The 71,197-nt window shown below is 50.2% G+C and overlaps 1 long non-coding RNA gene across 1 annotated transcript; it reads left to right on the top strand.

The window, feature by feature from the left end:
* The first annotated feature begins 23,456 nt into the window (after window positions 1–23,456).
* LOC102408092 lies at window positions 23,457–40,888 on the top strand. The gene is made up of 6 exons (XR_006548546.2): window positions 23,457–24,468; window positions 24,978–25,097; window positions 25,511–25,636; window positions 29,914–30,806; window positions 36,970–37,119; window positions 37,880–40,888. It is a non-coding gene; the product is annotated as an uncharacterized LOC102408092 (long non-coding RNA).
* The last annotated feature ends 30,309 nt before the right edge of the window (window positions 40,889–71,197 follow it).

The following is a 71,197-nucleotide window of genomic DNA, read 5'->3' as shown; positions in this document are numbered from 1 at the left end:
TACAACAGGATGGGAACAGTTGGTGATTTATGGCACCAATAAGCACAACGGCGCAGTCTTGCAGTTCCCCTCAAGATGTATCTGAGCGCGGCGCCCTTGGAGCATCACCTGTGTGTGCTGTGACTACGGCCACGGCCTGTCTGGGCTTAGGAGCCCAGCTCCTCTGTGCCCAGCTCATAGATGCCCCTCGTTGCTGGGGGCCCAGGGAGAGGCCCCCCTCCCTGCCCCCTGGTCTGAAGGGCAGTGGGAAAACCTGCCAGAAGGTGCGGCGAGATGAACTGGTGAGCAGGGGGTCCAGCTTCCTCTTTGGGACCGAGTGTAAGAGGCCTTTTGGAAAATCAGCCGGCGAGCAGAATTCACTTTGGCAGCTGTCTTGTTCCTTTGAGCTTTAGCAAGCCTGCCCCAGGCTGTGCTAGGCTAGCATTGTGGGGAGCCAGAAGTACTAACATCTCTTGAGGGCCTACTGTGTACTAGGTACTGGGCTAAATTTCCAACATCTCATTTACACTCTTGAAGCTTCACAACACCACCCTGACATCAGTATTGTTACTAGCTTCATATGGCAGAAAAAGAAAGTGAAGCTCAGAGAGCTCAAATAACTTTCCCAAGACCACAGCCAGTAGGTGAAAGAATTTGGATGCAAGCCTATCTTCAGAACCAAGGAACTGGGGTGTACTCCAATGCTTAAGGGTTGAGCTTGCCGAGGGGCAGGCCCAGGGGTACCCCAAGGACTTGGAAGCCAAATCCCCAAAAGTGAATTTAGACCATTTTAGCATAGCATATTGTTTCTGAAGTCTGGGGTCCACTAAGGCCTCCGGATCTTTTGCTATTAGGCAATCTGCATACGTACCTTAAAGACTGAAAAGTTTTTCTTTGGGAAAGTTTGATGTCTGGACTAACTCCTTCTGGCTGGTTGGCCTCAAGTACTATGGCCAACTACAGAGGGAAAGAGAGTGACGTTGACCTGAAAGGGAGCGGGTGTTGAAGTGCTGGCTTCCCGCTATGGACTTTGGCCTTGGTCGCCCTCAGCTGTTGGGGTCACTCAGAAGCTCAGCTTTGTTTTGGCCATTTGTTGGGCTAAGAGGGAACAGGCAGATGGTTCTGGCCATGGGTGGCCATTCCGCGCTCCACTCCCACCAGTTGCCCTCTCTCTGAAGGCAGGTACTGAACAGAAACATTTCCCTTTCTTGTAGGAGCTCAGGTGCTGGAATGCACGCAGCTTTTGCTTGGGGGAAACACAAAAGCAGTCCAAATCGAAATATCGTCTTGAATTTCAATGCCCTTTACTTCACTTCTGCTCATGGCATGGGCTCGCTGGGACAGGCTGAGAGAGTATCCTGCCAGTGCTGGGACACTGGCTCCTGGCAGGCTGGCGGAGACTTGGCACCACTGCCCAAGAAGGCTATTCCCTGGCCACACAGACCCCTCAGTAGAGTATCAGGGCCCTCTCCCAGGACCCAGCAAAGTCCTCTGAGCGTGTGGAAGCGGGGGGTGCGGCCGGGGGCTATTGGGTGTCTCCTTTTGCCCATTTACGGTCCACATGGAGTGGAACATCAGCAAGACGGCCCCGGGGTGGATGGTGGGGGTGAGATGGGGAGAGGATCGCCCAGCTACAGGAGCTTCTTGGGGAGGCTCGGCTGATGACAAGTTGCCAGACACCCTGCAGTTTTATTCATTCCTCCTTAGGGAGTTATGAGTTTTCTTCCAGGACTTCTGGAATGTTCTCTAGCCGCACTAGAAAGGGAAAGGAAACACAGCCCTTAGTCCCTTTTGCCCGCCCCCACACATTCCCCACGTGCCCAGATTGATTGCCTACCAGGGCTCAGTGGTTTCCAAATGGTCAGCGGTCTGCAGGCTGCAGAGAGGGAGAGGGTGAGAGCCGTGGAGGAGTCTGCCTGCCTTTCAGGTGGTGGCTCGGAGGAGGAACGCTCCCCAGGGCCTGGCTACCGCCAAGTGCACAGGTCCAGAGCAGAGATTTGCTTTTCCGTCTGTGTGACTGAGAGGTTTTCAGACTCCTCTGGCAGGAAGATTTCCCTGGCGCTTGGTGAACCAGCACTCTGGGCTGTGACAGACAGAGACAGCTGGCTGGGGCTACATGGAGCCACCTGGAGGCCCAGTAGTGGGCTGGTGGATGGCAGGAGCTTTGGAGTCAGATAGAGCTGAGTTCAGATCCTGGCTCCATGATGGGAACTCGGGTGAGTGATTTTCCTTCCCTGAGCCCTGGTTTCCTGTCGGTAAAATGGGGACTATCATACATTCCTTCGAAGTAGTTGTCAGAGTTCACTCAAAGAATGCTCGTAAGAGCCCGGTGTGATGCTGGTCACGTAGCAGGTGCTGAGTGATGGAGTTGCTATCATTACTCATCAGAACATCGCCTCCCTTGTCCTCCGCCAGCACCCTCTTTCCTCGTGGGCCCACCCTCTGTCTTCAGGTACTAGGTGTTCTCAGACAGCCCAAGAGGCCCTGACAAGAAGTTATCTGATAAATCCATTCCCACCTGGCGACGGGGCCTGAAAGTGTTAGGAATATTTGCATTTTAACTCATCTCAGCCTCGTGGGATGAATTGATTCATTTAATAAGCATTTCCTGAGATCCTAGTCTATCCTGTACTAAACAGCTATTATAACTGTGCACCCACCACGTGCCAGGCACCTTTGTTATCCGACTTCACCTTTGTACCAGCATTATGAAGACGCTATTAGGGGGAGTTCCCTGGTGGCCTAGTGGTTAGGATTCGGTGCTTTCACTGCTGTGGCCCAGGTTCAGTCCCTGGTTGGGGAACTGAAATCCCACAAGCCACATGGCATGATAAAAAAAAATAGATATTAGTATCATTCTCATTTTACAGATGATGAAACAGGTTCTGATGGTTTAAGGCACTTGTCTCAGCCCTGCCCTGTTTTAACTGGCTCTAGAATCTTTTTCTGGGGCTTCCCCAGTAGCTCAGCTGGTAAAGAATCAGCCTGCAATGCAGGAGACCCAGTTTGATTCCTGGGTCGGGAAGATCTCCTGGCGAAGGGATAGTTTACCCACTCCAGTATTCTTAGGCTTCCCTGGTGGCTCAGAGGGTAAAGAATTCGCCTACTCTGCAGGAGACCTGGGTTTGATCCCTGGGTTGGGAAAATTCCCTGGAGGAGGGCATGGCAACCGACTCGAGTATTCTTGCCTGGAGAATCCCTATGGACAGAGGAGCCTGGAGGTCTACAGCCCATGAGGTCTCAAAGAGTCGGACATGACTCAGTACAGCACAGCATCTTTTTCTAAGGTGCAGACACTGTGCTGGGCCCCGGAGCTGTAAAGAGAAATAAAATTGATCCTCAGCTTTAAGGAGCACCCGGAGGTGGAGACCAAGAAATCAGATCAGCAACATGCAGTGATGGTGGTAGGCACGGAGTAATGTGGGGCACAGACTAGGGGCACCCGGGGGGCGTTAGGGAGTACAGCGCTGGCAGTGTTAATGCATTTTTTTCTGTTGGCTTACCGCGAGGCCTGCAGGATCTTAGTTTCCCAAGCAGGGACTGAACCTGTGTCCCCTGCAATGGAAGCATGGAATCCTAACCACTGGACCGCCAGGGAATTCCCAGTGTTAATGGATGTTAGTGCTTTCCTGTGTGGATCCGAAGCCCACCTGCCTGGGAGAGCAGCCTGTTTAAAATATCAGATTATTTCAAGGACATACATTGGAATAAAGAGATGTGCCCCTGTGTGGCCCCTGACTTCTTAGTATCTTTCTAGAGATAGTTTGGGTATATTGAAATATGTACATGATTGTATTCAAATATATCCTTTTCAAAAGTTGCAAATGATAGCATAGGTTCGATAAGATATCTCTATCTAGAGTGTTTATATCTATATATAAAAGCAAGTCACCCTCCTGACCCTATTCCCCTTCCTTAAGGCTATTCCCGCTACCAGCTTCTAATACAAGGTTATATTCTTTTTAAAAAGACAAACGATGGTACACTGTTGACATACGATACACTTCTGTACCTCTTGTTTTTTCACGTAACAGTGTGTCTCACAGAGCATTCTGCATTAATACCTCGAGCTCTATTGCATTCTTTTTTAAAAATTAATTTATTTTTGGCTGTGCTGGGTCTTCATTGCTGCATGGGCTTTCTCTAGTCGCGGTACAAAGGCTTCTCATTGTGGTGGCTTCTCTTGTGGCAGTTCACAGGCTCCAGGGCATGAGGGCTTCAGTAGCTGTGCCGCCCGGGCTTAGCTGCCCTGTGGCATGTGGGATCTTCCCAGACCAGGAGTTGAACCTGTGTCCCCAGCATTGGCAGGGGGATCCTTAATCAGGGGATCACCAGGGAAGTCTATTGCATTCTTTTTAATGATAGCATAACACTTTCTTATGAGGACGTGGCAGACTTTATTTAACAGTCTCCTATTAATGGATATTCATTCAGGTTGTTTCTAATCCTTTGCAGCTGCAAATTACATGGCTATGACCAACCCTTGACATAGATTTTTGCTCACATGCGGTATATCTGTATACCTTGACTGGAAAAAAGACTATGCGTTTTAGCTTGAAAAGCGTTGACGGCGTATCTATGTAAAATCCACGCCAAAAATCCATGCCTAAATCTCTCTGAAGAAATGAATCACTAAGGGTGGAATTCTGACCATTAGCAAGGGACCCTGCTTTCCTGAGTAGAGTCAGCCTGCTTACCCTGGGAGTGGCCCTCCCCTCTCTCCAGCTCTTAAGCCCGAATGCCAGCGAGCAGAAGCAGCTGGGGTACCCTGGCTCCTGAACTTGAGGGAGCAGCCCAGTGGCATTCTCTGCGGACACAAATTCCCTCTCTAACCAGTTTTCCCACTGCATTTCATTGGTGGCCAAGAGAGACTTTCATAACTCTTGCTATCTTTACAATATGTCGTTCAAATTTAAAACATGCTAAAAGGGAGAAAATATTTATAGAATTTTTCTCTGGAAGAAAAAAAACCTACTTTTAAGCCTAGCCAATGACATTTCTGGAAACCACAGAGAGAAAACAGCAACAACTCGCAGAAGATAAAATGGACTAATTACACAACAGATCTCTAATTTAAGAAACTAGCTGCATTCTTCTGGTTTTTTTTTTCTTTGCAAGATGACAGAGAATAAAAATACTGGTTCACCAGCTTATTAAAAACTTAATCCAGCGACTCCTGACCTTCTCTTTGTGAGGCGACGTGTGTTTGTGCATGTGTATACATGGCGGGCCTGCTGGTTTCAGCGAGGGCTGGAGCGAGGGGTCTCTTCCGTGGGGTTTCTTGGCCTGTGAACTAGTTTCCCATGGGAAGGAACAGGGATCCTGCTGCCTGAGTTATTTAAATCTTGGAGTCTTCCTCCTTTTCCAAAGCTCTGGGAGTGTCTCCATGGCCACAGCTGTTGCGGACACTCAGCCCAGCGGCCTGGCTTTGGGGTGGTTGAGATAGGCCTGCGTGAATCTGCGATTTGCTTCCTGCAGAACCCCCACTGGCCACCTTGAACAAGTACTCCAGATTTCTAGAACAAGCCCTCAGCTGGAGGGTGGCCAGCATGGGGACTGGGGAGCTCCCCCCACCCTTGTTTCTGGGATTCCAAATCAGAGGGCTACCAAGGGAGTCTTTCCCCAGCTAGAATTTCCAGAAGCCAAAAGTGACTGCAGCCAAAACCTCCCTGTGAACCTCGTTTCTGTTTGGATTTTTATGGAAACTGTTTCTCTCAGACACACATCCTGTGGGACTGCACTCCTTCTTCCCCTTCCCTTATTTTTATGTATGAACGGATTATGTCGGCTGTTTAATGGGTTTGCAGCAAGCGCGGGGCCGCCGAGCGCTTTTTAATGAAGTCTCGGACTGGCCAGCCCCGTGGCTTTCGGAGGCCTTGCAAGAGCCGAGGGAGAGTTCCCTGGTGCCTGGCCGGGATTTGCGCTCTGCTTCCTGCTTGGGATTCTGGGCTGCCCCGGCGTCGCTGTGATTTGCTGTTGGGTTTTGGGGAAAAGAACCTTAATCTCCCAGGCCTGCAGTGCACACCCGAGCTAATGCCGGCATCGGGGGGCCTCTGCGGAACCGGGATGAGGAATCCTAGTGGGGAAACAAAGAATAATAGTGACACGAGAGGGAGGGGGCCCTGAGGAGGGGGTGTTGGTGGGAGCGGCAGGGGTGTGATGGGGACTCTTGGCCTTGAGTCCAGCTGGGTGGCTTGGCCTGGGTTTGCTTGATTTGCCTTCTCTTATCCAGCAGGCTGCAAGATGTTGATTTGGGAACGTATTATCCATCTTCTCAGCTCGCAGAACCGGGAGGTGGGGTGGGGTAAGGGGGTGCACATCCAGAGTGCTCTGGTCTGCTGTTCTTCCCTTTTGGGGGATTAAGTCTGGAATTAGGGTGCTCCCTCCTGCTCCAGTGACCCACTCCTGTCGCAAACTAATCCTCCTTCCCCATGGATGACTCTTGGATTGTTTCCTGGGCCAGCCGGAGGCAGAACTGAGAACTGGGCAACTTCCTGCCTCACCTCTCAGCCTGCTGTCCGGCCTGGGCACCGATTGGTGTCAATATTCCCAAGGGGCCTGATGGATGACGTTCCTGGCCAGTAGGTCCCCCAACTTCTCCGCCAGGGTCCGTTCTGCAATGTCTCTCCTGAGGTTCGCAGGTTGACAGTGGCTATGTGGAGAAGGTGAGAGAGCTTCCTGACCCACTGAATTCAATGGGAAGGAGGGGGAAGTGGGAAAGCCACTGATTCCACCAAGGGAGGAACTCATCTCCCCCTGCCTCCCCCAAACCTCTGGGCTGCCTGCTCCATCCTTTTCAAATCTGTTCTCCTCAGAACTGCCTGAATGACCTCTTTAAAATGCACACTGGACTCTCTTATTCCCTCCTGAAAACCCTTTGTGGGGTTTCCAATGCTTGGAGAAGAAGGCCAAGTTTCTTTCAGTGGTTTATCACCCTGTCTCATCTCAGATCCATTTCTCCAGGCTTGATTCTGCTCACCCTCTGTCTCAAGCTACTGTCCTTAGGATTTTGTTTTCCCCTCTTTTTAGAACAATTCTCTTCGGGCCCTCCTGGATCACCCTAATTCTCCTGTCAGGAGGCAGCTCATGTGTCACCTCCTGAGTCTGGCTATAAATTGTTAAGCTGTGTATTCATTCATTGTATACTTTTTAGTCGATCGGAGACCTATGTAACTGGTCATTACTAAGGATCTGCCTGTCTTAGCGCTAATGCCTCACCCGGAGCCAGCCAAATGCAAAAACAGGAAGGGGTCCTTCATGCCAGGGGTCCTGCCCATCCCTCACCCGCCCCCTGCTCTTCACACACCAGCAGACTCCTTGCCCCACCCCAGGGCATAAAGAGTCTTGTTCGCCAAGACCGAGGACTGTGCCTTGTTTCCCGGGAGTGCTGAAGGAAGGGCGCATTCCACTTTCAGCAGAGGTGAACTTGCCTTCTCCTTTAGACCTGGTCTCCTGGACCTTGAGTCTGGTCACTCTTGGGGTTCCTTGGGTGAGGCTGAGAGTTTTCAAATTGGGACTTTCTTGAAGCCTGCTACAGTGCCTTGTAGCCTGGTCTTTCTCAGGCCCTTGGGTCCCCCCTCCCTCTCTCTGCGCCCCCCTCCCCCAGCCTCCCCCTACTCCTTGTTTAGTCTCGAGGCTCTAAATGTCCCTTTGTGTTGAAGATCCCTCAGTGTCTAACTCCAGCCTGGACTTCTCCCCTGAAGCTCTTATTCCCACATCCAGCTCTCTACTGAAATATCTGGTAGAGATCAGAGACTTAACATATCCCAAACCCAACCCCCACCCTGATCTTCCTGCCACCTCCCCTAGCCCCAGCCTTCCTTTTGCTGTGCAGTCCACAGCCTTAGTGTCACCCAAGGGTCCTCTCTTGAATCTGTATGCAATCCTTCAACAAATTCTGTAGATCTGGCCTTCAGAATAGATCTAGAATCTTAGCACTTCTCCTGCCTCGCCACCCGCACTGCTCCCACCCTGTAGCAGCCTTCACCCTCCGCTTTCTCTTATCTGAATTATTGCAGCATCCTCTCCTCCCCCACAATGATCCTCCTGTTTCCCCTTTTGGTGCTTCTTCATTCCACTAGCAACTCAGCAGTCAGGAGATCTTGTTAAAACTGAAGTCAGGTCCTGGCGCTTCTTGCTCAGAACGCTTGGTGGCTTGGCATCATCCTCAAGGTGGCTTCCAGTCCTCCGTGTGGCCTGCGACTATCTACAGAGTGGTCCCTATCACCTCTCTGACCTCGTCACCTATCACTTCCCCTTCACTGCCTCTTAATCAACTGACCTCCTTGCCATCCCTCCCACTCGCTGGACACACCCAGCCTCAGGCCCTTTGCACCTGCTGTTCTCTCCGCCTAGAAGGTTCATGCCTCAGTCATCAGCAGGACTGCCTCTCTCCCTTCTTTCATGTCTCCTGATCAGTGACGCCTTCTCCCACCACCCTCCTGAGAAATGAACTCCCTCTCCCCAGCACCCTGCCCCCTCCCTGCTTTGTATTCCTTTAGCACTTACCACCTATGAGACTATGCATTTTTCTTTCTCATTGATCTTGATTATTGTCTATTCCTCCCCTGTCAGAATGGAAGACGAGATTTCATTTCTTTGGTTCACTGCTGTATCCTTAGTGCGTAGACCAATGCCTGGCACAGAGTGGGCACTTATTTAATATTCACTGGATAAAAGATGAATGGATGGATGGATGACAGGTGGATAAATATTCCACTGACTTCCGTCTTACAGGCAATGTCCGGAGACCAAGGATGTTGGTTGACCTCTGGAGGAAACCTGCTCATCATTCTTGGGTTTGCAAGTGAACAGACTCCAAAAACTCAGTGGTCATCTGTCCTGGAATTCGATTTCTTCCTCCTCAGCCAATTTCTGATGCTCTGCCACTTCCTTTTCTTCAGGCTGCAAGTGAGCCTTTGTGGCTTTCCCTTGTTCTGCTATAGCTAATAACCGGCAGTGGTTCTGCGTGACTTACTGATGGGATGTTGCTCTTGGAACGTTCTAGAAACCTCATGGACCCTGGAGAGAGATGCATGAGTTTTCACTGCATTGTGGATGCCAGCAGCCCTTGGTGCTCCTTAGAGATGAAAACCAGAAAGCTTCGCTTTCCTATCAGCCCTTTCAAGCTGCCTCAGAGGAAACTCATCTCACCGAGCAAGCATCCCAATTTCAAGATGAAGTGTTTAATTTACCTGAAGGGGTGGTCTTAGATGACATTCCCCTGGCCAGGGCGCTCACTTTGCACATCCATAAAATGGGGCCTGCGATACTGACCTCACGTGGTTGTTGTGTGAAGAATAAATGAGGACCATAAATTGGGAAATCTATAAAAGTGTCTGGTTTTATTGTTACTGGTGGGGCAGACCCTCTAGGGAGAACCTGTTACTCTGGAGGATGAGGGGACCTTTGTGGGATCCTGGAAGGATTCGGTGCCTTTTGGCAAGATCCTGCAGCTCTCGAAGTTTCTTCTGCTCGCATGTGGGGCTTGGGCTTGGCTTGCTGTGCAGCCTTCTGTGACTGGGGCGGGGGGTGGCTTTTCTTATTAGCTGGCCTCCTGGGGTCTCTATCTGGCTGCTTTGGAGGTTGGAAATGGCATGTGTCAGGAAGGGGATGACCCCTGACCTTAGATTTTTCTGTGTTGTTCATTTGCATTTTCTGGTGAGCTGAGAGTTTATTAGCCAGCAAGGGGACGAGCCAATCCAAGCTTGCTCTTGCTCAGGGAGAAGGGAGGTTGCACGAGGAGGCAGCCACCTAGCACGGGTAGAGCGCTGGCCAGAGCGTCTGGAAGTGAACGGTCTCTTCATCTCTCTCCTCCACTTTGTCAAGTTTCAGGCCTGGTCCAGCTTGGAGTTGGTATCATTTTATTTATTTATCCATTTACTGGCGAAAACTTTTTTTTTTTACTGGCGAAAACTTGCTCCTTGTGAGATCTTAGTTCCCTGACCAAGGATCAAACCTGGGCCATGGCAGTGAAAGCCTAGAATTCTAACCACCAGGCCACCAGGGAACTCCCATGGTGTCATTGTATACTTGCAACTTTTCTATGAGAATTGTTTCAAACCTGGAAATCAAAATCCTGTCGATATTCTCTTTCCTTTTCAAGGTGGTTTCTCTGAAATTCTGAGGCCTCTCCTCTGTAGGCCATTCCTGGGTACACCCAAGGTCTCCTGTGGCTCCGCCTAAGAGTGTTCTCCATTCGTAGGATAGTGCTCCATCTGGGAATGCCGGGGGGTGGTGGGGGGGGAAAATGCCTCCAGGAGAGAACTCTTTTTTAAAAAAAATAATTGATTTGGCTGTGTCAGGTCTTAGTTGTGGCATGTATGATTGCAATATGCCGGCTCCCGGCATATGATCTTCTGTTGAGGGTTGTGGGTTTCTCTCTAGTTGTGGCTTAGTTGCCCTGAAGCAAGTGGGATCTAGTGCCCAGACCAGGGATTGAACCTGCATCCCCTGCATTGTAAGGCGGATTCTTAACCACTGGACTACCAGGGAAGTCCCCAGGAGAGAACCCTTAACCGACATAGAATCCATTGGTGCATCTGTGCCCCGGCTCCCTTGTCTTTGGTAGGACAATTCTGTCGTGTGCTCCACACTGTCCCCTCTGGGCCTCAGTTGCTCACACAACAAAACTCTGCTCAGCAACACACCCTCCCTTCCCAATTTCACTTCCGGCCCCTCACCATGCTTCCTGGCTCACCTCCCGTTATGGGCCCAATTGTGTCCCCTGCCAATCCGTATGTTGCAGCCCTAACCCTCAGTAGTTCAGAATGTGACTGCATTTGGAGATAGGTGATTATGTTAAATGAGGCCATTAGGAAGGGTCCTAACCAATCTGACCAGTGTCCTTATAAGAGAGAATTTGGACCCAAAATGATACCAGTGGAACATGCAGAGGAATGACCATGTGAAGAGGAAACAAGAGGGTTACCATTTGCAAGCGAAGGAGAGAAGCCTTGGAGGAACTGCCAGCCCTGCCAGCACCGATCTTGGATTTCCCACTTCCAGAACCATGAGACAGAAAGTGAAAGTCGCTCAGTCATGTCCAACTCTGCGACCCCATGGACTGTAGCCTGCCAGGCTCCTCTGTTCATGAGATTCTCCAGGCAAGAATACTGGAGTGGGTTGCCATGCCCTCCTCCAGGGAATCTTCCCGATCCAGGGATCAAACCCAGGTCTCCTGCATTGTGGACAGATTCTTTACTGTCTGAACCACCAGGGAAGCCCCAACGATAAAGAAATCTATTGCTTAAGCTGCCCGGCCTGTGGTATTTTGTTAACGGCAGCCCAAGAAGGTGAATATACTTCCCAAAGAAACTACTGCACTGAAACCCCTGGCTCAGAGCCTACTTTTCCAGTCACTGAGACGGAGTCTGAGAGTAGTTTATAGAAAATATATGGTAGTAGTATACATGGCTCATCCCCATTGGGCAGAAAAGAAGACAAAAGATCGAGAGACCTGGGATAAGTCAAAAATATCTTCATCGTCACCTTCTCCTGTTTGGATCTGGGGCTGGAACACTGCAAAGAGCTGGAGTCGTGCGGAGAAGTAGACACCAGGAGTGGGGCTGGGGTAATGTGCGGTTCGCAGCGCATGAATACAAATGCTTTTATTCACATGAAATTGCTTCCGAATGAAGGGCTGCTCTAAAACTGACCCTCAAATGGAGCATTTTGTGTTACAAAATAAAATTGCATCCCTTCGGCTCTGAGAAAAATGCATATTGCCCTCATCTGAAATGTGGTGATAATTATATGCCACATTATTCATCCTGTGTCATTTCTGGTCACATTCAGCATGTGGCACGGTGGCAATTGAGGGTGTGCTCGAAACAAAGGCAGTCACGCAAAAGGCAGGGGGGACGGATTTCAGGCGGTCAAGGTAACTGGTACACACCTGCAATTTCAAATGTTCTCTGTGTAGGAGGATCAACTTGGTCATGCTTTTTAGGGAAAGGGGAAGAGACAAAAATGGGAAAAGGAAAGCAAGTCAAATAATGCCAAGGTATCAGAGGCTCTGCGTGTGTGTGTGTATGTGTGTATCAGGCCGGGAAAGTCAGGGTCACATGCTCTGACCTGATAAGCCTTGGTGGGGGAGGGTGTATTAGTTATCCATGCGGTGGTATTGTGCTGTTATGAGCTGTATTATTTATCTTTTGCTGTGTAACAAATGATCCCCCCCACTCCACAACTTAGCCGCTTAAAGCAACAAGCATCTATTATCTCCCATGGTTTCTGAGGGTCAGGACTTCAGAGTGGCTTAGCTGGGTGATTCTAGCTCAAGATCTCTGATGAAATGCTGTCAAGGTATCAGCTGGGGCTACGATTGTCTCCAGGCTTGACTGAGCTGGAAGAACGGCTCACACACGTGGCTGTTGGCAGGTGGCCTCAGAAGATCCATCTCTGAGCTCGCTTACATGGTTGCTGTCAGGCCCAAGCTTCTCATCACCTGGGGCTTTCCATAGGCTGCCAGAGTGTCCTCGAGACATATCAGCTGGTGACCTGCGGGAGAGAGAATGAGTGGGCCAGAGAGAGCTGGGAGTCACCGTCTTTTGAAACCTAATCTCAGAGGTGATACCCTATCACTTCTGCTCTGTTCTCTGTGTTAGAAGCTCAACCCTGAGTCCAGCCCACGCTCAGAGGGTGTGAATATCAAGAGAGAGGAGGGCTCCCTGGGGACCCTCTTAGAGGCTGCTTGCCACAGGGGTCAGGCCTTTGGTCAGCCTTGCTGCCCTCAAAGCTTGTGGGGCCTGAGAAAGTTTCTGTCAGTACCAATGGATGTGGGGACAAGAGCTTCAGATGCACAACTTGAAGGGTCTCCGTTCTTGCCCCGACTCTGCTATTTCCTGTCTGTGTCACTCAGAACAAAGACACAAGTCTCTCAAAGAGTCAGTTTTCCCATCTTTAGCCACAGGGACAGTAATACTGACCCCTCAAAGGCAGGGTGATGGAACGACATCAGCTGCAGAACACTAGGAGATGTAAGGAATGACACTGGAGAACATTCCCCAGGATTGGGACACCTGGGGCTTCTGTGGTGACTGTTTCTACAGTGGTGGGCTATCCTGGCCACTCCAGGCTCTAGGGATTTAAGGGCCAGAGACAAAATGCACAGTTATGAAGTAACTGACTGCTATGTGGTGATGCTCTAAGGAACTCAGGCTCAGGAGACAGCTGATGGTCACCGGCAAACCCCAGCCCCTCAAAGCGAATGCCTTGCCTGTCCCATCACCCTGGTCTCTGAGGGTCTCCGTGACTCTTCCTCAGATCTCTTTCTGCGAACCTCTTCCCTGGCCAGAATGAATAGGAAAATCTTTGAAAGGTTGGGTGCTTTCTGAATGATATTCTGGTTTCTGGGCCTGCAGATTTTCTATTTCTTCTGCTTTGAAATAAAGACTTGAAATGTCCCTCTTGTGTGAGGGGCTGGGGGCCACAAGTCTTCAGGAGGGGAGAGACAGGCCTGGCCCCGCTATGCCTGATGATACCTCCAGCTCCTTGCACAAGCCCTGCTTACTATTCTTTCTAATTTAATTTTTTAATTAAAGCCTGATTCACATATGTTGAAAGGCGAAGAAGGTGTACCATTTGATGGGTTTTGGCAACTATACACATCTGTGGATCCACCACCCCAGTCAAGATATAGAACATTTCCTTGGTTCCCCCAAAGTCCCCATCCTCTTCCCATCAAATCCTATTGGTCACCAGAGGCAGGCCCCTGTCCTGATTTCTGCCACTGTAGGTTAGTCTTGTCTTTACTTGGATTTTATAGAAATAGATCATACAGGGACTTCCCTGGTGGTCCAGTGGTTAAGAATCTGCCTTGTAATGCAGGGAATGTGGGTTAGATCCCGGGTTGGGGAACTAAGATCCCACATGCCATGGGGCAAGCAAGACTTTCTGCCACAACTACTGAGCCCACAAGCGCCACAACCAAAGAATCTGCGCTGCAACGAAAGATCCAGCGTGATGCAACAAAGATCCTGTGTGCTACAACTAAGATCTGATGCAGCCAATTAAATAAATAAATATTAAAAACGAAAACATTATATTGCCTGTGTTCTCTTGTGTTCGGCTTCTTTTGCTTGACTTATTCATCTGTCAGATCATTCAAGTGATGGTGAGAACTGCTAGCACCTTCCTGTCTGTTGCTGAGTCGTATTCCATTACACGGTTATATCGGCTATATCACAATTTGTTTTTTCAGTCACCACTTGATGGATATTTGAATTGCCTCCAGTTTCGAGCTATTACGAATAACGTTTCAAGTGTTTTTTTGGACGTATGCTCTTATTTCTCTTGGGTAAGTACCCAGGAGTGGAATTATGGGATTGGAGGATAGTTGTATGTTTAATCTTATGAGAAGCTGCCAGACTACTGTCCAAAGCAGTCCTGCCATTTTATACCCTTGTCTGACATTTGAATCTTGAGTAGTAGGAGGTTGTTTTGTCTCTGGGTCTGCTTTGGCCCCTGCCAAGACCAAGGTTTCTTCTCCAGATTTCCAACCTACTATGCCAATCTCCAATCATCTTCTAGTAAATTTCCTCTCGCCCCAGTTAGTCATAATCTGTTTCTGTTGCTTGTAGTCTCAGTACTCTAGCTCACTGATACAGCGCCTGGTGCACAGAAGAAGCTCAATGAAATGTACCAGCTCCGGTATCAGAAGTAAGATGTCTAGAAAGTCACAAGGGGTGGGGAGAGGGTACAAGGTTAGGCTTCTAGGTTGCACGTGTGTAGGAGGGAGATGGATGCAGCTATGAGAGGGGAAGGAAGAAGAGGAGGAAATTCCAAGATACCTGGACATGCGAGTGTCATTTGTCATTCAAGTCTGGGGGAAAGGAACTTTTTATTTGGGATTTTGGTCCTTTCTAGTGTGAGCTGAAGAGATTCAAGAGGTGCCTGCCCCTTGGGGAGGGAAGAGGGTTTCTGAGGCTCCCTGATCACCCTTGTCTTGGCTATCTCCTTATCTTCCAGCTGCGGGAGAGGAGGCAGGCTTTCTCTGACAGGCCCACTCTCTGAATCTTGGCCAGTTTGAAACCTACCTTAACCGCATTGGACAGGGATGTGTGGAAACACCAACTGCCTTTGATTTGTGGCTTGAGTTAAGGTCCCTGCAACTTTTGGGCTTCTTTATTTAAAATTTTTTCCTTCCCTTTAAAAATGTTTTATTCTGGCCCAAACAGACTGTAATCCATTTGCAGGGAAACCCACTCCCACCACAAAATAGATTTTGGGTGGGGGGCTGGAGGGCATAAACTATGAAGACAAAAAGAAGGAAAACGGGCTTTCTTGTTCATTTCACCTCAGGGGTGAGATAGTTGAATCTTACGGCGAGGGCATACATAATTTTATAAGAACTCGCCACATTGTCTTCCCAGGTGGCTGTCCCGTTTTACACACCCATCAGCAGTGCCCCACAACTCCAGCTGTGTCCCATCCTTGTCAGCACTTGGAAGAGTCATTGTAGTTTTAGCCATCCTAGTGGATGTGAAGAGCTATCTCATTGTGGTTTCACCTTGGACTAGTTTTAGGTTCCAGGGAAAGTATGAGTCATCCGAGTAGTGTTGAGAATGGCTCCATGACTGTGCTTGTAATCTGACATTGGAAATATCAGCAGAGAACAGCTGATTTGGAATTCCAAGGAACACTGTTTGTTGATTCTTCATTCAACGCCAACTCTCAGCATAGCCCATGACATTAACCTGCTTCAGTTCCCACCTTATCAGCCCTTGTTTTGCTTTAAGTCATGGACAGTGCGGTCCATACTCTACTGCACGCTGGCACAGCGATTCCTGGGGTGGGGCATCCTATCAGGTAGGAGGACGCTGCCCACACAGCATTGAGGAACTGTGGGGCTGTCTTGGAGCATGGCTTGTTCTCTCATAGATTCCTGCCCCAAGGGTCTGCATCAACACTGTTCACACGCAGGAACAGAGTGAGGTCCTGGCCACAACTGCAAAAGTTCTTCATGTGACATCCATAAACTGACTTCATAGGTGTTCACAAGACGTTGAAGCTATATATGCACAATTTTGCATGTATATAATTCTTTTTTTTCTGTGAAAGGGAAAGTTCATAGCCTTCGCTGAGTTATCCAAGATTGGCAGTTGACCCCCAATACCTGTCTTTTTCTTTTTTCCCAGAACCCTGAATTATTTCAGGGTACATAGGCCATGTGAAATACAGACTACATTTCCCAACCGCCTTGCAGGCTAGATGTGATTAATTGCTGGCCAAGAGGTGATATAGGTAGACATGTAAGGGGGGCAAGTTCCAGGAAGTGTTCCTAAGAGGAAGAGGTGTACGTGCTCACTCTTTATGACCCTTTGGATTGCAGCCCTCTGTCCATGGGATTTTTTGGGCAAGAATACTGGAGTGGGTTACCGTTTCCTCCTCCAGGGGATCTTCCTGACCCAGGGATCAAACCCATGTCTCCATTAAAGGTGGATTCTTTACCACTGAGCCATCAGGGAAACTCAAAGGGAAGGTGACATTTTTTTTTTTTACTTCCTGCTGGCTGGAGTGCATATATGATAGTTAGAGCTTGAGCAGCCATCTTGGACTATGAAGTAACAAAAAAACAAGAGGGAAAATGTCTGGAGATCCCATGAATATGGAACATTATACCAACTTTGAACTGCTTCCATGGACTTTACTTGTAAGAAAGGGAAATACATTTTTCTCTTAAGTCACGACTCTCTTGTGTTTTGTGGTAGGCAGCCTTTAAGATAGCCCTCAATGATCCTGCCTCCTGAGACTCCCGCTTTGGTACAGTCCCCTCCCACATTGTTGCAGAGTTGGTTTGTGTGACCAGTAGCATATGGCAGAAGTGATGGCGTATGACTTCTGAGATTTGGTTATACAAAGACTGCTGCTTATGTCTTGGGTTCTCTGTCTCTCTCATGGATCACTGGCTCTGGGGGAGCTATGTCATGAGTAGCTCTACAAAGAGGCCCGTGTAGCAAGGAAGTGAGGCCTCCTGCCAACAGCCATGGGAGAGAGCTTGGAATCAGACACTCCCACCCCAGTGAAGTCTTTTTTTTTTTTTTTCCCAGTGAAGTCTTGAGAATCTGCAGCTCCAGATGGTAACCTGGCTGCAGCTTGAGCCAGAACCACTCAGCCAGGCGGCTCCCAGATTCCTGACCCTCAGAAACCGCGCAAGATGATACATGTTTGCTCTTTCAAGCTACAAAGTTTGGCTAGCCCCAAATTTCTAGAAACAATGTGTTCCCTGACATTGGACAAGCCATGTTGCTGGAATGGGCCTCAGTGTCCTCCTTTGTAAAGTGCTGCTGCTGCTGCTAAGTCGCTTCAGTCGTGTCTGACTCCGTGTGACCCCATAGACAGCAGCCCACCAGGCTCCCTTGTCCCTGGGATTCTCCAGGCAAGAACACCAGAGTGGGTTGCCATTTCCTTCTCCAATGCATGAAAGTGAAACGTGAAAGTGAAGTCGCTCAGTCGTGTCTAACTCCTAGTGACCCCATGGACTGTAGCCTACCAGGCTCCTCTGTCCATGGGATTTGCCAGGCAAGAGTACTGGAGTGGGGTGCCATTGCCTTCTCCGAGTGAAATGGTTGCTATAGCAGATGCTGGCCTTTTCCAGCTGAAAGTGTCTCAAAATGTGGAGAGTAAAGAAGGCAGGAGAGGGTGGGATGGGCAGGGTGTTTTTCTTTGGCTGTCATCAAACCGTCGCAACATTTTGATGAGCCTTCTTGAGACTGGGTGGGTGGCGGAGGCAAAGTGAAGACAGAATCGCTCTGCCTAAGAAATTAGAAAAGACCCCGATGATGGGAAAGATTGAAGGCAGGAAGAGAAGGGGACGACAGAGGATGAGATGGTTGGATGGCATCATCGACTCAATGGACATGAGTTTGAGCAGGTTCTGGGAGCTGGTGATAGACAGGGAATCCTGGCGTGCTGCAGTCCATGGGGTCGCAAAGAGTCAGACACGACTGAGAGACTGAACTGAATTGAACTGAAGAAATTAGGAAGAATTTTCCAGGGAGTGGTCTGCAAGTGGAGAAACAAAGGGGCAGGAAGAAAAGAGATCACCAAAGGGGAGAAGCCCTTGAACGTGGCCATGAATTGGCGGTCTGGGGAAAAATTACTGAATGCCAGGAACTGCTGATGAATTTTTAAAATAGTGAAGTGCTATTTAAGTTGTTTCTCGTATCATGCTGAAATCTATTTCCACGACTCCAAACTCACAGACACATACACACGTGTGCGTGTGTGTGTGTACACATGCACAGAGATACAGAGCCACCAACTGTGCCTCACTACCCTGCCTGGCACACAGCATAGAGCGGGATTTAAGGGCATGGAAACTGCACCAGTCTGGTTTATTTTTTCATCTTAGTTCCTCAACCAGGGATTGAACCTGGGCCCTGGTAGTGTAAACGCCGAGACCTAGCCACCAGACCACCAGGGAATTCCTGGACCGGTCTGGTTTTGAACATGGCCTCTGCCTCTTACCAGCTGTGTGACCTCAAACCTATCCCCTGCCCTCTCTGATGAGCCTCGGTTTGACCTTATACAACAAAGCATCCTCCATTGAAGTTACTGTGAGGAGGAAGCCGGGTTCCGCCTGTGAGGCCCTGGGCCAGGGCTGAGCTCCCTGCTCAGGGACGGTGGGTCTCTGCCGTGGTTGTCCTCTCATTGTTGTCCATCTGCTTCTACCTGCAGCAGGCCAGTCACGCTTCTGGAAAGGGTGACCTGAAAGCTCCTCTTCTGCTAGGTGTCCACCTACTCAACTTCCAGTCACAGGAGGCGATTGCCCTGTGTGACCCCATCCCTCAGTGGCCCCTCCTCCCCCAGCCCGGGAGCCCAGGCCACCCTGGGTAAGTGAGTGGATGGCTTCTGGGAGAAGCCCAAGGCCTAGGCTGGTGGCTCGGGGACGGGGGTCCTGTCACTCGTAGGCGGGGCTCCCAGTAGGGCTGTTGTCTTCTTCTTGCTCTGCCTGTTTTTCTGGCTGCAGAAAAACCTGAAGCAGGTGATCTAAGCCCAGTGGTTGACAGTGAGACAGGCTGACTGGGAGTCAGCTGACCGAGGGTGGGGAGGATGAGCTGGGCCTCAGGTGAGCATCTCTCTGAGAGGGGCTGGAAGTGACAATGTTGACAGTCATCGCCACCCCGGTGGTCACCTCCCACACCCTGGAAACTCCAGTTCTCTGTGGACACTGCCTTCACTTTCCCTTGGGGTTGAGCGGTACACATGGGTGGGTGGGGGAATATGTGACCCAGAGCTGGGTGAAAGGCTGTGGAAGGTGGCAGAAGCCATAGAGGAGCCCACTGTGGCCCACATGACAAACATCTGTTATCCCTGCCAATGCCTAGACGCTCAGGATGTTCAGCCTCAGACCCACGTTCTTTATCTGTCCCTTCAGGGTCTCTCCAACAGGCTCATGGGATCTTGGCCAAGGCCCCACTAAGGCTGACTGCTCTCCCAGATGCAGGAATGTGGATGAGGTGCAGACAGGTGGGCACTGACTGGCTGCCACATACCTTGCCCTCTCCTGGTTGGGCTCCCCAAGGGGCCTGGCCCAAGCCTATCACTGCACAATCGGAAGTGAGTTCCCCACCACTCTGCCCATTCTGGGAACTTGATAATCACAGTCTCAAAGCAGCGAAGCAGTAGACTCTTCACCAAATTCACTAGAGAGTGATAGATACCAAAATGCCAATGTGTTAATTACCTCAAGGAGCTTTATATTAGGCCGACAAACAAAATATCACCGACTGGGTGACTTGAACAACAAATATTTATTTTCTCACTGTTCCGGAGAGGCTGGAAGTCCAAGGTCAAGATGTCAGAGGGCTGGTTTCTCTAGAGGTCTCTCTCCTCGGCTTGTGGACGGCCGCCTTCTCACTGTGTCGTCACATGGCTTTCCCTCTGTGCTCACACCCCTGTTGCCCCTCTGTGTGTCCACATTTCCTCCTCTTGTAAGGACACAACCCCATTTTGACTTAATTACCTCTTTAAAGGCCATGTTTCTAAATGCAGTCTCATTCTGAGCTCCTGGGGGTGAGGGCTTCAATAGATGAATTTGAGGAGGTGGAGGACACAATTGGGCCCATAACAAGTTTGTCGGATGTGAATCATTGGACTGATCCCAGGCACAGAGCTGCCTGGTGGGCAGACCGACCTATGTAGGAGCTCAGGCCTTGGTTCTGAAGGTCATTTGGTTCCGGCAGATCTAAGAGGACCGTGGGTACTTTGCTGCTTCTCCACTGAGAGGCGGGGCCTGTCATCTCTTCCTTGAGTCTGACCAGGGCCCTGGCAGCTTTGATTAATGAGGATGACAGAAGTGATGCTGTGCCAGTGTTAGGCTTAGCATTTAAGAGGACCAACAGCTTCTCTGGGGGCACTGAGCCTCCATGTCAGAAGTTGAACCACACTGCTGGAGAGACCCCTTTGGAGAGGTGATGATACCCCCTGTCCAGGGAGGGAGGTCCAGCAGACCTAGCCTCTTGAGTCCCCCTGCTAAGGCACCAGGTGCAGGAGCGAAGCCCTCTTGGATGCTCCAGACAGCACAGCCAGTAGTAGAATGCCACCCAGTGACCCCAGTCAATGCCAGGTGCTGCTGAAGAATTGCCCAGCTGTGCTCTGCCTAAATTCTTGACCCCAGCATCGTGAGAAATAATAAAACAGTTGTTTTAAGCCACTAAGTTTTGGGGTCATTTGTTACCCAGCAAGAGATGACTGGACTATTTGGTGACTGTAGAAATGGTGAGGTGGGAGTTGGATGATATTGAGGGATGTTCTCGCCAGGAGCAGAGAGCACAGGGGACAGTGGCTGAGCAGGCCGCACTCTGCTGCCTTCCCTGGCCAGGGCTGAGAGGAGAGACTTCCTCTTCCTGCCCAAGCTCTATTTACGGAATTAAGGAAAGCCGTGGGCTGGGTGCTGCTGCTGTCCTGATGATGAGGAAAAAGCAGGGAAGAACTATCATTTCTGGGCACCTCCAATGAGCTGGTGAGTCCTTCAGGGATGAGAGTCCATTTAATCCCCTCTGTTCAACTGCTGGGAGGCTTCGTGGCCTGGGTCACACCAACCTGAGCCTGTGTTTAGACTGATGTCTGTCAGACTCCTCAGCCAATGCTCTCAGCCTGACCCCACACTGTCTGGGGCAGGGTTGGGAGGAGGGGAGTGGGGGTTTCTGACCATCAGGCAGCCTGGGACGGGCTGACACATGGAGCTCCAGGAAGGCTGACAGCTGATTGGAGGACGGGGGAGACTCCAGCCCCGAGGCAGGCCCAGGGCAGGTGGAATTGGGCCCTGGGCACTGGTCCCAGTCCAGCCCACACATGGGGAGGCAGGCAGGGACAGGGGCGTGGGTGTGGTAAAGATCAGTGTCCAGTGGCTCTCCCCTTCTCCACCATCAAGAGAAGAGGGGCTCAGAGATTGGATCTTACTAAACTGGCTTGGTGCCCTTGGGCAGGGTGTGTTCACCTCTGAATCTCAGTTATCTCATCTGTAAAATGGGAGCAGGAGACTAGGTCATCTCCTCAGTAGCTTCCAGTTTTAAAGTCTTCTGTTATAAAATCCCTCCCTCCATTTTCTCTCTCTCCCTTCCTCAGTCCTTCCCTTCTTTCTGCAAGCATTGTTTTTTTAGTACCATTGAATGCTGCTGGTCCTCCTGAATCATAGTCTAGTAGGGGAATATGGCAGGTTGTCCTTCCTAAAGATAGCTGCATCAATACATGACATTCCATTAGCAGATGCAAACTATTATATATAGAATGGATCAACAACAAGGTCCTACTGTTCAGCACAGGGAACTATATTCAATCTCCTGCGACAAACCACAATGGAAAAGAATATGAAAAAGAATACATATATATTTAATGGAATCACTTTGCTGTACAGCAGTAATTAACACAACATTGTAATTCAATGATACTTGAATAAACAATAAATTAAAATAAAAAAAAAACACATGCCATCCCACATGTTCATCTTCCAACTAGCCATTGACATTCTCCTACTAAAATGTGGGGTCTGCCTTCTGTCCCTGGGAAACAAAAGGCCTGTGATTATGGCAGAAATGATGCTGTGTGGCATCCGAGGTGAGGCCAGGAAGGGGACTAGAGCCTCTGCCTGGTCTTGGGGCGCTCCCTCTCAGAACCTGCTGCCATGCCAAGAGGGAGCCCAGAGACCATGTGTACAGCCATGTGTAGGGGCTACAGCTCCTCTCCCAGCTGAGATCCCAGCCAATGGCTAGTGCGAGCCCCCAGACATGAGAGGGACCTTCAGATGAGGCAGCCCTAGCCTTCTATCTGCCCTAGCTGGTGCTGAGTGGAGCAGAGATGAGCTGTTTCCACTGCACCTGCTGAAATCGCAGATTGGTGAGCAAAATAAATGGCACTGTTTTAAACCATTAAGTTGTGGATAATTTGTTAGGAAGGAATAGATAACTGGAATCGAGGGATAGACAGGTCAGAGCAAACAATGTAACACTGTGAGGTACTCTCTTCAACCAAGGTTGTATATGTGCCACGATCCGGGCGTTAGGAAAGGGAGACTTTAGCTTGGGTGTGTGCCTGTGTTTATGAGATGCAGAGGTTTCATCAGACGCACTGGCATGGAGAAGATGGGGCTGGAAACTGACATTTCTGGGCAGACAAAATGGGGTGATTTTCAGCAAAGGAAGAGCCAGTGGAAAGTCACAGAGCTTCGAGGTCGCAGAACTGCCAGGTCACAGAGCTTCAAGGTCACAGAGGTGGGTGGCCGCCCAAAGTTGGAGCTAGAGGTTGTGGGGAGCCGCTGGCGCCTGCCCACAGCAACAAGGTTCCAGCTCTTGTTTACACATTATTTTCCCCTAATTGCATCTGAGGCTGGTGGATGCCAGCCAGAGGGGGCCCTAGATCGCATCAGGGAGCCATCTGCAAATCCCCATTCAGGGGGTGGTGGCCTGAGGGCAGCTTTCCTGTTGGGCGGGGTGGGGGTGCGGTGGCGAGCTAACCCCAGGCCGGCTCTGCAGCTCCTCAGTGAGAGGGGGCTGGAGGCAGGTGGGTCTCCCCTCCCGTTCCCCCTTCCCTCCCCGGCTGGAGCTTGTCGTCCCTCTACCCTCTACCTTATCCTCAGATTCAGGTCTGTCCTCTGAATGGCAGCTGACTGGAGGCCTCTTGTTCTTAAGTGCTGGGAGCTGCTGAGTCTTGGCGTCCCCGCCATGAAAGATGTGAGCAATGCTGTCATGTGATGGCTCAGGAGTTCGTGGGGGTGAGGTGAAACCAGAGTAGGTGGCTTCGGGGAGACGCTCTGGGGACCTGGCTATTTCTCAGGGGAGAAGCAAGCACTGGCCCCCTCCACAAGCCATTCCTGAAGCCCTCATCCCTCCAGGGGCCCTGATGCCAGGCCGCCACAGTCCCCACCTGGCTCCTCCTTTATCAAGGTCAAGTACAAACACCTTGAGGCTCTTAGTGTGCTAAGTTGCTTCAGTTGTGTCTGACTCTGTGAGATCCCATGGACTGTAGCCTGCCAGGCTCCTCTGTCCAGGGGATTCTCCAGGCAAGTGTACTGGAGTGGGTTGCCATGCCCTTCTCCAGGGCATCTTCCCCACCCAGGGATTTTGCCCTGCAAATCCAACTGTGCTGAGAGCCTACACCCCTCTGCTCTTCTATACTCTTCTGGGCAGCCCCTCGAGAAGGTTGCTATCCCCATCTTGCTGATGAGGAAAACTGAGGCTTCAAAGCAGCAGGGGTTTTGCCTAAGATCACTGCGGGTGACACAAGGGTCTACCGGACTCAAGGCCCCAAGCTCTTTGTCTCGCACCAATGCTGTCATTATTCCTTTGGGCTGATGGTTGAGGGCACAAACTCAGGGAACCAAGCCATTTGGAACACATCCCACTCTCCCTGTGTGACCTTGGGCAAGTTGCTCAGCGTCTCTGGGCCTCAGCTGCCTCACCTGTAAAATGAGAAGGAAATGTGTTCATGCACGTCAGCCTCTCAGAGCAGCCCTCCTCCTGTGTTACTAAGTATAGATATCATTTATTCTCTGTATCTGATTGCACCGTGGGTGGTCGTGACTGTATCTATCTCCCCCATTAGACTGGAACTTCTGGAGGGCAGGGGTGAAAATAACTTACAGCTGCATGGTAGACACCACCCCACTCCCAGCCCACCTCTCTCGCCCACCACACCCTGCCCCCACCCTCCAACTCAGGCCCATTTAGAAGGAGATCTCTGTGTTTGCAGAATGATACAGAAAGGAATTAGAGCTGTCTCCTTTGGCTCTGGGGTCTTAGAAAGCCAGGGAAGAGAGAGTCAGGCCAAAAGAACAGTGGCTGGGGTGCTGACTCCCTGCCCTGGGCCTTGAGGCCGCCCCTGGTTCCCAGAACCCCGACAAGCATCTCCTTGTCTTCCTGGGACTCCTGGTTCTGGGCGCCTTGTCCTGCCCTGTTCCCCACAGCTCTGCACACAGCTCTTGGCGAGAGTGGCCAGGGCACTGGAGAGAGACTTTTGGATGGACGGAAGTGCTTTGCATTCTAACGAGTAAGTGGCCCTTCGCACTGTCCCCTCCCGGCTCTCAGGGCTCTGTCTGCTTTCCAGGCTCTGCTCATCACCAGACTTGCAGAAAGGCCACAAGCTTGTCTTCTTGGGACACTGGAGGTGGCCTGAACACCTTTCCTCTCAGCTGCCCCCCTGGGGAAGGGGAGGGATGCTGGCTTGTGGTGCTCAGGGCTGGAGAAGGGCCCTCAGAGGAATAAAGGGGTCTGAAGCCCACCTGGCTCCATCTCAGGGCCTCACTGGGCATCTCCCCAGTCCATCATCACTCTGTTGGCCCCTGTCTGCCAGCCCTGGGCACTCCAGGTCCTGGCTACATGATGGACCCCAGTGGGAATGTCTCTGAGCCAGGGGGCTGCTGGCAGTGTGTGGCCAATCCAGCACTTGGACAGGCCCTCTGCCTGCTCCTTACTCTGTTTGCTGTCTCTCCTGAGAGCCGCTGTCCAGGGGAGCTAACTGGCCAGCTCTTGCCCTTCTTTATTCTCCATGTCCCATAGTTATCCCTGTCTTCCCTGGAGACTTCTAGAACTTTCAGATTGAAAGGCATCCGAGAGGCCATCTTGTTCAAACCCGTGCCTCCAGTTGCCTTACTCAAATCTTCCTGTTCTCCTGCCAAGGTAAGTTCTCAGAAATAAACCCGGATCTCTCTAAAACCTTCAATGGCTCCCTACCACCCTCAGGACTAAGTTGGAGTTCCTTAGCAGAGCCCCCGGAGGCCTGCTGTATGAGGCCCTGTGACTTTTCCAGGCTCGTCATGTGCCACCCACCCTGGTCACCCCCCGTGTTCCAGCCCCACACAGCAGCTCCCTCCTGGGCTGGACTGTAGCCCTATCTCCTCTCTTTTCATCTCCCTTCCCTCCCCTGCCCCCTCCTTAATCTGGGCCTCCTCCTTTATGAAGCCTTCCCTGCTTTACCCCTCCACACTCTTGACAGATCACCTGCTCTATGGTAGGCTGAGCAGACCCCCATCATTGCACCTAGAACAATGGAGATTGCTCTGTATTCTTCATCGTGCTATTTCTCCCAGCAGGCCAGAAACTCCTAAAGGGCCAGGGCATGTCTTTACTGGTTTTGCTTCCCTGGAACCTAATGTGGTGGTATCTCAGATGAGAATTCTCTGGATGAAGATCCTGAGACAGGCAGTCATGTGCACATGGTATTTTAAATTTTATTATTTTTTAAAGTATTATTTATTTACAATGTTGTGTTAGTTTCTGATATATGGGGAAATGACTCCATTATATATATATATATTCCATTTTATGTATATACATATGCATTATATATATACATTCCATACACACACACACACACACACACACACACACACACATATAGGCTTCCCCAGTGGCTCAGTGGTAAACAATCCACCTGCAATACAGGAGACAAGGGAGACACAGGTTCGATCCCTGGGTTGGGAAGATCCCCTAGACAAGGAAATGGCAACCCACTCCAGTATTCTTGCCTGAAAAACCCCATGGACAGAAAAGCTTGGTGGGCTACAGTCTACGGGGTTGCAAAAGAGTCAGACAAAACTTAGATACTAAACAACAACAACAATATATTATATATTCTTTTTCATATTCTTTTCCATTATAGGTTATTACAAGATACTGAATATAGTTTCCTGGGCTATACAGTAGAACCTTGTTGTTTTTCTATTTTTATATAAGATGTATATATCTGTTAATATCAAGCTGCTAATTTAGCCCTCCTCGCCAACCCCTTTCCCCTTTGGTAAGTTTGTTTTCTATCTCTGTGGGTCTATTTCTGTCTTGTAAATAAGTTCATTTGTATCATATTTTAGATTCTACATATCAGTTCAGTTCAGTTCAGTTCAGTCGCTCAGTCGTGTCCGACTCTTTGCGACTCCATGAATTGCAGCACGCCAGGCCTCCCTGTCCATCACCAACTCCTGGAGTTCACTCAGACTCACGTTCATCAAGTCCGTGATGTCATCCAGCCATCTCATCCTCTGTCGTCCCCTTCTCCTCCTGCCCCCAATCCTTCCCAGCATCAGAGTCTTTTCCAATGAGTCAACTCTTCGCATGAGGTGGCCAAAGTACTGGAGTTTCAGCTGTAGCATCATTCCTTCCAAAGAAATCCCAGGGCTGATCTCCTTCAGAATGGACTGGTTGGATCTCCTGATTCTACGTATAAGTGATATCATATGATAATTATCTTTTTCTATCCAACTTACTTCACTTAGTGTGATAATCTCTAGGTCCATCCATTTGCTGCAAATGGCATAATTTCATTCTTTTTTATGGCTGAGTAATATTCTATTGTATATGGGTACCATATCTTCTTTATCCATTCACCTATCAATGGACATGTAGAGTGTTTCCAATGTCTTGACTATTGTAAATAATGTTCCTATGAACACTGGGGTGCAAGTTTCTTTTCAAATTAGGGTTTTCTCTGGATATATGCCCAGGAGTGGGATTGCTGGATCATATGGTGGCTCTATTCTTAGTTTTCTGAGGAATCTCCATACTATTTTCCATAGTGGCTGCACCAATTTACACTCCCACTAACAGTGTAGGAGGGTTCCCTTTTCTCCACACCCTCTGCAGCATTTGTTATGTGTAGATTTTTTAATGATGGCCATTCTGACCAGTGTGAGGTGATATCTCATTATAGTTAGGATTTGCATTTCTCTGATAATGAGCGATGTTGAGCCCCTTTTCATGCGACATGCATATGATTTACGGAGAGCATGCTCTCAGGAGAAGCCAGTGAGGGAGTGAGGGAAGCAGGAGAGGGAGAAGAGGAGGTTAGGCAAGGATGCCATTTCATGAGAAGTCTGGCCTCAGTCAGATCCCGAGGGGGAGTTCTGGGGCATCCTTTGCAGCAGAGACCATGAGAGAATAAGACAGCAGGGGAAGGAGAAAGAGGAAGCCTCTCTGGGTAGCTCCAGGAGACATGGCTGGGGCCCACGTGGGTGCAGGCTGAGCAAGGCCTCCCCCTAGTCTGGAGCTTCCTTGTGGCCCTCCTGTTCCTGAGGAATCCTGGTGCGGAGAGTAGGGCCTGCTAACCCACTGACCTCGGACATTTCTGTACAGGCGTGCCTTCTCTTATCCCATGGCTCCTTGAAGAGGGGGGCAGCCCTTTTTAGTATTTCCATGTCACCCCGGAGGAATCTGAGGCCTGGGAGACCTGACAGGGCTCAGAAGTGAGTCACTGAAAGAGAATTCATGTCCCTGGATTCCCTCTTCTCCAGGAAGAGAGATGCAACTCTGTGGGGCGGGGTGGGGTGGGGTGGTGGCATCCACCTATAGAAAACCCTCTGAAGGCAAACACTGGGGCCAGGAAGGGGCTGGGAAAGTGGTTTCTCCATCCTCCAGGTCCTCTGAGGCCTTGCCCGGCTCCCACTAGGGGGTGAGCCTTCTTTTCCACCTGCTTAGAATTGTCCAGAGGGGAAAGGGTGGGTACAGGGCATGGTGAGTGGTGGAGAGGAACCAGGTTCTGAATGATTGGTCTAGTCCCGGCCCTGCCACCAAATCGCATGTGACCTTGAGCGAGACATATAATTTTGGGGCATTTCCAATTTTTAATCAGTAAAGGGATTACTTGTTAGAGATTTTATAGGCTCTTTGTGAGACCCATTCAGATCAGACAGCCAGGTCATAGCCCATCTCATGGAAGCCAGTATTGGTCTAGCATTGCTGAGGTAACAAATGCCCGAAAACTCGGGGTCTTTAAAAAATAGCAATTTATTCCCTCTCAATTCTGGAGGCCAGAAGTCTGAAACTGGTTTCACTGGGGTGGAAATCAAGGCGTCAGCTGTGTGTCCTCTGTAGAATTTAGCGAAGAATCGGTCTCTTGCCTCTGCCAGCTTCCGATAGCCACCGGCCTTCCTTGGCCTGTGGCTGCATCACTCCAGACTTCCAGGCCAGCATCTTCCTATCTGTCTCTGCCCCGTCCTTTTGTGACCTTCTCCTCTTCTATTTTATGAATGCAGATACCAGGAGCCGGGAGTTTACACAGTAGCCCAAGGTCACAGACAATGAGAGAGCTGGAAGTTGAATCCTTGGAGACTCAAACCTACGATCTCTGTTCCATAGCAGGCAGCACCTGCCTGAGCCCGGTCTACCCTCCTGAGGCCTCTTTTGAGGAGCCGTCTGGAGTCAGCCGGTGGCCACTGCCGGCCTGTCTCCAGTGAACAAATCTGGGACTTGAGGGCTGGACTGTGGTGTCTAAATAAAGGGTGTCCTCAGGATTAGAGCAGAGGTCAGGAGAGGACGCTGGCTGCAGCTGACCAGCCCGACAGGGTGGCCTTGGTGGCCCATCAGAAGGCTGGGGGCGGGCTGTGAGCTCCACCCTCCAGCACTCAGCCAAGCTGGGCAATCTTGGATCGTCAGGGCTGGAGTCAGCCCGGGGACAATGCCGACATAAAAACCAGCGGACTTGAGCAAGACCACCTACATCTTAAAACAGACCTTTGAGAGCAAAGGGACCATGTTATCACTTGGGGATGGAGAGAGAGGACGGGCCTCAGGCTGGGGAATAGAACCTTCTTTGCTATAAGGATTTTCTTCCCTCCTGATGCCTGCCAGGCACTTCTCTGGCTTCTTGTTGTCCTGATGAGGGAAATGGCAGAGACTGTCCTGTGTAGTGTTGAGTTCTGGGGAAAAGGTAAAACAAGCGCGTGCATGTGAGAGTGTGTATGTGTGTGTTAAGGGTGATTGGATGGAGGTATTTAATTAAAAAAACAAAACAGAACTTGACACTGCCTACTGTATTCCACATATTACACACACGAAAAGGGAGCCAGAGCAAGAGATCTCAGAACATGGGAAACACAGCTGTGGCTGAAGACGTATCTGGGTTAAAAACCCCAGGAGTGCTCCTCTTTAATTTTTTGGTACAGCAGGATCAAGGAATTGATTCACTCTGGTTATGCTTCCTATCATTGTTTCTGTGGGCCGTGTTTGATCTGTGTTTCACGTGCAGATCTGCTATCCATGCTCTGAAAGAAATAATATATTCTGCATTGCACCCGGTCAGACTCAACCATGAAAACCCTTTTTATTATTTTTTTTTTTGGGGGGGGAATGATTTCAAAGCCACACACACACACACACACAGAGGAACGCACACACACACAGACACACACACACACACACACTCTGTTTGTGTAAAGGATTAAAAAAGAATGAAAAGCCCAGCTCGAGAACATGAGCAGGGTTCCAGATCACGGATGGGGCGGGGATGGGGGGGGGCGGCGGGAATGGCGGAGGCTGGGGCCCTCACCCGCTGACCTGGGCCAGCCGTGTCCCCTCTGAGTTGTGTGTGTGCTCGACCCCTGCCGGAGGGGGACAGCCGGCGGGCCCTTTGACAGCTGCGCCTGGTGAGGTTATTATTAGTAACAATGGTTTCCCAGCGAAAAAGAGCAATTTTCACAATGGAGAAGTCTTCCTCTTCCTTCAGGTCACAAAAACGCTGAGCGGAGAGGAAAATGACACGAAGCAGTGCCGGATCCTGAAACCCTGAACGGCTGAAACACTTCCCAGCTCTCCCTGGGACTGGGCGGTTACTGGCATTTTAAGAGCCGGAGGGAAGTTGTAACCACCGTGGGGGTAACACACACGTGAAAAAATGTGAGGCCAGACAGGCCGGGCAAATAAATAACCCGGTGCCGGCAATGGGAGGCGTGCCTGGAGTTTTAGCGCAGGGTTGTAAAAGTTGACAGGAGCCGTTTGGACTGGAAAGGGCCGTGTGGGTATCGCTGCCAGGCTTTGCCAAGCTCCCCGGCTGTTGAATACTCCAAAACCGAATAGATAAAAAAGAAAACAACAGCCACAAAAGGAAAAAAAAAAAAAAATCGCAACACGAAACCACCCACGCAGCGTCCACCCACTCCTTCCCCTCCCGGAGCCTGTTGTGCGCCTGTGATAACATTGCGTGCTGCGAGCTCTCCTTTATTTAGATAAGGTGTCCGCGGCCGCTGCTCTTGGCCGCCAGCCAGCTTTCTGTCTCCCACTTGGGGCTTTAGCGCCACACAGGAGACGCGACTCTCTGATGCTGCCGGCCCGAGTGTCAGCCTCACCCGGAGGGTCCCCGCGGCTTTGTGTTCCCAGAACGATGATTTGTTTGACAACGGGCTTTCCTTCCAGACTGTTCTTCCAGCCTGGCACAACGCGTGGGTCCTCAGACACAGACGGGGCCGTAGAGAGGCGGAGCCGGCACCTCTGGCCACGGGGTCGGGCGGTTGCTTGATGGTGAAAGGCCACGTAAAGGAGACCCAGACACGGTCGAAGGCCAGAAGGATCTTTGGTTTACATGGACTAACTGAAGCGTTTATGCTCCTCAGGCCTGAAAAAGTTAAGTGCTGGGGAGGTGGGGGGGGGGGGGTGCGAAGCAGGATGAGAAGGCTGGACTTATTCTATGGCACACAAAAGATTTTTAATAAGCTCGGAGAAAGGGCCGCCACCCCCACCCCTCACGTCTTTCTCTCCCTGTCTTATTCCAAAGCTCCTGTGTTAGCCAGAGAGACAGCTCGGAAAAACTGCCCCAGGAGGTGGGCCGCAGGCTGTGGGAGAGCTATTCTGCTAGGCTGGCCCCCCAGGCAGGCAGGCGACTTCCCCGAGGTCGAGAAAGGCTCCCCTGGTGAGTGATGGCGCAGGACCGGGGGGACCAACCTGGTGCTCAGGAGAACTGTGGTGGGTCATGGTAGGGAACCCCCCATGCTGTCTCTGCTCCTAGTTCCTTGCAGGCTTTCTCTGAGAATCCACAGTCTTAAAACAATGATTAGCCTTCAGGTGCCTGGAAGCTGGTGGGGAAGGCTGGGGGGACTTATCTTACCAGGGGCACTTGGAGTCGGTTTATAGGGGCCTTCTGTGAGGACCTGCAGAGTTTGGGAAAATAAATAGCTGTCCGTAGGTTACTCCATTCTCCTCTCTCTACCAAACCCTCTCCCCTTTGCACTCATCTGGGGCTGGGCCTAGGGGCGGCTGGGACAGTCTAGCCCACCCACAACATAGGCCTACCATCTTGGAACGTCAGGGAGAGCTCTTGCCTAGCCTGTCTTTTGGGGATAAGTCTGGTAGATGATGTCAAAGGCAGGGAGTGGGTCAGCACAGAGCCAGGAGATCCAAAGCGACCATCCAACAGCAGGATTTACGCAGACACTGACCTCCACTTCGGCCTCTCTTTTGCATCACACACCTGCCACACTGACTCAGTGTCCCAGGAGCCTCAAAGAGGATGGTTGGGAGGCGGGCATGGGTTTTCCTGCCCCGGGAAAGGAATAGGCTCTGTGGCCAAGGGCTGTGTTGGCATCTGACTTTTGCATCAGTCTCTTCAGCGTGGCGATGGTGAATCAGGCCCAGCCGCCCCTCCTCTGCTCCAGGTGCACTGACCAAATCCTATTTCTGAGTCAGCTCTGGAATGTGGTGGTCTGCTGGGTGCCCGGCCCTGCCCTATGTTCTGAGAGCTCGTTCCCCTCTGGAATTTCAAGAGCCTTATTTGCCCTTCTTCCGGGGCAGTGCTGCCTCCTGCCTTGGTTTCTGACTGACTGGTGTACGAGACAGGTAGAGCTGGGTGGGGAAAAGAAGGACGAGAAAGAGAGAAGGGACGATGGAGGAGGCCTTGCCCTCATTTCACACTCATCCTGGTCTGACAGCTGCCCTTTCCGATTTGGGAGTCTTGGTCCTTTGGGGGATGGAGTGATAGGGGAAATGAGAAGTCTAAAGTTCTCATCAAGTCCCTGAATTGTAGCCTGTTTCTGGAATAATACAAAATCGATCCTTTAAACCAAAGGAAACAAGCAAAAACCTATGAACCATGACACCTTGCTTATCCAGAAGTTACTGGCCTTAGTGACCTCAAATATTGGGAACCATCCAAAAGAGCTGAAATAGCTGAAGAATTCCCTGTGCTGAAGTTCATTGACTGTTTACCACAGACACATTGGGATCTCTTTTCATCAGCGTCTCTTGACTCTTCACAAACTATTCTAACACATCAGCTGACTGTGAAGTTCCCTCCAACTCTTGCTTCCATTTTGGTTTTTGTTTTGCTGGCGACGGTTGGGTGAACACGGGTGCTGTTGACCGGGGTCAGGAATACAAGAGGAGGAGGAGCAGATAGGAGGGAAGGGTGATGTGGCGGGGATACTGACAGCCACAGGAAGGTGTTATTATGCACATCTGAGCAAAAGAAGAGACAGGAAGAAAGCAGAAACAAGACATCAAGGAGGAGGGCAAGGGTGGAGCCATGTAGTGATGGGGCACATATGGACGTAGAAGGTGGCCTCATCTGTGAGTGTGGCATGATTGTCTACGTACCCAGTGACTGAGCCACCAAGACCACTTCAGCTGTGTCTGTGCCATCAAAGGAAAGAGGCAACGTGTGATACCGTTTACTTTTAAAAATTTTATTATTTTTTAATTGAAGCAGAGTTGATTTATAATGTTGTATTAGTTTCAGATGTACATCACAGTCATTCAGTATATATAATATATTATATGTTTTTTTTTTCAGATTCTTTTCCCTTATATGTTCTTTCAAAATATTGACTAGAGTTTCTTGTGCTATAGAGTAGGTCCTTGTTGGTTATCTATTTTATATATAGTCATGTGTATCTGATAATCCTAATTCATCCCTCCCCCTGGACATGGTTTATTTAAAAATACATGCACTTTTGTTTTGAAGTTTTAGTGTTTCCAGAGGGGGAGCTTTGCTTTGCCTGCAGATTTATTTCTTGAAAATAGCTCATTGTTCCCTGATGCTGGTTAAGCGAGGGGGTTAGTGTTTTCCCTACATGTTATTTCTGAAAGATGAAAAAATTTCTGCCGGCTGCCCAAGAAAATTCACTTTATCTCACTTGACATAGGAAGCCTGGCATTCCTTTGAATGCAGAATTCGAGAAGCATGCCCATCAGAGCACCCTTTAGTTTGAAAGCAATTGATTTGCAGCACTGTTTCCTGGCTTCCAGGAGGGCTGGTAATACAATAGAAAGGAGGGTGCTCCTCACTCCTTTGTCCCTGACAATGGGGAAGGGGACCCTTTGGTCCAGCAGAGCTCACCACAGAGGCTGGATAGGTGCAGTGGAGGTAGCCCAAGGGCTCCCCTTTGGTTATAGGGGCCCTGTCGGCCTGAGGCTGAGCTTAGGCCTCCATTGGTGTACCTCTTTCTCCTCCTGGGGAGACGGAAGCCACTTGAGAAATAAAATTTCCAAGCTTGGAGTGATCAACGCCATATCCCGCCCACCTCGTCTCTTTTCTGGAGTCTCTGAGCAGAGCCAGAGGATTGCTGATCAGGGCCCTTGAGGGTCCTGAGTCTGCACCCCATCTTCTGCCTCCACTCTGGCCGCTCTAGCAAGCCCACTCATGTCTGGTCACCCCTCATCACTCTTAGGGATTGTTTGTGGGACGTGCAGACATGTGTGCTGAAGAACTGCTGCTTTCAAGGAAGGGAGCTCATTTATTGAGCATCTAGTGCCCAGCAAGCACTCAATGGAGCTTCCCAGGTGGCTCAGATGGTAAAGAATCTGCCTCCAAAGCAGGAAACCCGGGTTTGATCCCTGGGTCAGGAAGATCCCCTGGAAGAGAAAATGGCAACCCACTCCAGTATTCTTGCCTGGAGAATTCCATGGACAGAGGAGCCTGGCGGGCTACAGTCTATGGGATCACAGAGTTAGACACGACTGAAGCGATTTAGCACGCATGCAAGAGGCTTTAAAAAGTACTGATGTCTGCATGCCAGCCCCCAGAATTCAGACTCAGTTGGTCTGGAGCATGGCCTGGGCATGGGGGTTTTTGAAAGCTCTCTAGGGACTCTAGTATGAGACCCCGAGTCAGGACCACTGACCTCCAGGGTCTGACCTGGAACAGAATTCCATTCAAACTCAGAGCCTCATGTGCTGTGTGCCTTTAAGTAGACAGTGGAAGTGGAGTCTCAGTTTCCCTATCTGCTGAGTGGATGGTGGTGATACTCATGTCCCAGTGAGTTTGTGGGGGCCCAGTGAGCCAGGGTCAATGAAGCTAAGAACACAGAGCAGGTGCTAAAGCATGATTGCTGGCCTTCCTGCGCCAGAAAACATTGAACCGAAAGATATAAAATCACTTCCCCATCCTCCAGGTCTGGTGGCTGCCTATTTTCTTTTCAGCCTTCTTAGCCCAACTCCATCACTTGCACGTGGTTGAGGCTCATTAAATATTTGCAGGTCGACAGAGAAGGAGCAAGGAGAACCCTGCCGAGTTCAACAGACCCCAGGAGTTTGGTTTTCCCTTTAAACCTTTTGGAGGAAAGATGGAGCAGAAACTCAAGATGAGGATTTTTTTTTTTTTTTTAATGCCCTGATTGAGCGGTGTGAACACAGCCGAGGGCTGGTGACTCCCACTGCACCACCCCTGCCCCCCCCCCCCCCCACCCCGACCCTGGGCCATCCCGGGACAACTCGCAGTGACAGGGCACTCCAGGCAAGCGCTCTGACTTCTGCCTCCTGCCACCTCCCCCCATCCCTGTCCTTTGATGAGAAACACGGAGAGCCAGCGACTGGCTCACAGGGAAGGAGAACGCTCTTTCCTCAGCCCTGGGGACTTGTTCAGCTGTTCGGCATTTAGCAAGCCTCGCACCCCTTCCCTTCCAGCTCAAACTCAGCGGCATTTCAGAGCAAGCTTCAACCGCCGTGGACCACAACCTTCAGGACAGGAGAAAGGGTTGCTGTAGCTCAGCCCAGCTCGTTTTTGGTGACCACGTTCCTGTCTGGAGAAGGGGAGTGAGCTCTGAGGACCCGAGCTGGCAGGCGCTCCAGGGGGCTCTCTGGATCCGGGTGGGGGGTTGCTGTGCCTGGGCTGAGATGTTCCGGTGGCGGTAATGAGTACCGTGCAGTCGTCTGTAATTATGCAGTCTCTAAGCCCCCGGGGCTGGGGTGGTGTATTTGCCTGTGCTGTTTGGGGGTTGATCCTGCTGTCAGCGCTTAGCAAGAATTAACAGTGACGCTCTGTGCACCACAGTCATAACACTAAATCTGATCTGCATGTCTATGATTCATTAAAAAAAAAAAAAGACCCACCGTCGCTGAAACCCCTCCAAGCCCATCATTGAAAGAAATTATGCTCAGTGGAAAGAGCGATTTGACGTCAAGGAGGACCTACGTGCCTTTTCATGAGCGGCTGGAATTAGAAGGCTGCGCTCCGGCAAGTGTAAACGGGATCCATACTTGGAAACCTCTGTGTAGCCAGCAACCTGCTTTCCAGGTGTGGGTTGCTCACTTTCCGGATTGTCTGAGGCAGGGTATTTTTAAGATCCCTGGCAGGCCACTGCCGGCACGCTTATCACGCCCTGCTGGGCCACACCAAGCTCCTTCCAGGCAGTGTAGAGGAGGTTCTGGGAAGGCCAGCCTTTTTTTTTTTTTTTTTTTTCTTTTCCTTTTTTTTTTCTTGCATTTTAGAAAAAGCCCAAACATAAGTGGGAAGACAGTCTGCTTCAACGACAACCTCCCCAGCATTCCCAAGTCCAGAAGAAATTAATTGTGGATGATGGGCTGTTGGGGGTGTTCTGTGGTACCCTCTTGCTTTACTGTTTGGTAATTGGGAATTTCTTCATTTTTCTTTTTCATGAGGTCACAACCCACGAGGATAGCCTTTCCTTTTGAGGTTTCTGCTGTTCTGTCCTGTGAGAGAGGCCAGTGTCCAAGAAGCAGGACCCCTGGGTTCAAGCCTTCCATGATTCCATGGACTCTTGGACATGTTGTGGTCCTGTATCCACAAAGCTGGGTCATAAATCCCACCTCACCCTGATGCTTAGAGTCAAAGAGGGACAAGGAGAGAAAACAAGTGATGGAGGGTTTTGATCTCTTAGCCGATACAGGAACTTCGTAGATGAATTGTTTGGGTTCCAGTTACTACTGCTGTGTAACAAACAACTCCAAACTTAGTGACATAACAAGCATTGTATTATGCTCACAGATCTGGGGGTCAGAATTCAGACAGGGCTCAACTGGGTGGTTCTTTTGCTCCTTGTAACATCTACTCAGGCTGCCCAGTGATGGGTCTAGATGCTTTTCTCCCATGTCGGTTGCCTGGAGTATCTGCATCTGCCCCCCAGCAGGGCAGTTTTGGGGTGATTAACTTCAATGGCTACTGGCTTCCTCCATGGTGACAGTCGCAAGAGACTCAGGTGGGGAGCTGCATGGTTTCTTCTGATCCGCCTGGACAGTCACACAATGTTCCATGTTCCATGCTCTAGCCACTGGAGGGGTCACAAGCCCACTCCAGTTCAGTGGGAGGGGACACAGACCCCACAATTCTTGGCGTGAGGAGTATCAGAGAATCTGGGGGCTATATTTTAAAACAGCTTCAGTTTCTGAACTTATACAACTCTCCATTTAGTGCCTTCCATTTTATGGCGTTGTCACCTCCAATATTTCTTTTGACTTTTGCAACAACCTTCCGACTGGGGTAATGTTATTGTACCCACTATGCTGATAAGGCAACCAAGACTCTGAGAGGTGACCTGATTTGTCTGCTTTTCTACAGCAAATAAACCATGAGATGAACCTTGAACCCACCTTCCTGGATAACAGATTTCAAAGATGTATGTCGTGCAGATAAGAAGTACAGAAAGTAGTTGTTCTTCAGAAGCCACGAGTGCCTGTCACTTCCAAAATAACTGTTTTCGCGTATCTGGTGAGTTGTTTGGGAGACCTGACACAAGACTAAACTGAACCCATTCTTCGTGGAGAATCTCTTGAGTGGCTTCCTCTGGTTTTCCCTGTCTCACCTTTGAGTCCCAAACCAGTGGACCAACAATAAAATGCTAATTCATCTAATACAAACGTGGAGAATTGGAGAAACCGAGCTCAGCCAGATTGGCAGCTCACAGGGTAAATATTTGATCAGTGAGTAAAAATTCAAATTTGCACTATTTGCTGAAGGTGAAAAGTATATTAGGGAACGAATGTAATGGGGGTTAAGTAGGCCTGTAGGAGGCCTCTTGCAGGATCCCACCCCCAGAAGCCCACAGCTTCTTGCTGACCTGAGTTACAGTGAGAGCGGGCTGGGCACCTCCAAGCAAGACTATCCTCCTGGCAGGGGCCTGGGGCCATGGGGTGAGCCTGGCAAAGCGGGCAGACTGGTAGAGCTGGGCTTAACTGGTTCCGTCTCTGTGCACATGTATGCTGGGCGTGCTATGCCCTCCCCCTGGTGGCTCCCCCAGCTCATCGGAGATTAGGGCTCCTGGCCTTCCTTTCCCACCACCACGGAAGCCGGCAGCTGCCTCTGCCTTCACTTAGCCCCTCGACAGTGCTCGTTTTGTGTTATAACTTGTGTCATCCTGGATGGGCTTCAGGGGCTGCAGAGGTTAGAACAGAAGTCAGGAAGAGAAAACAGGCCTGAATGTTTAGCTCCTTTCCTACGCATCCCCAGACTTGTCCCCCTCTCTCTGCAGGGTCCTCCCCATGAGTCCAGAGAGAGAAAATGTGCTTCTGAACAGCCTGGACAAATCAGGAAACGGGCATGTATCTGGAGAACGTGCCAGTGATTCCACTAACGAGGTCCAAAGTGGAACTGGTGCTCTGGATTCTGTGGACGTGAAGCTATGGGGCTGAGTAACAGCTGGTTGCTGGCAAGCCACGGACAGAAGGGGACTGAGCTGGAGGCTGCAGAGGACCACGTCTGCCGCAGCGGATGGCTCAGGCAGTGGACGTTTTGTGGTCCGGCTTGGTTTGTCCTAGTTAATAAGCGAGGCTGAGTTCATCTGAGGCTTATCCTGGGCTGGCCAGTGCCCTGGCGGGCAGCACAATGAAGCTTAATGACCAGCACTGCAGGACCGAGGCTGAGCCCCAAACAAGCCATGAGCGTTAGGCCCCCTGCAAGTCGACAGCTGTGATGGCTGCTGGTTACCAGGACGCAGGGCCTGAGTGGAGGAGGAAATCATGATGGAGAAATAAGACCAGAATTCTCCTCCGCGGGCCTGGGAGAATGGAGCAAATCGAAAACACTGGGCTGGGCTAGGGTCAGACCAGGTTCCAGACACACAGCCGGGGGCCTGAAGAACAGGGAGGGGGCAACCAGGCCCAGAGGAAAAGAGGGATTTAAGCTCCTTAAGGGAGGGGGAGGATGTGACAGACATGGAGGAGCAGAGCCCCCTCTAGGAAGGATTTGCTGCCCATTCAGGCTCGGCCACAGCAGCTGAGAACACCTCACCCAGAGGCCCCTCTCCTGGGAGACCCCCATCTGGTGGCTGAGCTGGTGTGGGGTGGGGCCATTATAAAGTGTTAGTTGCTCAGTTGTGTCCAACTCTTTGAGAGCCCCCCTGGACTGTAGCTCACCAGGCTCCTCTGTCCATGGAATTTTCCAGGCAAAAATACTGGAGTGAGTTGCCATTTCCTTCTCCAGGGGATCTTTCCTACCCAGGGATTAAACCCGGGTCTCCTGCATTGCAGGCAGATTTTTCTTTTTTTAACCCGCTGAGCCACCAGGAAAGCCTTTATAAAGACCTGGCCATTTTGGCTCCAGGCAGGACACTGTCCTGGACATGCCTCATGCCCCAGCTCTCTCCTCCAGGTTGGCTGAGTCTGTCAGGCTTGCATTTCAACTCGACTCCCTGCTCTGTCCAGTCCTGCTCCCCTCCACCCCCTTCCTTTCAGAGGGCTTGATCCCTCCCAAACACGCCTCTGCCCCCAACTCCATCTCAGCATCCGCTTCCGGGGAACCCAGCCTGTGACAGAGGGTCACCTATACCTTGGATCATGGGTTCCATCCTAGGGACCAGTAGGACTCCAGATGGCATTTTATTCTGGGGCTTTGTCCCCTTTCCTTTAAACGGTTTCCAAAGTTTCCTCCGCTGACTGGGTTTTCTCTCCACTTGCTTTCAGAGATTATCCCAAACACAATCGACTCCTTCGTTAGGGCAACTCCCCCACTGGTCCTCTGCATGAATGTTTTTTCACTCCCTCTCACCCTGCCCTCTGCCCTTCCGCCTCAGACACCCTGCCCCCAACCCGAGTCCAGCCCAGTCCCATAAAGGACTCCTCTGCCCACTCCTGTCTGCTCTCTTCTTGGGCTGGTTCCTGATGGTTGTGGCTCTCTGCCAGGGTCAGTCATAAGGTGTCCCTCGGCACACAAAACCCCATCCTCTGCCAGACACCGGGCCTTTATTGTTGGCGTGGGGACAAGCCAAATCACTTGGCAAGGTCCACACCGGCCCTGAGTCACCGTCTCATCACTGTGGCCATCGCTGCTGCCTCTGTCTCCCCTCCTGGGCTCTCAGTCCTGGTGGTGTTTGCTGCCCGCTTCCCCTGGCACAGACGGGGCCAGCCTAGGAACCCCAGATGTCACCTCTTGAGGGCCCCTGGGAGGCCCAGCTCATCAGCCGGCAACTTCTCTGACCTTCTTGGCAGCCAACAGCAGAAGCCTAATTAGTGGCTCAGGATCTCCTCCCTCGCCCCCCTTTGCCTCCCCCCTTTCCCGGCGGCTCCTTTCCTCCACCAGGAGAGGGGTGGGGCTCACCTTTCCCTCCAGTCGAAGGTCACTGAGACTGGGTTTTTTTTTAGACATTGCACTGCAAGGGTGTGAGAGGAGATTTCCAGACTGTGCCCCCAGCTCCCACCCCTAGTCACAGCCAGTTGGATTGAATTCGCCATGGATTTATTGTACACTGTTCGGTGGCGGTGGGTGCCACTGGCTAGCAGGAAGTGATCCCCATTGTTAGAGAACTTAGGGATGGGAAGGCACTGCCAAAGTATGGAGTGACCTGTTTCAAGGCTCGCTAGTCACCCAGGGGCACAAGAGGGTCAAACTGAGGGCCAGGGGACAGGCTGGCCCAGGCCACCGGCAGACCTCTGGGGGACCCAGGGGGATCTCCCCTCACCCAGACCTGAGACAGACTCCTGAATGCTTCTCTCTGCTTCATTTACACAAACAATCAAAAAGCCAACCCAGCCCAAATAAAATGCCCACATTTTATGGCTTGCAGTGTTTTAGTTCTAATTTGGCTTCATTTGGAAAAGAGGTTTTACTAAGTGGCATAAATTGAGCCTAACAAATTTTAAAACTAAAACAGCAGCACCCTAAATGTTTAAAACTGTAATTGGAGAGAGATAAAAAGTGAGTTGTCGGGGAGGGGTGGTGAGAGAGGCAGAAGAAGGGGGAGGGGAAGAAATTCAATTTCCGTTCTACTTGGCAGGAGGTTAATTTCCTGCTCCCCCTCCCCCTGGGCCCCAGCCCTGTCCCCTCCCCCACTTAGAGAATGCACCCAGAAGGTTCCAGAAGCAATGCCAGTGCCCTGCCGGATGTCTTGTATGCAGTGGGTGCTTAGGAAAGACTGGGTGAACTCACTCTTTTCTCTGATGTGTCTGTGGACAATGGGACAATGGGGACTCCTTTCAGGGGACCCCTTTGCCCCCACAGAAGGGGGTCTGCAAGTTCCTTCCAGGGTGGGATGGGGGCGGGGTGGGGGTGGAGTGGGAGGTATGGGCCATTAAACAGCCAGCATATCTCTTTGGGCGATTTTCCTTTAGAGAACCAGCCCTCCTCCCAGGCAGGGTGCCATACACATAAATAAGCACGGGTGAGCGTGGGAAGTGTCCCTGAGTGTCCTGGGGTGGGGGGTGTAGTGGGAACCTGAGAGGTCCTCAGGGCCTGGCCACAGCCTCCCTACCTCCCACAGACTATGGGTAGATAGATGCCCTGGTGATGCTAGTCTGTATTGATCACCCTCTCCTGGGAGCTGTTCAGCACCTAGAGTCTTAGTCTCATGATTAAGCATGCACTTATACAATGCTTCGGCCTGGAGGCAGCAAAGTGGGGTTGAGGGGAAAGGCCATTTGGCAACAAACCCCTCCCCTCATGGCTGAGCTCTGCCTTTTGTGGTCAAAGTGACCTTGGCCAAGCCCCCAGGTTTCTCCCACTATAAAATGAGAAGTGATAGCAACTAGGAAACTTTTAAAATAAAAACTATGCCATACGAGATGAAAAGGCTCTATTCTTTTTTTCAGCTGATATGAAAATTCCTTGTCTTAAGACACTTTTGATACCAAGAATAAGAACAATCCTTAAATTAGTACAAGGAGGTTTAGTAATAGGATTCAAAGGGCTCTTACAGAACTCAGCTAGAAAGAAACTGTGGTGGGGGGCAAGGGGGCGGGAGCTGAGTCTGGAAGAGCTGGAAATGAGGGGGCAGCCTGTCTGTCTCTCCCTCAGGCTGGGGCCTGTGTCTGCTCCTCCGACCGGTGTCTGAGTGACTGCTGTGTTCTGTCTGCGCCCTGGCTCTTCCTCAGTTCATTTGTCTGCTTGCGCATGGCTCTGTAGGGCTGCACCAAATGGTAGCACCACCTCTGCAAAGTGATCTGATACCTTCAGGGCCCACCATTCTCTGATTGATTTTATGTCTCTGAGTTCAAAGTCTCAAAAGAGAATCGAATTGGTTTTGCCCTTGATCAGGCATATTGCTGTGATCAATCAGCAGTGGCCAGGGAAGTTGAGCCATGAGGAATGTATATGTTCCCCTTGCCCACTCCTTAGGCAGGGACTATGGGTAGATATATGTGGGGATTTAATCATAGCCATCTCTAGAACATTCCTTATGTACCATGTCAATTTTTTCCTGAGTATGCTGGGATGCTTAACCCAGAACCCTGAACCAAAAAAAGTACTCAAGACATAGTTGCTGATTAAGGAAAAGTTACCTTCTGCTAGAGCTCTGCTTTGTTTACCCCCTTTGCCTACCATTAAGCTTCTCATCTGGAGTATATGGTTTCATGGAATGGTGATCATAGGCAAAGGGCTATGTTTCTAATATATAAAGAGTTCCTAGAAATCAGTAAGAAAAATAGTGATCCAATAGGAAAAATGGGTCACAAACATGAACACACAGTTTACTGAAAAGGAGGTCGAAATGGTTTTTAAACATAAGTGTTCATGCTTATGATAAGAAAATGCAAACAAAACAACACAGAGGTATTCTTTTTCATCTACCAGACTGAAAAAAAACTGATAACATACTGTTTACAAACAAGTGCTCTTGTGCCTTGTTGTGGGAGTGTTAACTAGTCTAATCTTTATGCAGAGACATTGGCAATATCTATCAAAATTTCAAATGTCATATCCTTTGATCTGGCAATTCCACTTCTGGGAATTTATCTTACTTGCCTCTATATTGTATGATGTATCAGTTAGTCATTGCTGGATAACAAACCACCCTACATTTTAGTATCTTAAAACCACAACTCAGTTATTTCTCACTACTTGGTTGTTTGGGGGTGTTTCTGTTGATTTAAGGTGGACTCAGCTAATCTTGACTAAGTTCACTTCTGTATCAGCTGGCAGATTGGCTAAGAGCTGGCTTGCCTGGGACAGCCTCAGCTGGGCCACTGGGCCCTGCATTCTACATGCTCTCATACTCCAGCATGCTAGCCTGAGCTTGTTCTCGGCTGGCCTGGGCATGTTTCATGGCAATTTCAGAGACATGAAAGAAGAAATTAAAACCTCAAGTATGTTTTAAAGTTTCTGCTTACATCAAGTCTGCTAAACAAGTTACATGGTAAAGTCCAGATTTAAGGGGTCAAGGAAAGGCTCTGTGCCTTTTTAGTGAGAGAAGCAGCAAAGTCAAGGGTCAAAGGGCAGGGACACAGGAAGAGCTAAAGGCTTGGGATCATCAATGCAACGACATATGTGTTCAGTCCTCCACGCGTGTGCGATGACATCTGTGCATGGTTACTCACTGTAGCATTGCGTGTGATAGAATCAACCGAAATGGCCATCAGTAGAAGACGGACTAAATAAACTATGGCATCCAAGAGCTGGCATCATTTGCAGCTGAACAAAGGATGAAGAATCCCCCTGTGCACGAATGGAAAAATCCTGAAGGTAGCTGAAGTGAAAAAAGCCATGTGCGGGGTGGTATGGATAGTATGCTACCTTTTATGTAAATAGAGGAGAGAAATAAGAATATATGTATTGGTGTTTGCTTGTATTTGCATAAATTAACTCTGGAAAGAGAAATAAGAAATGAATAGTGTGGGGAGCAAAGAAAGGGAAAGTCACAGGCTTGTTTGACTTTTAGAAGTCTTCATAGATCTAAAAAAAAAAAAAAAAAGACAAGCCTGCAATGGGGAGGTTGAGTAATTATTCCCTATTTAAACCTCAGTACCTAACCTGCTTTGCCCTTTGTGACTCTGTCTTGGGAAACACCCTCTCTCTAAAGGTGAAAGGGCAGGTGTTTCCACTTCTGGGGTGTGCTGTCCCTGAGCACTGACAGAACATTCCCCACCCTCGCTTATGACCAGGCGCTGACATTTCCAAAGGATGCCACAGGCATTTTCCAGACACGTTTGGGGCTGACTTCGAGCTGGGATGTGTTCCTTGGCTCTTTGAATGTCAGTGTGCTGGTCTGTGAGAATAGGATCCCGTTTCTCTGAACGTGTCTGGAGCCATGTGGTAATGGGTTTCCGTGTGGTTATGTCGTCCTCCTCATCAGGCTCTGGCAATAACAGCAGATTCACTCCTGAGCCTGTGGTCGAGGTCAGCCAGACGCCTGCAGGGGCATAACTCAACCTGCACCAGGACCGAAGCTCCTTAGAAGCGTCGCTCAAGCTGTCAGTGTGTGTGTGTGTGTGTGTGTGTGTGTGTGTGTGTGTGTGTGTGTGTGTGTTAGTCGCTCAGCCATGTCTGACTCTTTGCGACCCCATGGTCTGCAGCCTGCCAGGCTCCTCTGTCCATGGAAGTCTCCAGGCAAGAATACTGGAGTGGGTTGCTGTTCCCCTCAGTAGCCCCTTTCAAACTCCTAAAGCTCAGAATTAGACTGAGTCACAGTGCGCATGCCCCTTCCTCCCCTGCTGCCTGCCCGCAGGGCACAAGAAGGGATGCAGGAGCTGCCAGATTGGGCAGCCTTTGGAGAGATGAGATGACCAGTCTGTGCCTGCACCTGTTCTGCAGCCATGAGCAGCTGCCACACTCGCTGCCACCTCACGCATGCCGGGCACCTACCGTGACCCAAGCACGGCACTTGGTCCTCTGATTCTATAGGGAAGAAGATGGGGACAGAAGCTTGCCGACTAGAAGAGGGCCAACTAAACAGATGCTTACAGTAAATCTGACATTAGCTTAATAGTTACATCTTGTTTGTTGCAAGGGACAAAACTCAATTCACACTAGCTTCAAGGAAAATGGAGTTCAAGTTCTGCCATGATTTCCAGGGAAACGGGCATCTCAGAGAACTCAAGGCCATAATGTGTCTGGGCTCAGGACACTAGGAACCCAGGAACCTCTTCTCTCCATCTCCTTGCTGCTCTTTAGTGGTTCTCTTCTCTCTCACAAAGACTAATTTTCTTCACATAACAGAGAATATAATGTCTGATGCTTTGGAGTACTATCTCCCGGAAGCCTTAGCCAGCCAGTCAGATTTATTCACCTTTCTCCATTCCAGGTCCAAGATTTCTGGGGAAGGTTTTCACTGGCTCTGCTGGGTCAGGTGCCCAGCTCCAAGCCAATCACTTCTGTGAAGGGGCAGGGCTATGAGCGATTAATACGATTCTGTCCATGGAAACCGAGTGAATGGGAAGGGGGCCACTTGTGGAGAAGGGGCAGATAATACATGAAGTGTCCATTCCAGAATGGTAGGGGCATTGGGCCAGGCTGGGGGTCGGGGGGCAGGTGTTCAAAGACAGGGGTGTTTAGATGGAGAGCTGAAATAGGGCAAGCTGAGAGAGCAGGCTGCAGGGGAAACAGCTGTTGGAGGCAGAAGGAAGAGCCTGTGTGAGACCCGGAGGTGATGCATTCAGTGAGGCTGGGAGGTGGTGGGTGGTGAGAGACGAGGCTGAATGAGGGCAAGGGGCCGGGGCAGCAGAGCCCCTGTGAGCATGAGTAAGACTGAGTGTTAGCTTGAGGGTCACAGACAGCCCCTCCGGGGTCCACCTCCTGGGGGAAGGATTGGAGGGGCCAAGACAGGAAGAGATGGGCTGTTAGGAGCTGTTTTCGTAGTCCACGCAGGACGTGATTATGAGAGAGAGAAGATTCTAGAGGCATTGAGGGGCTAGAGCCAAGGATATCTGGTGGATCAGATGTGGGGGTGAAAGAGAGAATGGGGTGCAAGTTGCTTCCATGGTTTGGGGCTTGGGCAGTTGGAGAGACGGCAGTGGTGTTCACTGAGAAAGACTGCTCTGTGTCTTAGGGTGGGTACCCCAGAAGCAAGCCCCCAAGCCAGGGCAGTATGTGAAAATGATTTGTTAGGACCTGCTTTTGGGGAAAACAAACTGGGGAGTGGGGAACTGGGATGGGGAGGGGAGGGGGCCAGGCCAGAGTATGCTGCCATGCAGCGTCCCATGGAGGGCCCTTGGACTCAGTCTCACGGAGAACTGGGAGATGGGGCAGGTCACACCTCAAAGTTGGCCCTGGTCTGGGATGAGGGGCAAGAATTTTACTACCTGTCCCTCCAATGAGTGGTTCAGGGCTGAATTCACACCAAGCGAGTCCAGCAGCCTGAGGAGGGTCCTCTGGCCAAGGGACACTGGTGCTGGCTTCTGGGCATGAACAGAAATGTGAAAGGGACCTGAGGGATACGCGTGGGACATGGGGGACTTACAAAGAACGGACTCTCCAATTTGGTCTCTAAATATCCCCGTGCTGGTAGTTATCCCAACCAGCATGGTCTCGATTTCATCTCTTCTTTCTGTTGATTTCTATTCGCTATGTTTCAATGATCCTGTGTTCTTCTCTGAAGTTGCTCTTGTCTCCAGTTACCTCCTTCAAGAGAGTCCTCGTCCTGATTTTAATTTCTTTTTTTATCTTTTTGCCGCAGCATGTGGGATTTTAGTTCTCCGATCAGGGATAGAACCTGCACCCCCTGCATTGGAGCACCTAGGATCTTAACCACTGGACCGCCAGGAAAGCCTCCTCGTGCTTATTTTAAATGCTTGGGCCTTCGGTGCCAGTCATGCATGCCCGCCGCTGCTGGCCCTGACGTCCAGTTCCAGGGCTTTCTTGTGTGCTGGGCGTTCTCCTCAGGGGCCTCGTGGCTTTGCTCTGCGAGGTCATGTGCCATGGGGTAGGGCTGAAAGCCAGGCACCACAGAACCAGTGTTGGTCACCCAAGTTTACAGCCACGTCACCAGGTATATCTTCCAGATGGTGGTTTTCCTTTCAACCCTCCAACGTCCACAGAAGAGGAGGAAGCAGCCTTGCTGGATTCTACCCTATCGGTCCTGGGGGCTACTGCTCCGCCCAGCGCCTTTTTTCATCAGTTCTTCATCCAGTGGGCTTGTGTCACCTGATTGTACCCCCATGACCCTAGCATTGGCCGCTATGAGCTGGTGCCACCAATTTCTGCCATGGGTTGGGGGCAGGAAATAACAGTACCAAAATCTTGGGCAGATGAAATGATTCAAAAACCGAAGTTCAAAAGCTTCTTCTTTACCTGTTCCTTCATTTCTGCCCTGGCCACCCACCATCCTGACAGATACCACTTCAAGGCTCCCCTGGAGTTTCTCACTGGGTCTTGGTTGCCTTCTGAAATACAGGGTACCTTCTCATTTCATGGGCATTTCCAGGCTTGGGAGAGGGAGCAAGGGCTTAGATAAGCCTGTCTCTTGGCTGGCTGGTCTTGACCTCACCCTTGTCCCAGAACCTGGTGTCTGCCAGGCATCCTGCTCGGGTCTAACTCCCACTGAATCCAGCCCAGCCTTGTTGTGGCTTTTGGTGGCTTCATAGATCAGGCTTTGACCCCCATCCTCTCTCTGGGCATTCGATCCCCACCTGTCTCTGGTGAGTGACTTCACCCCTCCTCCCGTTGTAGATAGCTGACAGTATCCCTTCCCAGCCTGCGACTGGCACATCTGCCTACATGTCTGCCAGGGGCTGCAGTCATAGGACGGTGATGCCCAAGGGGAGGGGACGGGCTGCCGGACTCAGTTGGGGAGGAGAAGGGTGAGTTGCTACAGCTGGGCGAGATTCGAAGGTGGGCACCGACCACCATTCTTGGAGGTCTTCTGTGCTCTGGAGCGGAATCTGGGGATTACAGGGGAGTAGCTGAGGTTGGCCAGGGTGGCAGATGAGGATACTCAGGAGCTGAGGACAGGGGCTATTTACTATACGGTACAGAAGCATTTCAATATTTTAACAACCTGTCCAGCTGTCGTAGCTGTGCATTGCAGCTGAATGTCAGCCCAGGTTGTAGGTGGCAGTGAGCAGCTGGGCTGTCACACTGACGTGCAGAGCAGATGGAGTGGTTCTCAACTGCGACAGGAGAAATTTAGGCTAGTCATTGGAAAACCGCTCTCACTACCTTTTACCAAGGTGGGCTTGTGACTGTTCTCTCTGAAACTTCAGGGGTTCTGAGAGGTAGGTTTTCAACATGGACTAGATGTGGTTTTATTCGGCTGGCCTGGCATCAGGGGATCAGCACAGATGACTTGCCTCTCATTTGCAGGCAAAGATCCCCAAATGAAATGCAGGAATGATTAATCAGAAATCTTTTTCGAGCATTTGCTGCGTGCCAGGCACAGTGCTATGTCATGAGGTTACAAAAATGAATAAATCACCTTCCTTGTTCCCCTGGAGTTCATAACGGGGTCATGGGAGGGATGACCCTGCCCAAGAGATGACCAGAGAACCAAGCAGTAGGTGGGATGTACTGGATGAATCATAAGGGGAAATGGTGCAGAAACTCTACGGGGCGAGGGGCTGGCGTGACTGAGGAGCGGCCTTCATTTCAGAGCAGGGGTGGAATCGGCCTCTAAAAGCTTTTCCTTTGCCTCTAGAAATAGCAAGGTGGTGAGACGGGGTTCTGATTTTCACCTCCAGATAGCAGGACACATTTTGTCCTTGAAAGCACTCAAATCGGCTCTCTTCGCCAATGTGAAGTCACCGCTTGTTAGCAATGCACAACTGAAATCAGAATCTGTCCTCCTGCCAGCCAGCCAGCCAGCCAGCACCGAGGCCCAGGGCCTCACAAGCTGCGCTGAAGGGCTGTTCGGGCACCTTCCTTCTAAGATTTCTCCAGCCTGAGGAGGAGGCAGAGGACAGTGTGGACATTACTGCTCCTTCCTACAAAGTGGTACCTAGGAAACAGGGGCAGCACTCTGTGAGACTGCCACCCCCAGAGAGAGGGCTGGTCTCCCTGGGTGAATCTCGGAGGCCACCCCGGTGGGTATCCAGGCCATTTGTCCCCTCCCTGAGGAGTGTGTCTGGGAGGATGGGCTTTGGCTTGAGTCCAGAGCCAGAATGACTCCTCTGTACCATGAAATTTTCACAGATCTAGGATCCCCAAGCTCAATGCTCTGCCCTCAGAATGGGACTTTTAGTCCTGTGGTCCAAGATGGCAACTATGACACTCATGTGTTAAGGCAACAGGAGAGAGGAAGTGACTAAAAAGAAGGGGATGAAAAGGCCCTGCAGTCTTTTCAGGAAGATTCCTGGAAACTTATAGATCGTGCATACACTTATGGGACATTGGCCAGAACTTAGTCACGTGACGACACCTAGCCGGAAAATGGAGTCTTCCTCCTAGGGAACCAGGAGAGAGGAGGTGTTGAGGGACAAATTCAAAGACTATGAAAAATGGCTCGGATTTCCCTGGTGCTCCAGTGGCTAAGACTCAGAACTCCCAATGCAGGGGGCCTGGGTTCAACTCCTGGTCAGGGAACTAGATCTCACGTGCTGCAACTAAGACCTGGCACAGCCAAAATAAAGAAATACTTTTAAAAAATGGCTCAGCATCATCCAAATATTGGGCTTCTTCAATGAAAATGCTCTATAAATATCTGTTAAGATAAGAAAGGAGCTGTAGGTTAAATAGAGCCTTACTTCAAATTTTGTGTGTTTGTGTGTGCTCAGTTGGGTCTGACTCTTGGCAACCCTATGGACTGTAGCCCGCCAGTCTCCTCTGTCCATGGGATTTTCCAGGCAAGGATACAAGAGTGGCTTGCCATTTCCTCCTCCAGGGATCTTCCTGACCCAGGGATCAAACCGGCGTCTCTTGTCTCCTACACTGGCAGGCAGATTCTTTATCACCATGCCGCCTGGGAAGCCCCACTTTAAATTTTAGCTATTGATATTTTTTCCCCTCTCTAGCTATGGCAGATCTTTTCAACTCTGCGAATGCAAAGCATTTTAACAAATATTTCTCCTCTTTTTCTTTCCATGGACTTCTTTTTTAAATAAAAGTACTGCTACTTGCATCGAAAAACATTTCTGACTGATATAGATCCTTTTATGGTTCTTCCTTCCACTGGAAGCTCCTTATGAGGTAGGTCTACACCCTCTGGGCACCCACTTTCAGATGCCTAGTCCCTCTTAATCCCTTGTCACCAACTTGCCCCTTCACCAGGTCATAGTCATTTTATTGTAATAAAATCTAATGGCTGTTGTTCCTATCTTCTGTGTCCTAAAGTGTCCTTAAGCCTTCTTAATGAAACTCTTTTCCCCTTTGGTTCCTAGGATCCTAGATTTCATAGTTCACTTTCTATATTCTGACTGTGACTTCTATGTTTTGCATAGTGGGAGCCTCTTCCTTGTCTTGCCCATAATTCTAGATACTTTATCCCCCTAAGCTTTAACCTTAGTCCTTTTATGATTCATTAGCACCGCTACCATTCCCACCACCTCCACCACCGTCTTCTCCATTACCATCACTAACAACCGCCACCATCATCTTCATCACCACCACCATCACCATTTGCACTGCCGATTTACAAACATAATCACTAATCTTTCAATCCTCACAGGAGCTGCATAAAGTAAGTAATATTATCATCCACATTTTGCAGGTAAGAACACTGAGGTTCTGAGAAGTTAATGTATTTTGTCCAAGATCAAAAAGCTAGTAGGTGTTAGAGGTGGAATTTGAATCCTGGTTTGCCTGATGTCGAAGCCTGGGCTCCCAATACACCATGCTTTGTCTTTCCTTAAGTTATCACAGGATTCCCTCCTCATCTCTTCCTCTGACAACAGTGGCTACCAAGCCTCATCACTATAGATGCTGATAATACGACAGCCTCCTAACAAACCTCCTTGAACATAGGCATACAGGCCCCATGCCACCTCCATTGGCCCCCTGAATACCCATCCATCCAGCACTAGACTAGTCCAGTGATACTTAAATCAGCCTTTCTCATGTCCCTGCCCTGCTCACACACTTACAGTGACTCCCTGATACCTCATGGGTCATGTTCCGGCTTTCAAAAGCCTTCTTCGCCTGAGCCCATGCTCTCCAACTACCCACTGCCTTCCAGTATTCTAGAGCCAGGTGTGGTGGATGTTATTAGTGTTCACCAATAGCCTCTCTCCAGCATCGGGGAGATGACTCTTACAGTCCCTTTGAGTTAGGCAGAGGCAGTGCCCAGTTCTGGTCAATGAAATATTAATACATATGGATGTGATGTATGATACATTATATCGAGGCAATGGGAAGACCCTGTAGGACTCTCCAACTTCTTCCTAGTCTTGCTGGGTGAGTAGTGGAAATGTTCCCGAGGGTGGAGCCTCAACGGAGGAGCCTCCATACAGTGATCTGTATGGAACAGAACACCTTTCCCCTTTCATCCATTGCCTTGCAGTGAACCTTGCAAGGGCATGAAGTCCATTGGTTGAGCCACTGAGATCTGGGAGTTGTTTGTTATGATAGCACAAGTCAAACGTGTTGGTCAGATAGGTGGAGTTATGTTGTAGCAACCACTCCAAATCTCATTGGCTTACAAGACAACAACAAAGCTACACTTCCTGCTCATGCTACATGTTTTGTGTAGGTCAGCAGGAGAAGAGGCTCTTCCTGTCATAGTCACTCAGGTATCCAGGAGGGTGGAGAATCCGTCTTAGTTTGTGCTCTGTGATTACCTCTGAGGGGGAAAAACATGGCGAATAGTGCCCTGGCTCTTTAAACTTTCACTCTAAGTAAGTTTCACAAGTAAGTTCCACTAACATTTCATTGGCCAAATCAAGCAAATGGCCACATTGAACTTCAAAGGAGGGCAAGACAATATCATTCTACTATACGCCAGGGAAGCAGTGGTTGCCATCTTGACTAATATTCTAGATAAGCTAGTCCCTCCATGCTCTCCTCCATCCTGCTTCTAGGACTTATTTCGTGCTAATTTCTCACCTTTTAACCACAGCTCTAGGCCTATCATTCCTATAAAGATTTTCTTAATATTCCCAGCACAGGTACTTCCTGCTTCCTGAAAGGTGGTCAAAATTCAATTGGTTATTCATTGGTTCATATATAAATAATAAGACTATTTTTGCTTTTCACAAACATACCCAAATCCATTTGCATATACATATATTTATATACACACACACAAATCTACCTTATCTCCTTCTTTAAAACTCTCCCTTGTATGACGGTTCATTCCAATGATAGGTTCACTGCTCCAAGAGGTCTGTGAAACTAACTGCCTATGGAGTTTGTGGTACATCCATGTCCTTATCTGTCAACAGGCTATAATAATGGTGCTTCTTTTATACAGACATGTGAGAACTAAAAGACTTAGTGCAATAAAGTGCTTACAACAGCAGCTGGCATGCAATAAGCACTCAGTAAACTCCAGCTATTATTATTACTCCCATAAACATCTCTGCTGATAGCGATCTTTACCTTGTGAAGGTGGATTGGATTTCTTGCTGACGGTTCGAAAGTCATCAAGATCTGTAGCAGGTGCTGTTGGCGCCGGTGTGCCCTCTGCCCAGCCCAGAGGCCCCTGCTGACCATTCTTGTACCTGCTGATGGTGTCCTGCATGTGGCTGACAGAAGGTGCTGTCTGGCCTTGGAAGGAATGATGGCCCTTCCAAGTGGCTTATGGGCGGGATAATGGGTCTGCAAGCGTTGGGGAATGAACACCCTTGGAGCGACTATTAACCAGTGAGGCAGAGGAGGTAAGGCATCAATATCTCTGTTTCACTACTGCACCATGAGACAAGTCTACAGTCTCCCGGAGGGTCCCACCACAGGGCAAATCCACTTATTAACGCACCTTTTTAAAAGAATTGATTTGGTTGCATCGGATCTTAATGACGGCACATGGGATCTTCACTGCATCGTTCGGAACCTGGGGAAGGACTCTGTAGCTGCGGCACACAGGCTCCAGAGCACGCAGGCTCAGGAGTTGCAGTGCGTGGGTTTAGTTGCTCCGAGGCTTGTGGCATCTTAGTTCCCTGACTAGGGATCAAACCTGCTATGCAAGTCCTCTGCATGGCAAGGCGGACTCTTTACTGCTGGACCACCAGGGAAGTCTCCAACATACCCTTTTTGCCTTTCCCCTCTTTCTTATCTCACTTTCTCCACCCTCTCCATTGTATTTTCTGGGATCACCTCCCAAAGAGATTACCTGTAAGTGTGGGAAATAATACTTTTGGGGAGGGGGCCAGTAGGAGGCTAAGCTTAATGCTATGTAACAAAATTTTTCATGTGGTCTGGTGACTACCTCTGGCAGTGATTCTAAAAGTGGAGTTTCTCGAGGTTGTGAGTGATGACTGCATGATCAAAGTAAACCTGTGGCCTCGTCAGGTGTCAGCGATGAGGGAGACACCTTTGGGTGTCTGTGCCCTGGGGTACCCTTTAGGGCGCTCGTTAGTTTTCTGGCTCTCTCATACTGCCCTGTTAGTGACTTCTCCTGAGAAGGCTCTTCTTTGCTCAGGGATGGCAGGACGGTTTCCTGCTCAGGTGGGGGCTTTTGTGAGTTCTGGGGAGCCCAGGGCAGAGTTGTTCCATGAACACCTTGTTTGACTGAGGTTCTCCCCCTGCGGTGGGCAGTGGACATCAGCTTTTCCAGGGTCTGTGACAACTTCCTCCTCATGTTCTGAAAACCTGCAGGATGATGGGCATCAGGAAATATTTAGGACAGTTAGGCTGCTGTTCACACTTTGCAACCAAGAGGAAAGATATGAACCGACTTGTGCATGTGTGCAGTGGTGTCAGAAAGGAACTTCCAATCAGGGACAGAGCAGCCAGAAAAAGAAAAAAAGAAAAAGGATAAAAGAGCGTACTTCCCCTGAACAGCAAGGAGACAGGTGCCCTTCCATCTCCCCCTCCCATCAGGGCCGGCCTCCGGGAAGACAGACCACTTCTTGCATTGTTTTCTGAACACCATGATCTTTTAAGGTTGATTTAGGATTGTGTCTGTTTAGGAAACACATAGGCCCAGAGAAGGGAGCTTTTGTAGTTGCAGAAGAAAAATGAACTCCCAGGAAGGTTTTCCAGATTTTGGAAATGAAAATGGTGATTGTAATATCTGCCTTCCTTGTCCTGAGGATTAAATGAGGTAATGTATGCAAGGCTCAGAGCAGGCACTCAAAATGTGAGTGTTGTTATTCTAATAGATGGAGTTCTATAGAATACATTGGTTAACTTTCTCTGATGCCATTCTGAATGTTTTTGTTTCTGCCTGAGAGGAGCCTGAGTCTAACCTTGCCTCCCCAGAGAGCCACCTTGAGTTAAACGCAGTCCAGTGAGTTGCATCCATTTCTCTGGGCTCTGTTGCACGTGGCGGATGGCTCTACATGTGCCTGGCATGAAGTAACAACCCACGAGGGGAACCATCATCCCCAGCACACTCCCATGGGGCTCCGAGGCCGGCGGATTGCAAACAGGAATGAACAGAACCCCAGACTACCCAGTTCCTATTGTGGGGGGAGGAAACCAGCTGAGAATGTATTAATAAACGCTCCAACGGGGATTTGGTGGTGGGGTCTCTAAGCTGACCAGTCAACATGCAAAGACTTCTGGACCTAGAACCTAAGTCCAGGAAGGCTCTATTTTGAGGTCAGGAAATCCATCCAAACCCTTTTTCCCTAGCTGCATGTGAACTTCGGGGAGCAAAAATTATGCTTCTGCAGGAGCCAGCAGAAGAGCCAAACTCTCCAAATCGCCAAGGCAGCTGTCTCAAATGTACATGTTATTAGGCTGATTGAAATAATCAGAAAACAGCTCCAGAATGCTGGCTTGGAGAAAGGCAGGCACTTTCTGCTTGGCAGAGAGTGATGTCAGCCTCCTCAGCAGGGGGAAATCAAATGTTGTCTTTCTTCTTTTCCCTTCTAGAAATACTTCCCTGTATTGTTTGATTTCCCATCCATTTGGCGAGATGGGCTCTTGGCATATCTCACCTGCTGTGCCATGTGGCCCCCGGGCGTCCCGGGTCACCAGGTGAGGGGAGAGATGCAGAACGACCCCCCAGAAACATGTCGGCTTTGGATTGCAGGCAAGATCTTTGTGCCTGGAGCCTGTATTTTTCTCCATCTCTCTCTCTTGGCCTCTCCTTTACCCAGGTTGTCATTAAGAGAGCAAGAAAAGGCCAAAACCCCTGCAAATCTGACCTCATGAGGTAGAGCTAAGTGTCCCCATCAGAGGAGGGAGACGGAGCAGAAGCAGAGGACGGGAGACAAATGATCCCTGTCTCCCTGTGATGAAATCGAGTTAGCGCTGGCCACATTAATGCCCACTTAGAGTGCGGAAGGGACCGCGACCGGGTCAGGGCCGGGCTGGGAGGGTGGGGGGATGCCCCCCCCAACTGTGGCCTCATAGCTCTTAGCATCCCTTAGTCTCCTTTGCAACCTGGGCCCAGTGGTCCCCTTTCAATGCACTGTCTGGCCCCGATTTGCACATTTGCAGGCGGGGGAGCAGGTCCGAGCGTGGGTGAAGTGCTAGCTTTGCATCCTGTCCTTCCTCAGGTGGGTAGCCTCCTCCCTGGGGCTCCCTGTGTGCCGCCCCCTTGTCAGATTTCCAGATTTGGGGAGAAATCTGGGAGGGGGGAGGGGAAGGGCCATAGGTGGGATGGGGGTGGTGGGGAGTGGTGCTTAGGGGACTGAGCTGCCAGCATTAGCCTCAGAACAGCTTCTGGAGAGGTGGGGGCCCCGCCAGGGACGGGGGAGGGGAGGGGGGCCCTTCTGTGTGGTATTTGCACATTGGTGGGGAGCGTGCTGCTTCCAGGCTTCGAGCAATAACAAGGCACATTTGCTACTGCAGGTTCATTAACGAGGCCGGCGGGAGCGAGGATTGGCTTGTCCACTGTGTTAACTGGACTGGAGGAAAAAAGGAAAAGTCAGAAAACAGAGAGCAGCATTTGGGTTTGTGTTCAACTTTCACGACTCCTTTGGACCCGTGCCGACCTCTGCCTTGGCTGCCACTGGGGGTGTGGGGTGCAGGGGGAGGAGAGGAGTTGGCAGGGGTTGAGGGGTCTGTTGCTTATTCTCTGCATCCCCCTGTCTTCTATTTTTTTCTTTCAAATTAACGCATGTGTGCTAAGTCACTTTAGTCGTGTCCGACTCTTTGTGACCACAGGGACCCTAGCCTGCCAGGCTCCTCTGTCCATGGGATTCTCCAGGCCAGAATGCTGGAGTGGGTTGCCATTTCCTACACCATTTGAATTAATGCTGGGCACCATTTTTGGTGCTCTTGGGTCACAATTGGACGTTTTTTGCCCAAGTGATGACTACAAGACATTCTTTTTCTGCAGTACAGACAGCTTTCCCAGGGTTCTGCTGGCCCTGACGTGGGGCGTGAGGTGTCTGCCCCGCCTGCCCACTCAAGAGGAGGGAACACTTGAGAATCCTTGAGTGTGGAAAGTCAGGAAACTGGGAGCCCCTGGGATGCACCATCTTGCTCCCATTCCTGCTCTTTCTCAAGGCTCTCACCTGCCTTAATTGGGTTCCCTGCTCTGGGTGGCCATCCTACACGGGGGCGTGTAGACAAAGATGCCCCTGGGTCTGTGGGATACGCGGTGGTCCCCAGGAGTCCTTGGACCATTGTGGTTCCAGCGGCCCTTGCCCTGAGGCCTGTTGTCTTCCTTCCTACCCTCCAAGGCGGTGTGCCTTTGCAGCCAGCACTCATGTTTGCTGGGCAAACGCACAGTGAAAACAGTCCAGTGCCGGAGGCTTGCAGCCTGGTAGCTGCCCCCGACCTCCACCCTGGGCTGGTGGGAAAGAGCATCGTAGGGAGGTGGGCGTTATTTGGGGCCCGCGGGCTTCTCCCTCTGTACCAGGGGTAAGGGTCAGGCCAGCTGGGGAACTGGGGGTCATTCCACACCATGACCTGTCAGGAGATCAGCAGTCCTGGCGAGAGGTTGCTTGGGGAAGCTAGATGATATTATCGACCAAATTGGGGTTTGGGGATTATCTATGGATTTCATTTATCTGTGTTTTCCCGGTCTCTCTTGTTGTAGGTAATTAAGAGCTGATTGCTGGTAATTAAGAGTTGTTGAGAGAGCCAGCAGGATCCAAAAAGGAGACTCACACGTTTTTGTCTGAAAGACTCCTGGTATCTTGCCCCTCCCCCTCTGCCTTCCCCCACCTGGTGGCTGTGCCCCCATGGGGGCATGGACCCCCAGAGAGCAAGTCCCGGCTTGTCAAGCAGATTCTACCTTCTGACTTCATTCCCTGCTGTGGTTTCCAAGCCTTGAGAGAAGACATGCAGGGGGGTGAAGTTCCAAAGTCCTGACCCTCAGGTGTGCTTTAACCTATTTCTCCCAAACTGCAGGCTTAGCTGGGCTCTTGAGCCCCTGTTTCTGCTGGTGGCGGGGAGCTTGAACTTGGCATGTCCAGGCACAACTCATTTGGGTTGAGATCATGGTCACTTTGGGGCCGAGTCTCCTTACCTTTTCTGCCCTGGTCTGAGTTGCAGGGTTGGGTTGGGGAAGGGTGGGTTGGGGAGGGAGGGAGGGAGTTCTTTGTGGTCCACGTGCTACCCTGCTTCCTGCTCCCCCTCCCTCCCCTGGGCTCACTGACCTTGGACAAGTTGTGTTTGTCCTTCCTAGGCTAGAACACAGAACCTGATGCCCTTGGCAGCCTTGGTTCCAGGGGCCTGGCATGCAGTTTCCTTACATGCCCCGGGGTGTGCGGGGGAGGCTTCAGTTAACCCTTAGGGGTACTGTGGGTGCATGGGTGCTCTTGGCTGTTCCCCCCACTGTGCTGGAGTGTGCAGGGCCTGCACCAACCTCGGGACCACTGCCAAGGCCCCTCATGTACTCACGGCCCCTTTACCTCTGCATGCGTGTGTGCTCACTCAGTCCTGTCTGACCCTTTGTGACCCCAGGCACTGTAGCCCACCAGGCTCCTCTGTGCATGGGATTCTCTAGGGTGTGCAATTGTCCCGACGGGCTGCTGTGGAGCAAGGCCCGGGCCCCTCTCTCCTCTCCACGCTGGTCAACCTCTCTGGGCTTTCCGTGCCTCTCCCGTCTCTGTACCGTAAGAGCCTCAGGCCTGTCCCAGGCTTCAGTTGACCTGGAGACCTTTCTACCAGTTAACCAACCTCTCAAACTGGTGGAAACTTTATTCCCTTTCCCTGTGGCAGGAAAGCTGCTCTCATGCCTCCCTGTTCTCCATGTTATGCTATAGAATGAACATTAAATCCCAGGCATCTAAGAAGGTAGGTTTTCAGAATTCCAGAACACTCATTTTTGTCCCGAGCCCTGGGTGCTTGCATCGGGAATTCATGGCTCTCGAGAGCAGCTGATCTGCTACAGATTTACGGAAGTCTTCCTGAGACCCCGAAGCTCTTCCTTCCCAGCAGACTAAGATTCATTGAGCCTTTCTGACATGGCCCTCGCTTTGCATGGGTCATCTAGTGTAATCCTCACAACTGCTCTGTGAGGATTGCCAGTTTGCATATGAGGAAACTGAGACCGAGGGGTTAAAGAAGTTGCTAGGATTTTTTTGTTTGTTTGTTTCTGGTGCCCAGACTCACTTCCCGGCAGCCTGACCTCCATTTCCAGCTGTGGCTGCGGCCAACAGTTCCATGAGGGCTTCTACTCAACTCACCCTGACAGCCTCTCACCCAAAGTGCGAACCTTGCATCTGTGCCTTGTGTTTTCTGCCAGGGGCTTCTCTGTTGCTGCAGATACTGGGGGAGCCTGCTTGTCAGGCAAGCGTGCTCATCCAGGAAGGAGGCTGGCTTGCTCATATGTCTGGCATATGATTCTGGCTGTCAGCTGAGTTGGGACTGTTGGCCAAAAATCTACATGTGACCTCTCCAGGTGGCTTGGGCTTCCTCACAGCATGGCGACTGAGTTCCAAGAGTAAGGGTCCCAAAAGAGAGAGAGACAGGTGGAAGTTGTTTGCATTTTATGAAATAGCATGGAGTCGCATAGCATCACTTACACCCACCCAGGTTCAAAAAGACACCACCTCTTGGGAGTGGCAAGATTCTGGAAGAACCTATGGGACTGGAAATATTGCTGTGATGTATTTGAAAAATACAATTGATCATAACAGAAGTGTCCAGGGAATAAGTGGGTAAGACATTGCTCAAACATGTTAAAAATCAGATTTCAGGGAACCAGTCCAAGGAACACCCAGGGTCCAGACACGATATAAGGGCTGTCCACCTGCCTTGATCTGAGAGATGCCAGGTGTCGGAACACAGGAGACACCCTCTTCTGGGCTAGTCTTTGCTGTGATCCAGGAAGTCATTAGAGCTGGCATTGCAAATGTTCTGGAAAGTGTACTCTCAGAGGGTCTGCAATGCAAGACCAAGACAAACTGCACCAACCCAGTGGAACAAGCGTTCCGACCACGCAAGCGCCAGCTTCTGGGCACACAAGGGACAGGAGCCTTCCCCCAGGGCTCAGATTGGGGCCTTTCCCACCGAAGGTGACATCTGAGCTGGGTGGTGACTGACAAGTAGGTGTTGCCGGAACAGAAAGGGGAGATGAGGCAGACATCTCTGCAGAGAGGACAGCTTGCGCAAAGGCACGAAGTGGGGAGGAATGTGGTGAGGTGACTGGAGCACGTGGGTGGAAGTGGTGAGGGAAGGGGAGGAGAGGGTGGATGGAGGCTGGGACCACATCCGCCAGGCCGGCCAAAGAGATGGGATCGATGAAGGGATTGATTTTTCTCTTTCCTCTGTCCAGGGCATCAGAACATTCCTGGTTTCCTTGGGAAGAATAGGAGCTAGGTGGGTGTGGGAAGAGAGACCGAGGAAGCCGCTGGGGGGAGAAGGAGGAGGAGGAAAACCTGAAAGGGAGGGAGAGGGAGAGGGCAAGAAGCAGAAGAGAAAATGAAGGGAAAGAAGAAAGAGAAGGAGGAGGAGAGGAACAGAGACAAATCCTAAGACAAAGGACTTTTTCATAATGTGATCTTCAGCCACGCAGGGCCCCTCGGCCACATGTGAGAGCCTTTGCTTTGGAGACCTTCCCTTTTCCGTTAAGCCTTCCGTTGATAGGCACTTACTGTTTGCACTCTACTTCCTTAGCTTTCTTTTGTGTGTTTTCTCATTTTAACAAATCAATATGGGGACATAGCAGAAGTGAACTTACGGGACAGGGGAGTATTTGAGCTCTGATGGCCTGATCGTCCCTGCCACACACCCCCTAACTTCCCTCCCTTTGAGAGCTTGCTCCGTGCCAGGAACCCGACATAGCAGTTTGTACTCTCTGTTCATCAGGGTCAAGTTGGGCTGAGGGTCACCGAAAAACCCCACTTGACAGCAGCATGTTCAGAACAGAGTTCGATTTCTCTCTCCGGTTTAAGAAGTTCAGGTTTAGGCAGTCCCAGCAGCTCCGGCATTGGTGAGACCCAGGCCCCTTGACCTTGTTGCTTTGCCAAGTATGGCTTCTACGGTGGTTGAAAACCATGTCCGAACATTCTTCAGTGGTCCTTCCAACGGGGTGGAGTTTAAGTCCCCTCTCTTTGTATATGGGCCAGACTCTTCTTTAAAAAAAATTTTATATATACGTGTATATATATATATATATATATATATATACACACACACACACACACACACACACACACACACATATATATACTTTGGCTGCACCAGGTCTTAGTTGCAGCATGTGGGATCTAGTTCCCTGACCAGGGATTGAACCTGGGGTCCCTGCATTGGGATTACAGAATCTTAGCTACTGAACTATGAGGGAAGATCCTAGGCCAGACTCTTCTAATGAATTAAATGAGGCAGAAGGGACAATGAGGGATTTCTGAGGTGAGGTCACAAAAGGAGATATGCCTTCCATCTGTTTCTTTCTCTGCCCCTTCTCACAGGTCTTTGGAGCCTTGAGCTGCCATGTAAGAAGCTCGGTTATTCTGAAGCCACCGTGTTGGAGACTGATGCATGAGGTGTGTGTGTGTGTGTGTGTGTGCGCGCGCATGCGTGAGCGCTCAGTCATGTCTGACTCTTTGTGACCCCATGGACTGTAGCCTTCCAGGCGCCTCTGTCCATGGGATTCTCCAGGCAAGAATACTGGAGTGGGTTGCCGTGCCCTCCTCCAGGGGATCTTCCTGACCCAGGGATTGAACCCAGGTCTCCTGCATTGCAAGGAGTTGATTTAACTCCAGCCACCATGTGCCCACAAACACACAAAAGAGCAGGAACCACTGAACTGAGGCCAGTCAACTTCCGGACCATGAGAAAACAAAACAAGACCATCAAATGATGTTCTTTTAAGCCACTAGGCTTTGGGGTGATTTGTTACATTGCAGTAAACAACTGGTTCAGCTCTTTTTCCTAAAGTCACTTCATGGCCCAAGATGGCTTCTGGAGCTTAACATTCGTTGACTGAAATGCCAACTGGTCTGAAAATCCAAGGCATCTGATTGCTATGCAGATGGCCATAAGCACTTGTCTGTCACAAATGTCTGTTCTGTTCCAAGGACCACATATTTCTGCCCCTATTGGAGCTTTCCCAGCCCCACCGTTCCACTTGAGGACAGCCTTTCTGAGGGCAGAGAGCTCTTTGAAGCATGGGATGGGGCCCCCCGAGGTCCTGGGGACATGGACCTGCCTGCTGCCCACATTGGCAGCTGCTCCCCATCTCTGCACCAGCTTCTTGCTCAGAGTCTCCAGGTGGCATGGCACATGTGGTTGATACAGAGCCACTCAATTTCCTGCCTCACCTCCCCTCTGGCCTCCTGGCTTGCAACCGAATCTTCCTGTTTGGGGGCTGAGGGTGCTGCGGCTTCGCACTGGCTTTCTCCGGCCCCTCCCTCTCCCCCCAGGGACAAGGTTTGGGGGGCAGGGCAGGAGGAACAGTGGCCTTTGTCCCTGCAGTGACAGAGGCCCTTGACTGAGACCTAGGCTCTCACCCAGGCTCTGCCACTCACTTGCCACTAGACTCAGCAAATCCCTTTAATTCTGGTCCCAGTTTCCTCATCTACAGAGTCTTCACATGTTGTGATTCTGTAGTATTGGGTTGGGGCTTCCCAGGTGGCTTCTCTCGAGTAGTCGAGAACCGGTCTGCCAATGCAGGAGACTTAAGAGACGTGGGTTCGATCCCGGGGTCAGGAAGATCCCCTGGAGGAGGGCATGGCAATCCACTCCAGTGTTCTTGCCTGGAGAATCCCATGGGTGGAGGAGCCTGATGGGCTACAGTCCATGGGGTCGCAAAGAGTCGAATATGACAGAAGTGACTTAGCATGCATGCAGTACTGGGTTGCCCAAAAAGTTCATTCTGGGTTTCCCATACCATCTTACGAAAAAACCTGAATGAACTTTTTGGCCAACCCAATATTTATTGCGTGTCTTTGTTATCATGGGCTTAAGCTCTTTGGAGGATCTGAGGAAATTGTATCAGTTAGTGATCTTTCCATTATAAACTCAGCTCAAACCAATGTTAGCAAAAGGACAAATTTATGGCTTTATGTTCCAGAATGATCCAGGGGTACCCTACTTCAGGTATGGCTTGATCTAGGGCTTAAATATCACCCTAGCACCCATTATTTGCTTTGTTTCCTCTGGATAAGCTTCAGTGGCTCCATATAGTGTTTGTGCCCTGCCCTGTCCCACCCAAATCCCTGGATCATCTAGCATCCTGCCACACCCCATCTCCCCCACCTTTGTTGCAGCTGTGTACTCTAAGCCTGGCATTCTCCCTCAACCAAACCCAGCCTAGGAGAGAGACCCAGCATTCCCAGCCAAAGTCCTGATGTTCACTCTGATTGGACCAATGCGGTCATGTATGTCCTCTGATTAAATCAATCAGGCTGATCCCTGGAGCTGGGGGTACAGCCAGTCCCAACTCTCCAAACTGTCTGGCTGGGAAAGAGAGGAAAAAGATACTGGCAGTGTGTGTGTTGCGGGAGAGGGGGTGCTTTGGGATTGTTGTTCAGTCACTCAGTCATGTCTGACTTTTTTTAACCCCATGGACTGCAGCATTCCAGGCTTTCCTGTCCTTCACTATCTCCTGGAGTTTGCTCAAACTCATGTCCATGGACTCGGTGATGCCATCCAACCATCTCTTCCTCTGTCGCCCCCTTCTCCTCCTGCCCTCAGTCTTTCCCAGCATCAGGGTATCCTCAAAGGTCTTACTTAAGAAAGCAGATTTATATTCAGGTCACAGAGCTGAACCCTAATGACCCTTCCCACACTGAGGTGATGTTTGGCAAAAGGAAACCTCCATGTGAACTTGGCAGTCAGGGAAGGCTTCTTGAAAGAGGCAGGACTTGGCTGCTGAGGAGAATTTGCATAGGAAGGAGCCTGAGGAATGGGCAGACAAGGACCCCTTTGTGTAGATAGGGTCCACAGCTCTGCAGCTCCTCCCAACCCAGCAACTACATTGATTGGAGTGGGAACAGGTCGTGATTATGGAAGCAAGAGAGAAATTCTGTCCTGGTGTCATGGGTAAATTGCATCTCCCCCAAAATTCATATGTCGAAGCCCTTCCTCCCAGTGTATCTTAGAATGTGACTATTTGAAGATAGGGTCTTTTGGAAGGTAATTAAGTTAAAAGGTGGTCACGTGGGTGGGCCCTAATCCAATGTGATGGGTGTCCTTGTAAGAAGAGATTAGGACCCAGACCCACACAGAGGGAAGATGGTATGAAGACACAGGGAGAAGACAGCCGTCTCCAAGCCAAGGAGAGAGGACTCAGAATGAAACCAACCCTGCTGATACGTTAATCTCTGACTTCCAGCCTCCACAACTGTGAGACAGTAAAACTCGGTTGCTGAAATCACCCAGCCTGTGGTTCTTCGTTACGACAGCCTGAGCCGACTAATATCACTGGTTTCAAATACTACTGGGAGCCCCACCTCTCCTGGCTCCTTCCTGGGGGCCTGGCTTCCTTGCCTGGAGCCTTGCTCTCAGCTTGCTGCCCTCCTGGGGTCTTTCTCCTACCCCCTTCACTCCACAGCTGACACCCTTGCTGCAGGGGCTTCGCCAGTCAAGCCTTTCTAGTCACGGTTATTCTGAGCTTCCTTTTGGTCACCTGCTCTGAACTGTCCTTAATGTTAAATGCTTGCCCTGTCCCTACTATGCATACTTTTGCAGAAGATGAAGCCAGATTCAGCTGTTTTCTGAAACGGGAGATGGAATTTTCCCCGATGTAGAAATAATGGTGCCCAATTCTTGTGGGAGGTGGACGGGGCTGGCGCTGGCACCGCTGGCCTTTCTTTCTCTCAGAAATAGCCCCACAATGGCCTCATTTTCTAAAACTTGCAACTCAGCGAGTACTTAGCCTTTAGCAAGAAGAATCCACTTTGCTAAAGTTGAAATGGGAGAGAACCGTTTGTCAATGTAGGCAGCTGCTCAAGCAGTTCGTCCACCAGTCTCAGGATTAAGACATTCTACTTCCAAGGACTCTGGTCAAAGACAGCACTGCACCCATAGATTTGGGCTTCCCCCTGGTCCTGGAAAAAAGCAGGGGGCAGGGCTTAGAAGGGTAGATGCTATGGGCAACAGCCTGGGCCCTAGTGGAAAGAGTAGCTAAGTTCAGCCTGGTGCAAACAGGTCTTAGACTCAACCCAATAGATGGTCACCCTTGCAAGCACTGACCATCTCCCCCCAAAGATCTCGCACTAAAATCCAACAAAACAGGCCTGGCCTGCGTTTTGCCCATCCTGGGGAGAAGCTGGAAGGATCTCTGAGCACTTACTTTTTATCGGAGTGATAAAGCTATACAAGTCAGCCTATTTGTGGGGGCGGGGGCGGGGGGTGGAAAAGGGCGGTGAGGGTTGGCAGGCAGGGTGACTGTTAGTTGCTCTCTGTGCAATGGGAACCGGAAAGATAATCTTTCTGGAGTATTTAGGGCTCCAATTAGAATCTTTCTTCTCTGACAAAGGGTTTCCTTCCATTGTTGTGTGGTCTTGCTCCCCTCCCCCTTCAACCTTGGCTCCTGGGAGGGGATAGAACTGGTGGGGGTATATGTCAAGGGTCCAAGGGCTCGAGGGGGTGGCCCCGGTGGGCGGTTCCCTGGGATTGGCAGCCATCATGGGGGTGGGGAGGGCTGCCTGGCCTCTGAGAGGCATCCTTGAAATTTGAGGTCTCCTACCGTTTTTAGCAGAGTGCAGAGCCCATGCCCCAGCTCAGGACCCGGAGTCCAGGCTCCCTACAGTTATTGTGCTTCCTTGACCCTCCTCCCCACCTCCGTCATTCTCTCTTCAATCCGCCCCCACACACAAGAACTGGCTGCCCTGGTCCTGCCACTTCCTGGTTTACAGCAGTCTGAGGAGGGGAGAGCGGCTGACTGCCACAGAAATAAGTCTCCTGGCAAATTAGCTGCAGGATTTGAAATCCATTTTTATTCTACCCATTATTAATTATTGTTATTTCTGCTGTTCATTACCAGCTCGTTTCCTTGATCAATTCCCGGAACAAAGGCTCATCAAAGCATTTCCCTCCCCACAGGGGCCCACAGAGCTACCACCACTGGGCCCCAGCCCCAAGCACCCCCGCCCAGGGCTGGAGATGGGGAACACTTCCGCGGCCCCCAGCAAGGTCTCGTCCCTGCTGGCTTCAAAGGTGGAGCTGAACTGGGTCAGGTGCTCCCACTCCCAACTCCTCAGGCTCTGTCTTCTCCCCACCCCCACATTCAGAGCCACCAAGCTAAGAAACCTATTCTTACTTCTACTCCTGTACTTTGGAAACAATTAAGATTTAAAATATATTCGGTAAAGTCCACCAATCTTAAATGTACAGGTCTATGGCTTTTTATATAAGTATAGATTCATGATCACCCAGATCAAAGCACAGGACATAGATGCGGGTGAGGGGTAAGTTAGGACTTTGGGATTTATAGATACACCCTTCTATATACAAAATAGATAAACAACAAGATCCTACTGTATAGCACAGGGAACTCAATATCTTGTAATAACCTATAATGGAAAATAATCCGAAAAACGATATATATTGTATGTATAACAGATTCACTTTACTATATACCTGAAACTAATATAACATTGTGAATCAACTATACCGGTCTCGGGATTAAGACATTCTACTTCCAAGGACTCTGGTCAAAGACAGCACTGCACCCATAGATTTATTTATTTATATAAATAAAGATACAGGACATTATCAGTACTCGCCCAGAAGTTCCTTATGCCGCTGGCAGCTGACATTTTGACCGAAAGGTAACTATTTTGTTTTCTAACAATACAGACTTGTTTGAGAACTCCCATTAACTAGAATCATGCAATACATATTCATACAGGTCTGGCTCCTCCTACTCAACATCGCCCAGGACATCCATCCATTCGTCCATCCATCCATCCATCCATATGGTCACAGGGAGCAGTCATTTGTTCTTTTTCCAATGCTGTGTCATGTCCCTTTGTATGATTACATCATGGTCAGTTTATCTATTCTCCTCTTGATGGGCATTTGGATAATTTCCAGTTTGAGGCTGTGCTGAATAAAACTGCCCCGTGCATTTGCAGGGCTAGCGGAACATAAGCACTTGTTTCTCTTGGGTATATGCCTTAAAATGAAATTGCTGGGTCATAGGATATGCAATGAAACCATGCTTGATTTTTAGAGTAAGCCAAAAGACGGCAATGCTTAGACTGAAAGTCTAAAACTTAAATGATGACATTTCAGGCACCTTGTGGGTGGGGAGATATTTTGCTCATGTGAGTGGGGGATTGTTACAAATATGGCCCCCAATGGATCATACCTGCCAGTAGCCACATCCGTAGGTAGGCCTCTCTCACATTGACTTTAGGTTTAGCCACATGAGTTATTTTGGCCAATGGGACATGAACAAGCATAATACAAGTGCTTGGGCATTGAGGCCTATCTACTTGACCTGTTGCCTTCACCATATGAAGAAGCCTTGGTCTAGCTTCCTTGAGATGAGAAGACTTCAGAGAGAATGATTCAGGTTTGAGGGGCTGGGGGAAAAAAAAGAAGAAAATTTTAAAAAGTGGGGCTTCCCTGGCAGTTCAGTGGTTACGACTCTGCACTTACCCCACAGGGGGCATGGGTTTGAGCCCTGGTAGGTGCAGTGCTGCCAAAAAAAAAAAAAAAGATTTGAGGGGACTAAGGAGTGAGATTTTGGGGGCTATTTGTTACTGCAGGATAACCTAGCCTATATAGAAGTTGGTACCAGAAGTGGGATTCAGCTATAACAAAAACTCTAAAATATAAGGTCTTGGCTAAGGGTTGGGTGGCAGATGGCAAAGAGAAGAGAAAGATAGTGACACACGTTTGGCAGTGGCTAAACATTTGCTAAAACTGGGACTGAGTCTTGCTGGCCGGGGGCGGGGGTGGGAGGTGGAAGGGGGCGCACAGCATTGCCACTGTGACCTTCCCCATCCACATAGCTTCCTTCTTCCCAATATGCCCCTGCCCCACTTTCTACTTACAGATCCCATTGCTTTGTTACTAGCATCAGTGTGACTCTTTTATCTTTTATCCAGTTTTCCTTTGTCTTTTCTTCCTTTGTCTTTGCTTTTTTTCTGGCTGTTTTAACTCCAACATCCTCTGAGTCCAGGTTGAAAGAAGGAAGAGATGGGAAAATATTTGGAAGTAGAGGCATGAGTTTAAATTTCAGAAAAGAACATTTAGAGTTATTCCTTTTCACAACCCAATGGGGCTGCTAAAACACTGGAGGTAGAAGTTTAGGGACCTGGCTTACAAGAGCAAATTGTGGTTATTATATTTATTATCAGTTGATTACTCCATGATGGCATAATACCCCCTCCGGTTCCTCTGACTGTTGAACTTGGGGGTCAGCTTCCAGCCTTACCACTACCCATCAACATGTCCTTTCAGACACCGCTGCAGCTCTCTGAACCTTCCTTTTTGTCATAACCTGTTAATGGGGGTAAGAATACTGGTCCTGGCTTCCTCACGGAATGGTTGAGAGATTGATGGAGTAACACCCGTGAAAGCAACATGGACTGTGCAAAGCCTCATCCACGTGGAAGCAATGCAGTATCATTAGCTCCAGGAACTGCCATCAGGATGAACTGTTTCATTTTGGGGGCAATGGGTTTTGAGTTTTTCAAGGTTATTTTGTTTTATGGCCTCCCTCCTTAGTAATCCACATATATTTGGTGTGCTTAGGAGCAACAGTAGGTTCTGGAAGCTTTCTCTATCTCTGGCTATATTTGCAAACCAGTGGTGCTCTCTACAGCAACCATCATCTTTATGAGGCTCTCAGCTCGTTTCAGGAAGAATCACTACCAAGTCGATCTCCTTACTTGCTGGAAGCATATCCTATCTCTCTGTGTCACCAGAGCTGTTTTGACATCAGACTCCCTGTTGGAATAAAAGAAGGCTTCATTCTCAAGCCACTGCCTTTGGACAGGCTTCCGGGAGCTTTGTGATTGTGTGCAAAAATTCTGTGGGACACGGGGTGGGCACAGCCCACATGTACACATACATGACTTGTTCTGGGAAGAGAGGCTGTAGGTTAAAGTGGACTGCCGAAGACAAAACCCCTATCGCTGTGAGGCCTAGGCTGTGACTATAATATTGGGAATCTAAGACATCGCCAAGAACCCACTGGTGTTAAGAGCAGTCGTTCCAAGAAGGAAAACTGCTCAAGGTGTCTGGACTGACTTCAGCTAGACCCACAGACCTGCTTCACTGTCAGCAGGAGGGTCAAAGTTATGTCCCTCTGAAAATAGATGCTTTCCCTCCTGGTCGATCCAAGTATGGGCACTTTATGCCAAGCCGGCCGTGGGTTTTGGTAAAAAGGTAGCTCAAAGGAAACAGATGAAAGGGGCCAGCATCCCCACGTTATATTGAAAAGTGGATGCATCCAGTAGACACTGTCGAGGGGGAATTATTTTATTCTCTTTTCTCTTTCTTTAGATGACTAGATTTCCCTTCTCTTTTTAAGGTATGGATGCCAACCTCACAGTAGAGGCAGTGGAGCCGAGCATTCAAAGTTAAACTGGGAATTTTGACTCAATAGACCTTGAAGAACAAACAACTCCCATGGAACACTTCCCACAATGGTGGCTCTTATTTATTTATTTAGTTTTTAAAGTGATGCCAGCGATGGAAGGGGAGGTGCGAAATTCTACAAAGGATGTCGCAGTAAACACCAGGCCGAGAATCATCTATCAGGGGCAACCCAAACTTAAGCCTTAGTAAAGGGGAATCGAGCTAGGGGGCTCAGAGCCCCAGCTTTCAGGGTGCACAGGTGAGTGTGGGAACAGCGGAAGGAGGGCCATGCAAAACTGATCCTGCAGGCAAGTGAAGCTCCGTGATGGTTGCGGAGTAAAAAGAATTTTATCCAGAGATGAACAGTGCTTCCCTGTTCAGGAACCATCTCCCCACTCTGGGGGGTGGATTTGGAAATACGGGCACATTTTTAGTTGTCACAATGACTAGGGGCTGCTACTGACATTTAAGGACCAGGGAGGGGGTCAAGGACACTTAACATCTTGCCCTGGGGAGGATTGTCCGATTGACAGAGCTGGTAGCTGCAAAGAAAGGAGGCCTGGGAGAGGCCTGAGGACCCACTGGCCACTTGGAGCCATGTGGCAGGAGGTCTAGGGAGAGAGGTATGGGGGGAAGGGTGGTGCTATGTAGGGAAGCCAGTTACCACCGACAGAGAGTGAGAAGGAAGACTGTGTGGGTAGTTCACTGTGAGGTTGGGCCCCCTCCTCGCTCCAAAGTCAGAGGAGGCAGGGGTGTGCCCCAGACAGGGGATTTCAGGTGGGGCAGAATCAAGGGGTTGCCTCAGAAAAAGGCAGGCGGGGCCCTTATCCAGGCCAGGCAAGCCTCAGCTGGGCAGAAAAGGGCCCCCGCTGCTGACTTCCTTCTGCTCTGCTCTTGGCTTCTCCAGTTCTTAAGGGGCAGGACCTCTGCCTCTGTGGTTACGCCGAGGATTCTCTGCCCCTCTGTGGATCCCCACCATCCCCCCAGCAGGAACTAACCTCTACTGGCCTGGTCCCCTGCAGGCTGCGGGAGCCACCCCCGGGAGGTGGGTCCCCCTGCCAGCAGCGTGTAGAGGAAGTGGGCATCCCCGGGCTGTAACGTTAAGTCACTCCACAATAGGGGAGACCAGAAGGTGAGGTCTGTCTAGCCAACCGTTGTCCTGTCGTCATCTGCTGCCGGCCCATACCGCGTCCCACGGTTCGGTAGCTGGGCCGGGCCCAGGGACTTTAAAAAGGGGTCTCAGGTCAGCTGTTAGCTAGTGTTTTGTCTTCTGCCAATCAATGGTTTGCAAGGCAAAGGAGAGAGATGACAGTGGCAGGGAGCAGAGCTCAAATACCGCAGGGGGAGGGGAGCTGACTTCCCACAAGGGCTGGGGGAAGGGACGGGGCCCAGCTGCTGACATTTTTACAAAACAAATAAGTGTGGGGCAGAGCTAGTGACCTCAGTGTGATGGAAAAAGACAGTCAGCAGAGCGTCTGCCAGAAATGGCATGTTTCTCAGCCCACCTGTTAGGAAGCGGAAAGAGCGATGTTGACTCAGATCATCACTGCAAGCAGTTATTGAGTGCTTACTGCATGCCTGGCACCGATCTGAGCACTTGATGTGGGTTATCAGATTTTGCCGTCATATCCATCCTGTTCTGTTCGGAAATGAGGAAACTGAGGCAGAGGTGTGTGAATTCACTCGTCCAAGGTAGTAGACCAGAAGTGCTGGAAAAGGGACTTGATCCTGGCAGCCTGTCCACAGGACCTATGTAGTGAGCACCCAGGGCCCCTAAACAGGTTCTGTGAAGTGGGATTTTTCTGCACTTGTGTGTGTGTGTGTTTTGGGCCTGTGTTCCAGTTATCTATTGCTATATAATGAATCGCACTAAAAGTTAGTGACTTAAAAAAAATAAAACAACTATCATTTCATTATTATCTCCTGCTGTTGTGGGGGTTGTCTGTCCTCAGCTAGACAGTTCTCTCTCTGTCTCTGTGTCTGTCTGGTGCCACTGCATCAGACAATGCCTGGGGCTGAGGTCCTAAGGAAGGCTTCCTTCCTCGCTCACATATGTGGTCATTGATGCTGGCTGTTAGCAGGGATCTCAGCTGGGGCTGTCAGCTGGAACATCGCCATGAGACCTCTCTGTGTAGTCTGGGCTTCCCCACAGCATGGCGGCTAGTTTGTAAGAGCAAGTATCCTGAGAGTGGAGGCCTTAGAGGTCACATAGTGACACTTCTACCACTGCCACAAATCCAGAGTCAAGGGGGGGGACCATAGATCCCAGCTCTTGATGGGAAGAATGACATGAGATTGTAAAATGGGCTTGTGGCATGGGAGATCTTGTCGTGGCCATCTTGGAAAATGCAACCTGCCATTATACGTTTTCTCTTTAATTTTTTAAAATAACCTTGTAAGATCCTCTGTGAATTAAGTCTAGATTCATTTTGGAGTCACTTCCATTAGTGACCAAATGCTAAGGGAGGGCTTCCTTGGTGGCTCAGTGGTGAAGAATCCACCTACCAACATAGGAGACACGGGTTCTATTCCTGGTCCAGGAAGATCCCACATGCTGTGGCTAAGCCTGTGCACCACAGCTACTGAGCCTGTGTGAGCCTGGGCGCTGCAACAACAGAAGCCACCACGATGAGAAGCCCAGGCATTGCAACTAGAGAGTAGCTCCTCTTGCTGCAACTGGAGAAAAGAGTACGCAGCGACGAAGACCTAGCACAACCAAAAATAAATCAAT

The sequence above is a fragment of the Bubalus bubalis genome, chromosome X (assembly GCF_019923935.1).
Source record: "Bubalus bubalis isolate 160015118507 breed Murrah chromosome X, NDDB_SH_1, whole genome shotgun sequence".
In the NCBI taxonomy this organism is placed as follows: Eukaryota; Metazoa; Chordata; class Mammalia; order Artiodactyla; family Bovidae; genus Bubalus; species Bubalus bubalis.
The sequence above is the reverse complement of the archived record's forward strand: the minus strand, read 5'-3'. Positions and strand labels throughout refer to the sequence as shown.